Consider the following 56,288-nt stretch of genomic DNA (forward strand, 5'->3'; position numbering starts at 1 on the left):
TTTTAGATGGACAGGCCGCTTAATTAACAGCCCTGCCCCCATTTCATATAGAAAACGAAGCAATGAACGTTTACAGCATCGAGTTTGGCTTAGCCGTAGCTAATAAGATTCAGTACAGTTCCGGCTCAGGGGGTACGGTCACCAACAGTGAAAAGGGCAGCCAGCAAACGGCTTGCCAAAACAGAACAGAAAGAGTAAAAACAGCGCAAAACACACAAGCTCGTCGAGGCCGCCGGAGAAGAAGCTCAAAATGCCCAGTGGACGACACCCTTCCAATCACCTTGCTTGAGCTTCTTCACGAGGACGTGATCGCCAGAGGAGTCTTGAGGGCCGCCTCCAAGAAAATGCGCTACTGTTCCATACCTTTGCTACAAGCCATTCCTTGTCAAACATAAGCCCCACAGTATTCCTGCAGATATACTGTTAGTCAAGGCATGTTTTTTTTCTCACAAGGCCATTTGCTGGTCAGATCAATGTAAGACTCAATTTTAACACCGGAAAAACAAGCGGATGTCTCGACAAAATAAATTGAAGCCATTTCTATAACTTATTAGGACGGATCCTTTTTAACGTTTATCATTTGAATTTCAGCTTGTTTCGGCATACATTTCATACGAGCTCGGTGGAGGTAACTTAATTTGGAAATTTTGGATTTTTGTAACCGTTAGATGGGTAAAAAAAATAAACTTATTCACACCTTGCTGCACAGGGGTATGACTAGAAAGCTGATAATTTTTATTCTAGTGTGTATATACCCAACGAAAATTATTATGTATCAAAATACGACAAATTTCCAGATAATGTGTCACTACCGGAAACACGGCAAAAACTGAAATGCACACGATGTTTCACTTTTTTTTTTTGCCGTGGGTCATCTTTGCACACGGCAATTTGCCGTGTGAACGATAAATGGCACAAGGCAAAGGAAGTCTTTGCGGATGCATGCTCGCTGTGTGCCTAAAGGCTTTGCCCATGTGTATTTCAGCCTTTGCCGTGCCATGTATCCCATAGTGTGTGTGCATACCAACCACTTCCTATTGTTTATACATTGGAGAGTGAAGAAGCCACGAGGCAAACGTGGTCAACTCCTGAGTTTGCATAATATAAGAATGGATCACTCGGATCTTACCCTTTTATTCTTCGATCGTCAACTCATCCACATGCAGCGTTCGTCCAGCAGATCACTTACCCACCAATCAGATCCAAGATCCTAAAATATACTCCTACAGCTACAGCCTAGCTAGCACATTTGCAGAAGTACATCCAACGCAAATTAAATAAACTAAACCAGACAAAGTTGCAAATAAACAATGAGCATCTGGATTCTGGAGCCTCCCAACCGTAACCACTGTATATCATATATCTGTACATGGTCGCAAGCTGCAACCGCCATTTTTTTTTTCTTTCTCATCTCGACCATGCATGGCCCTACCGGCAGGCAACTGCCATTGTTGAGCACACCTTCGTTGTGAGCACGATCGATATGACGATATCGATCCTCTATTCCGCTAGCACCTACTAGCTAGGACGAAATCAGGCGTGAGAAAGGATCTTAGAATTTGGTGTAAATAATCTAAGAGTCGGGCTCTAATTTTATATAATTTTGAGTTAAAAAAGGATCACGTTGGATTGTGAAGAGAGGATCATGATCGGTTACCATCCCTAACTATACTGGCTGCCTCAGTTGCTGGTTCAGAAAATTCCGGGAGCTATGCATGTCCATTGTCCATGCGCTGGTGCACGTTAGCTGATGCCTGCAGCATGCTGATTAAAAAATAGAGAAGCGCAGCGACCGATTCGCCCCAGCTCCTCAGGCCAGCCATATACGCCGTCGGATAATGGAATTGCATGGAATGGAGCACAGCAATTTTCTATTCTGCTTACTGCACCCATGTGGGGTGAGAAAGAGAAAGAATTTCAGGCACTGCAGAGGGCCTTATAATACAGCAAACATGGAACCCAGTCTCCAGAAAAGAATTCCGAAGTCAAATGTGCATGACAGATAGATGAATGAACGCATGCCTACCTCTCCTGCATGCATTCTGCTAGCAATTTTTTTTTAGGGGTAACGGGGGGAGAGTCCCCACCAATATATTATCGGAGCCTTTGCGGCAGGCTCATTAAAACTTGAGTTTCAGCAGGTTACAGATAAAAACAAGGGGGATTGTTTCTAGAGAGTGTGACTACATATTTGAACAAAAGGAGTTACACCAGGTCTCCGTGATAGCTTGGTCGTCGTGCGGCAATCGGCACCGCCAGAGTCGTGCTTCCGCCTTGCAGCTTAGAATCAACCGTAGATGGGAGGGGGTTTCACTCTGAACACGACATCATGTCTATGTTTCCAAAGCTGCCAGGCGCATAGCAGCAGGTATGTCGAGTAGTGGGCCTGTGGCAATGCCGTTGGCTTCCTCAGTTGCCATAGCTGTGTAACTGACGCATTTTTTACTGGGATGCAAAAACCCAGTTGTAGCCAAAAACGTTTGGCAAAGGGGCAGTGGAGGATGAGATGGTCAAGGCTCTCCATCTCGGTTGTGCATAAGTTGCATGTTGCATCCTCTATGATGTTCTTAAGCAGCAGGTTTGTTTTGCATTGGATCTTCTCTTGGACCAGTAGCCAGGCAAAGAAACGTACCCGCGGGGGGGCATGGTTTTGCCATACAAACTTGTAGAAAGCGCAGTCTCCCGTGGATTGCGCATGTTGCGCTGCATGATACACAGGGCCAGCTCGGAGGATACCGTCTTGCGCCGCTAGTTTGCATCTTCTGTTGTCTGGGCACAATGTCAGCACAATATCCTCTGTGATCTCCTCCAGCGTTACTAGCTCAGCGGCTGCTGCTCGGGTCAGGCGCGGGGCAAAATGCGCGCGAAACTGGGAGGACAGAACTTCAGCTACCGAAGCATCCTTGTGCAGGGAATGGGTGTAGAGAGTTGGAAAGACTTCCATTAGTATTCCCGCAGGCAGCCAGCGATCCAGCCAAAAGGATGTGCGTACACCATTGCCAACATCAGTGACTGTGATTGCTCTGTACACCGGCATGAGCTCTTTCAGGCTGTTCCAGTGGTTTCCGGCACATGCCCCACGTAGGGAGGCGAGGTTGACTTGATCCGCCATCCATTTTGCCCAGGCCGACTCTTCCGGGTGGTGTAGACGGTGGAGAAGTTTGAGAAGCAAGCATTGGTTGAAAGAGCGCAGGTCTTTGATCCCCAGCCCACCTTGCTCCTTTGGCAGACATGCTTTCTCCCACGCAACCAAGCATTGGGCACCGCTGGTTGTGCTCTCGCCAGACCACAGGAAAGCTCGTCGTTTCCTGTCCAACACATCGATGATCCCTCGGGGGAGCAGCATGGCAGAGCAGATGTAGATAGTGCACTGTCCAATACTGCATTAACCAGCACTGTACGCCCATACTGTTGAGCAGTGAGCTTTGCCAGCCCCCAAGGTATTTATCCGTGCGATCAATCAGTGGAGCAAAAGCACTTAGATTAGCTTGACGTTGGACAGTGGCATGCCAAGGTAGGTCTGTGGGAAATGATCCTGACGGCAGCCAAGAATGTTGAGGAGCGGTGGTATGTCACATTCTGGAACATGCATGGGCACGACTGTGCTTTTGTGGAAATTGATCTTGAGGCCGGTTGCTTCTGCAAATTGATCCAGGAGGAGTTTGAGTCTGCTGGCATCTTGCACTGCTGCCTTGAGGACAATCAGTGTATCGTCCGCGTACTGGATGACCGGGCATGGCAATTCATGGTTTGCTGGGTGGCGAACATTCCCATCAGTTTTGATAAGCCGTTGCAATACGTCTGCGACCAGTAGGAACAGGTATGGCGAGAGCGGGTCTCCCTGGCGGAGCCCTCTCTTGCAGTTGAACCAGCGCCCATGGCATCCATTAAGTAGTACAGCAGACTTCGACGTGGTGAGCGTTTGGCTGATCCAGGAGCACCAGGTTTCAGGGAAACCTCGGCAGGCCATGATGGCCAGTAGGCTGTCCCAGTTCACAGAGTCGAAGGCTTTGGCGAAATCCAACTTGAGGACGAGGGTTGGCAAACGGCGTTTGTGACAGCTTTGGACCAGCTCCAGAACATAGATGAAGTTCTCCGATATAGAGCGGCCCTTGATAAAACCGGTTTGGTCGATGTCTATCAGCTTTGGAATTTCCTTCTGCAATCTGGTGGTCAACATCTTTGCTGCTATCTTCAGTGAGCAATTGTAAAGCTGGTAATGTACTACTACCTTGTACAGTATACATTGTTAAAAGCAGGAGGGACTGACTGCTTCGATCGTTGGAACAGCCTTTTTCACCTTTGAGCTGGTATGAGTGTTTTTTGATGGTGGTGGTGTGATTCACCATGCATGTTGGCAGCGATGCCACATGTATTTAATTGACATTGACATGTCAGCCTATTCAGCAAAGGTAAAAAAAATATAAAAAGGAACAATGCAATTATCTATTTTATCTAGTACGGTCCACTACTAGACAAGTGGAGATGAAAATATTTATTTTAATATGTTTTATGGTAGTTCGGATGACTTGGAAAAACATCGATTCCAATAAGCAGGTTGAAGGACCGAAGCCGGCGACCAGAGGGGGGGGGGTGAATGGGAGCCGATCAAAATTTCTTCAAAATTTGAATCGTCGGCCTATATCCCGAAAATCACCCATGCCCTCAAGCGTTCTGACCAAAGTTTGGAATAGCTATTGAAAAGCTAAACCAACACAAAAGGCCTCGAACGAGCGAGCGAAAACGCGAAGCAAATCGGAAGCGAATCGAGAAAAACCGCAGAACTGATCTGCCAGGACTGGTCTGACCGGTGCACTGGACCGGTCTGACCGGTTGCGGCTGTTCAAAAACTAGCAGACCGGTCTGACCGGTCTTGCCTACCGGTCTGACCGGTGGCACCCAGAAAACTCCAGAAAACTTGGATTCAAACGATGAATCTAAACCAAACGACCACGAAAATCAATGAATCTTGGGGGATAGCTTCGGCCCTACCCCGTGAACATATCCCTAAGAGATCTCGTCCTAAAGATCAACAAATCTTGAGAATTCGAGGAGAGATCAAGAAGGATTGGGGTTTTCTAAAAAAACTCAAGAACTCCAATTCTGAAGAGCTAGCGATTCCAGAAGTTTTGGCACAAGGCTAGAAGCAGAGGAACCACTACAAAGAGCTCATGGAACCGTCGCAATCGTGTGTACCAAAAACGAAACCAAAATCCATCACAAACGGGCACAAAAATGACGAGATTTGATCGATTCAAAAGCCCAGAGGGCACAAGGAGGATGGGCCTCCTTTCCCAATCAAATTCAATACAAAGTCTCACAAAACCATAATCAAATTCTACTCTAAAGAGAAGAACAGAGGGAGGGAGACACAGGGGTGGCGGCCTGGAGAACAGAAGAGTTCACGAACTGATTACAAAAGCCACACTTAACCTAACACAAGTGAAGGGGTATTTATACCCGCGGGACCGGTCAGACCGGTTGATTAGACCGGTCAGACCGGTGCCAGGGACCGGTCAAACCGGTTGGCCTGTAGCACCCCCTATACATGATCTCATCCGACGACCGAGGTTCTTTCTTCGAAACGAAGTCTTCTCCGCGATGCCGCCATCTTGATGAAGATCAGGTCCGCGGTTTTGGAGGGTCCGCGAAACCCGGGTAGGTGGCCGGTTTTGAGAAAACCGCCAAAACCTCACGCGCGGGAAGATTCCCGCCTCCACGCCGTGGCCCTAGAAGCCGTTCCCGCCTCGGCCTTCTGATGGCCCTAGACGCCGCCCGACGCCCGTCACCTCCTCGCCCGCAGCGAGGCCCTAGACGCCGTCGACGCCCGTCGCCTCCGTCAGTCCCGAGACCGACGCCCGTGCCTCCACGACTTGGCGTCTTCGACCGCCGTCCACCTCCTTGGTTTTGTGGCGCAAACCAAGAAACCCGCATTTCGTCGCCGCTTGCGCCCTCGATCTCGGAGTGGACGCCACAGCTGCCGCCCGGTCCGAGCTCCGGTCCCGGCTGCCCTTCACCGCCGTCCACCGCACGGTCCATTGGCCACAGCACCTCCACGGCAGCTCCCCGTCGACACTCGACGCCCGTGTACCTGCAATCCAAAGACCAAGCGCACGATCGCACCGCACGGTTGACAATTCACTCATCACAAGCAGGATAGAGTACTCAACATTCCTCAATCTCCCCCTTGATGAGTGCATTGTCAACACACTACCTGAAAGCAAAGAAGTGATAAAAAGAGAAGCAAGAAGAAGAACTCAAGCAAGTGACACAAAGCTCAGAAAAGCAGAAACAGTTACTTACTCAAGCAGAGATCGATCCCCTAAGACAAGGGCAACGACTCGATGCAATCGATCAAAAGCCAAAACATGACTCCTCAAAGACAGAGGTAACGCTCGACGCAGTCATGCAAGAAGCAGAGGGAAAACGAGGAAACCAGGAGCCAAAACCAAAGCAGAAACTCCCCAAGAAAAGTTTTTCCCTCTCACAAGTGCAACTCTCCCAAAATGATGCACTCTCAAAGCCCTGTGTACAACAAGTTTTTCAAAAATCAAACAAGTCTCCCTCTTGTTCGATCACTTCTCCAAAAAATTCTCCCCCTTGTTGGCACATGCACACATCAAGTCTAAAAAGATCTAAAGCTTCCCCTGAAGATGAAACTCCCCCTGAACAGATGCTATGCAAAGAATGCAATGCAGGAGGTGTAAGTGAAAGCATTCAGGGATACAATGATATGAGCAACATCTAGTCACAAGCATGTGTGCATCCATAAACAAGACCTGCATCTAGCTCAACAGGGTATATCAAATCAGTCTAGAGCTAGGCAAGTTCAGTTTAGGAGAAATAAAAGCATCACCCAAGATCTAGCACTAACAAGTAGGGAATGGAAAGCAGTGCTACTCAAACTCAGACAGGAGAGCCAAACCAGCCAAAACAAGTTGCCAACATTCATTTTTCAATCAAATTTATAGCAATCAATTCTTAATGCCAGGGGTTGAAAGCTTGTCATGCTTTACTTAGCAACGAGGCCAAGCCTATGCCAAAAGACAATCAGAAGCTTAAAGCACTCGTTTCAGTCATGCACAACCTTGCCCGGGTTCTCACAAGTGCAAAGTGAGCCGTCTCGAAAGCTCGATCAGTGCGACAAGCAATCCCACCTGGATCTTTTCAATCCATTTCAAGAACAGTTCAAGCAATTTTAACAAATTGAGATCATTTCAAGTATGAATTGCTGAACAAAAGGCTATACTATCATGAATAAGATAGCAAAGCATATTAACACGCCCTAACATGCTAGAAGCCAAGACAGGGTGATCATGTTTTCAGATTTTCAAATCAAAATAGCTTAACTCAGATGATGTCATATACACAATGGAGCAAGCTATACATGATCAAATTTATCAACTCACACTAGCAGGCACTAGAAGATCATAGCAATGTATACAAGAATGATAGTGCAAGTGAGGCAATGCAAAATGCAAACGTGTACAATGCATATGCACAATGCAACTACCAAACCTAGAAAACAAAGAGAAGCAAATAAAATCTAGAAAGCTAACCAAAGAAAAGTCAGCAATCAAAAGGGGTAACAAACCCCAAGCTCCCCTCGCAAGCGAGCAAAGGTGTCCTGCTCAAGCGGTTTGGTGAGAATATCTGTGGTTTGCCTCTCTGAAGGGACATGGACCAAGTCTATGTGGCCTCTCTCATGGTTATCTCGCAGGAAATGGAACCGGATATCTATGTGTTTGGTTCTGGAGTGTAGGACAGGGTTCTTTGCAATGCTAATGGCTGACATGTTGTCTACAAAGATGGGAACCCTACCAAAACTCAATCCATAATCCTGCAAAGTTTGCTTTATCCAAAGGATCTGGGAGCAGCAGCTAGCAGCGGCAACGTACTCAGCTTCTGTGGAAGAAAGCGCTACGCTAGCCTGCTTACGAGAGGACCAGGACACCAAAGATGTACCGAGAAATTGATAAGTGCCGGATGTCGACTTGCGATCCAACCGACACCCACCAAAATCGGCATCAGAAAAGCCCACCAAAACCAGAGAAGAATCCGTAGAATACCAAAGACCAAATTCAGGGGTGAATTTCAGATACCTGAAGATGCGTTTCACCACCTGCCTGTGGGAGTTGCGCGGAGAAGCCTGGTACCGCGCACAAAGGCATACGCCGAACTGGATGTCCGGTCGCGTCGCCGTTAGGTACAGGAGAGAGCCGATCATGCTCCTATACTCCTTCTGGTCCACCGCCTCGCCGTCCAAGTCCTCATCAAGTGTCGTAGATGTGCTGATCGGAGTCGGCTGAGGAGACAAGTCACTCATGTCGAACTTCCACAGCAAGTCTCTAGTGTACTTGGCTTGATGGACAAAAGTGCCCTGAGGAGTTTGCTTGATCTGCAGCCCGAGGAAGAACTGCAACTCACCCATCATGCTCATCTCGAACTCCCTGGACATCTGCTCAGAAAACTTGGAGACAAGAGCGTGAGAAGAGCCACCAAAGATAATATCATCCACGTATATCTGAACTAATAGAAAGTCATTGCCAGACCGCATGAGGAACAAAGTTTTATCCACACATCCCATTTTAAAGCCCTGAGCCAGTAAAAAGGTTTTCAATCTATCATACCAAGCTCTAGGTGCCTGTTTCAAACCGTAAAGAGCTTTTTGAAGTTTATAAACACGGTTTGGAAACTTGGGATTTTCGAAACCAGGGGGTTGCTTCAAATAAACCTCTTCTTCGATAAAACCATTCAAGAAGGTAGATTTAACATCCATTTGGAAAACCTTAAAACCCTTGGAAGCAGCAAATACAAGAAAGATTCGAATAGTTTCCAAACGAGCAACAGGGGCAAAAGTTTTCTTAAAATCAATACCCTCTTTTTGGCAAAACCACTGGGCAACAAGACGAGCCTTGTTTCGAACAACCAAATCATCCTCACCCTGCTTGTTTTTGAAAACCCACTTCGTTCCGATGGGATTACAAGCAGGTGGAGGCTCGACTAAGACCCAAACTTAGTTTCTTTCAAAATTTTCAAGTTCCTCATGCATGGCATTGACCCAATTAGAATCAGAAAGAGTGTGTCCAATATCTTTGGGCTCAAAAGAGGCAACAAACGCTGAATGCGCAAAGCCAGCGATACTTGTTACCTTGGACCTGGTGACTCGCTCGTTGAGATCACCTAGCATCTGTTGAGGTGGATGGCGACGCTGAATGTGTCGCGGTGCTTCCCGTGTCGAAGTCGCCTCCTCCTTAACCAAAGCTGGTGTCTCCTCAGGTGCAGCTGGTGAAGCCTGACTCACCTCCTTGATTAGCCCCCGGGAAGTAGACATAGTCGGGTCGGGGCCGTCGTCATCGTCCGAGCTCGTGGCAGAGATATCTGGGTCCACAGCACGCGTGGTAGCCTCAGCGTCGCCCTCTGCAGCTTCCTCCTCCTCATCTTCAAAGATGGAGATGCCGAGCTCATCATCTCCTGCAACTTCAAAGACAGAAGAATTGCACGGTGCAGTCTCGTCGAAAGTGACTTCACAGGTCTCTCTGACGATGTTAGTATCAATAATCAGCACACAGTACGCTCTAGAGTGAGAAGCATAACCGAGAAAAATACCGTCAGACGAGCGAGACTCAAACTTATCAAGATTTCCATCTTTCAGCACAATGCACCGGCAACCGAAAACACTAAGATGGTCAACACGGGGCTGGCGTCCAAACCGCAACTCATAAGAAGTCCTGTGCATGAAAGCACGCAAGAAAATGCGGTTGGACACGTAACAAGTGGTGTTAACCGCCTCAGCCCAGTATTTGCGAGGAGTCCTATGCTCATCGAGCATCGTCCTCGCCATCTCAACTAGCGTCCGATTCTTCCGCTCTACAACTCCATTCTGCTGTGGAGTGTAGGGAGAAGAATACTGGTGTTCAAGCCCTTGATCACTGCAAAAGGCGTCAAAACCAGGCTGCGTGCTCGTGCTAGCAGTGTTTCCAGCAGCCTTGCCAATCTTACCATACAACCTGTCAAAGTCTGACTTCGTGTATGTGTAACCGACCCCAAACCCATCACCACGCTTGAACTGCTTAATCATCATGCCCAACTGCGGCTCACTGCTAGAAACCCAACTCAGAATCGCCCTAAGGTATGTGTTCTCATTCTCCAAGTTGGCTTTCTCTACCGCAAGATTATCCAAATTAGAGATCAAACCAGGGCAAACAGAGCAGTCAATAGGTGGGCTAGACTCTACGAACTTAGTCTTTCCAAAAGACTTGATCAAAGCGTTCTTCTCCTCTAGCTCCGACCTAAGCGTGGGACAAAGCTTACAAGCGCCAAACAAAGCAGGCCTAGATCTAAGCTCCTCTAGTTCACAAACAATAGTAGCAAACTTGGACTGCAAAGAAACTAGATCAGACTTGAAGATAGGACACTCATCGCATTCAAGCACATCACTAACAATGGGAGCGTCCTTGACAAGTTCAAGCTCATGCTTGGCCTTGGCTAGCTCGTGAGACACGTCAGAAAGCGAAGTCTTAGCAACATCTAAGTTCGCGACGTTCTCATCATGCTTGGCACGGAGAGCAACAAGATCATTCATGTGAGATATGCCACCAGCGCACTCATCCTCACTAGATTTCTCCCTAGCACAAGCCAGCTCAGCCCTAAGCTTTCTACGCTCTCTAGCTGCTTCCTTAAGCAGCCTCTTCTGGTTGTCGAGAGCGGCGTACAACTCCCTAACCTCTGTATCATACAGGTCGATCGTGGAGTTTACCTCTGAATCGCTCTTGGATCTAGGAGAAGAGTCGGAGTGCGTCGGTGTAGCATGTCCACCCGAAGACGCACGAGCACCATCGGCTTCGCCCGCCATGGTGCAGAAGCTCTTGCGCCGACCGGCCGCCAAGCAAAGGCCGATGAAGCCGGTGGCTTCCTTGTCCCGCTTCTTCTTCTTCTTGTCGTCGTCGTCGGAGGTCGGTGAAGAAGAGCGGTCGGTGTCGGAGCTCTTGTCGAGGTCGCTGAGCTGCGCCAGGAAGGCCTTCTCCCGCTTCTTAGCCTTGTACTGGAAGCGCTTCTTGAGCGGCTCCTTGTCGAAGCGTCCTCCCCGGTCATGACTGCGGTGCTTGTGGCGCCGACGCTCCTTGTTGGAGCCTCCCTCGTCGCGGTCGCGGAGGCGGTAGTTGTCGAAGGAGTTGTTCTGGCCACCGCCGGACTTCTTGGGGCAATCGGCGATGAAGTGGTTCAGATCGCCGCAGTTGTAGCACCCGGGGTTCTTCTTCCTCTGCCTGTTGTGGTAGACGCGCTGGAACTTGCTGATGAGGAGGCACAAGTCGTCGTCGCCCAGCATCTCCAGCTGCTTATCTGAAACAGAAGGCAAAGAGGCAAGAGTAAAGCCAAGATCAGAGTTAGCGTTAGAGCCCGATCCACCACCTGGGCCAGTCACAAGAGCGATGCTCTTGGAAGGAGAGGCACCATTGAGCTTGGCTCGTGTCTGGTTATCCACCTCCGTGGCCTTGAGCTTGCTGAAAAGCTCATTCACGGTCAGAGTCTCATAGCTGCAGACTCAATGATCGTGTTCACCTTGAGATCCCACACAGAGCGATCAAGTGCGTAGAGCAACTTGAGAGCGTTCTCGTGCTCTGTGTACTCAAGGGCACCAGTAGATCTGTTCGCATTGACTTTGTTCACAATCGACTGAAAACAACTGAACATCAAGTCAATGCTCTCACCCGGCTCCTATGTGAAGTTCTCATATTCACGCCGGTGAGTCTCGAACAGTCTGGCCTTCACCTGAGGTGTACCCTCGTGATAGTTTTCAAGGCACGCCCAAATCTTATGGGCTTCCTAAAAACCCTGGACGCGTGAGAACTCCGCACGAGAAACGCCAACGAACAAGGCATTGACGGCCTTGGCGTTAGCCTCGCGCTGGGTCACCTGGAGAGGTGTGGTCCGAACAGCAAGCACCTCGTAAAGCTGGTTCGTGGTAATTTCCCAGACATCGGCTCCCATACTCTGCAGGAAGGCTCTCATGCGAATCTTCCAGTAGGCATAGTCCTCGCCGGAAAACACCGGGATCTTACCAAGACTCACCATGGTCGCCGAGTTGTTTTCTAACTGGTTAAGGTACTGAAAACCTCAACCGGGCTCTGATACCAATTGAAGGACCGAAGCCGGCGATCAGAGGGGTGGTAAATGAGAGCCGATCAAAATTTCTTCAAATTTTGAATCGTCGGCCTATATCCCGAAAATCACCCATGACCTCAAGCGTTCTGACCAAATTTTGGAATAGCTATTGAAAAGCTAAACCAACACAAAAGGCCTCGAACGAGCGAGCGAAAACGCGAAGCAAATCGGAAGCGAATCGTGAAAAACCGCAGAACTGATATGCCAGGACCGGTCTGACCGGTGCACTGGACCGGTCTGACCGGTCGTGGCTGTTCAAAAACTAGCAGACCGGTCTGACCGGTCTTGCCTACCAGTCTGACCGGTGGCACCCAGAAAACTCCTGAAAACTTGGATTCAAACAATGAATCTAAACCAAACGACCACGAAAATCGATGAATCTTGGGGGATAGCTTCGGCCCTACCCCGTGAACATATCCCTAAGAGATCTCGTCCTAAAGATCAACAAGTCTTGAGAATTCGAGGAGAGATCAAGAAGGATTGGGGTTTTCTCAAAAACTCAAGAACTCCAATTCTGAAGAGCTAGCGATTCCAGAAGTTTTGGCACGAGGCTAGAAGCAGAGGAACCACTACAAAGAGCTCATGGAACCGTCGCAATCGTGTGCACCAAAAATGAAACCAAAATCCATCACAAACGGGCACAAAAACGACAAGATTTGATCGATTCAAAAGCCCAGAGGGCACAAGGAGGATGGGCCTCCTTTCCCAATCAAATCCAATACAAAGTCTCACAAAACCATAATCAAATTCTACTCTAAAGAGAAGAACAGAGGGAGGGAGACACATGGGTGGCGGTTTGGAGAACAGAAGAGTTCACGAACTGATTACAAAAGCCACACTTAACCTAACACAAGTGAAGGGGTATTTATACCCGTGGGACCGGTCAGACCGGTACGCTGGACCGGTCAGACCGGTTGATTAGACCGGTCAGACCGGTTGGCCTGCAGCACCCCCTGTACACGATCTCATCCGACGGCCGAGGTTCTTTCTTCGAAACGAAGTCTTCTCCGCGATGCTGCCATCTTGATGAAGATCAGGTCCGCGGTTTTGGAGGGTCCGCGAAACCCGGGTAGGTGGCCGGTTTTGAGAAAACCGCCAAAACCTCACGCGCGGGAAGATTCCCGCCTCAACGCCGTGGCCCTAGACGCCGTTCCCGCCTCGGCCTTCTGACGGCTCTAGACGCCGCCCGACGCCCGTCACCTCATCGCCCGCAGCGAGGCCCTAGACACCGTCGACTCCCGTCGCCTCCGTCAGTCCCGAGACCGACGCCCGTGCCTCCACGACTTGGCGTCTTCGACCGCCGTCCACCTCCTTGGTTTTGTGGCGCAAACCAAGAAACCCGTCTTCCGTCGCCGCTTGCGCCCTCGATCCAGGAGTGGACGCCACAGCTGCCGCCCGGTTCGAGCTCCGGTCCCGGCTGCCCTTCACCGCCGTCCACCGCACGGTCCATCGGCCACAGCACCTCCACGGCAGCTCCCCGTCGACACTCGACGCCCGTGTACCTGCAATCCAAAGACCAAGCGCACGATCACATCGCACGGTTGATAATTCACTCATCACAAGCAGGATAGAGTACTCAACATTCCTCACAGGTTACCTGGTTATTAACAAAAGTGAGCTGATTGTGAATTTAGGGCTGCAAAGTTGAGTTCGGATGATCTGATGTCTTGTTTGGTCCAGAAGCACATCATATCCGATCCGCTCAACCATGTTAGCACTACTTGGGCAGGTTGGAAAGGTAGCGGGAGACACCGAGATCGAGAGGTACCTTTCCTATTTTGATAAGGTACTGCGAGGTACCTTTTTATTTTGGTATGGATCCCACCTATTTTGAGGATTGGCATCTTTTTCTAGGTACCTCTATGTCTCAAACATCGATTTCAGCCTGATGGACAATTCTCATTTGTTTTAACCACTGTAAAATTTCTCCAACAATAAACGTAATTCACACCTTACTCATTCATATGACTAGAAGCTCATATATAGCTTTTCTATCCTTGTCTGTACATATAGCCAATGAAAATTATCGAGATCCAATACCGACTCGATGCAGGATAATACTGGACTAATAATATATATAAGCTGCCGATTGTTATATCGCAAATTAACAAGATGCATGATAATATAGGACCAAACTGCCGATTTCCAGATCGCAAACACGATCATCTCTTCTGACTTCGCATTAAGAAAAGGTAATGGAAGGGTCACTCAGATCTTATTTCCCTCTTTTTCTTGGTCAACTCAGCCACATGCAACGCCCAGTTCACTTACTACTCACCAAGATCCAAGATCCAAAAATATATAGGCTACTACATACAAGTACATCGATCAAAACGCAAGCAAACTAAACCAGCAGACTAGTGCAATGCAAACAATGAAGAGCTGGAGCCTCCCCACGGCAGCCGCCGTGGTCGCGGCCACCATTTTCTTCTCCCTCTCGACCATGGCCCTACCGGCGGCTTCCGCCATTGTCGAGCACACCTTCGTTGTAAGCTTGATCATCCTCTATTCCATGGCCTCGACCTCCGCTGCACCTTGATCCCATCCTTCTGCATGCATACTGTTAGCTGACATCTCTGTCCTGAGTTTGTGAATTTGTGTGCAGGTGAGCCAGATGAACATGACGCACTTGTGCAAGGAGACTCCCGTCACCGTCGTGAACGGACAGATCCCAGGGCCATCGATCGAGGTTACAGAGGGGGACTCGGTGACCGTTCATGTCGTCAACAAGTCACCCCACAACATAACAATCCATTGGTAATGCAGCTATTAGCATTTGTCCAAGTCCAAGCGCCGAATAAGATAGCTAGAGATTGGAGGATGATATGTAATGTTTCCTTTGGTGTTTCCTTCCCAATCGATGCTGCAGGCACGGAGTGAAGCAGCGGCGGAATTGCTGGTCTGACGGGGTGCCGATGGTCACCCAATGCCCCATCCAGCCAAACCAAAACTTCACCTACCGGTTCAGCGTCGCCGGGCAGGTAGGCACCCTGTGGTGGCATGCTCACGTCTCTTGCCTCCGGGCAACCCTGCATGGCGCCATCATCATCCGCCCAAGACTTGGGGCCAGCTCGTATCCATTTCCCAAGCCTGATCGTGAGATCCCCTTCATTATAGGTACTGTACGTCGTCAGCTTTTCTGTTCTGCTTGCATTCCATTTACTCGCTCGTCCCCTTCATGATTGATACGCATGCTGATGAGCATTGGTACTGTATGTTGTTAATAAGAGAACGAATGGTCTTAATGATGATGATGATGGCAGGGGATTGGTGGGCGATGGACCTTTCAGTGGTAGCCAGAAGAATGGAGAAGGATAATTTCTTCGACTACTTCCCCAGTGCATCCACAATTAACGGCAAGCTTGGAGATCTATTCAACTGCTCTGGTAACAATCAACTATCGCATATATAGTGTCCAAAGCAAAATAGCTAGGAAGGAAGCAAAAACCTCCGACCCGTCTGTTACTGAACGGAGTTCTTTGATTCGATTGTGAAGGGGTACCAGAGGATGGGTTCGTGCTGGGCGTGGAGGCTGGCAAGTCCTACTTGCTGCGCATAATCAACACGGCGCTCTTCTCCGAGTACTTCCTCAAGATCGCCGGGCACAAGTTCACGGTGGTTGCCTCCGACGCCAACTATGTCCGGCCTTACACCACGGATCTCGTCGTCATCGCGCCCGGCGAGACCATCGATGCCCTGGTGGTCGCCGACGCGCCCCCGGGCAAGTACTACATGGTCGCCATGCCCAACCAGGCGCCCTTGCCCGACACCCAGACCCCAGAGCCATCCACGAGAGCCACGATGCAGTACAGCAGCAGCAATGGCGGCAAGCCGGTGGCACCTGTGATGCCTGATCAGCACGACGTGGTGCGGTCACTCTATTTCCACAGCAACCTTAGCAGCCTGCGACACCCACGGCACCCGCTGCCGCCGGTGCCCCAGCAAGTGGACCAGCACCTGTTCATCACGCTCGGCCTGGGCATGGCCTGCCGGCAAGGCTTCAAATGCAACAGGGATGACAAGAACGACAATATGATCCTTGTGGCCACCATGAACAACATCTCCTTCCAGAAACCCACGGCGCCACTGCTGCCGGCGCACTACTACCATGTCGCCGGCAGCAACAGGGGCGACCTGCTGGAGCTCCCTGACAGGCCGCCGAGGGTCTTCAATTTCACGGACCCGTCCCTGATCCCCATAGGACCCAAGGAGAAGGCGCTGGAGACGACGTACATGGCGACGCTAGCGCGGTGGTTCCGGTACGGCTCGGCGGTGGAGATGGTGTTCCAGAGCACGTCGATAATGCAAGGCGACTCCAACCCGATGCACCTGCACGGGCATGACATGTTCGTGCTCGCGCAGGGGGTCGGCAACTTCGACGCCGCCAAGGACAGGGCGAGGTACAACCTGGTGGATCCGCCGCTCAAGAACACGGTGGTAGTCCCCAATCTTGGGTGGGTCGCCATCCGATTTGTCGCAGACAATCCAGGTTGGTACAAGATTGATTGCTTGCTTGCTAGCTTCTCTATTATTAGTATTACTAATTATTTTATTTCTTTTTTGAAAAGATAATTATTTTATTTCTACGAAGCTTTATTTGGATCTACTATGAAATAAACCTGCAGAAAACTTTCAGTTTATAAGGTTCTAGCAGATTGACTCACAATCATGAACCTGCTTTGTGCCTTTGTGCATGTTTTTACACAGGGGTGTGGTACATGCATTGCCACTATGAGTTTCACTTGGCGATGGGCATGACGGCAGTGTTCATTGTAGAAGATGGGCCGACGGTGAACACGTCGCTCCCTGCACCGCCAGTAGATTATCCATCATGTGGCCGCCCCAACCGCAAGAAGGGTAGTCTTGTGCCGGATGAATCCTACCTCCAAACTCGGGAAATCAAAGCCTCACGTATAGATGGAGTCTAAAATTAAATATAACTCCGGTTGATAGTTTCATTTAAAATAAAAAAATATATAATAAACTATGGGCTATATTTGAAAGAATTTTTTTGAGGTGGAGTAATGTATCCATAAAATTTCCATGGAGATTGTTTAATAAACATTGGGTTAATTGGATTGGTGCCATTGCAAATAACCGAGTTTGAAGATATGCTATTACAATTGAGTCTATTTGAAGTTCTGCCATTACGATGATTATATCTACTACCTACCTACCTACATCATCGCTGGTGTATGCTACTTTCACACACACATGTACGTGGAACTCTTTAATTTCTTTGGAAGATTTTGGATGAATGGTGTGATCTAGCTGGTGCTTGTGCAGTAGTGTCTGCATGTTACAGTTAATCATCACAAGACCCCCAATTCCTACGTATAGTATACGTCTATTTTTTTTTGATTACATAGTACCTCACAACGTACATACACTCATCGCTCCTATGGCAACAATACTAGAACTTGGCCGCCTATGTTACACTACCAATTCTACAACCCCCCTATAGATACATATGGCCTCAAATGAATAAGTTTGCCTCGAGCCGATACATCCATTTTAGTTGAAAATAAATACACAAATAAATAGCAGCACGGAGTTATCTGTGCATGTTGTTTTTACCAACCAGTGAAGATGTACTTATATGTACAGAAATCCCACCAAACTTTGAAAGCAAAGCTCACTCTCCTGACTTCCCCTTCCCTCGCACTGCCAGTTCCAAAGCCACACCCCCTTCCCAGTAGCACGGGGAAGGGAAGGGAGGCAGAGCTAGAAACATTGCGTGATTAAGAACAGTAGAGATTTTCCTTCTAAGAGTGTAGTTTAATTGTTGGGTGCATGAGATCGATACAAAGTAGTAAAAATAAATATTAGCATCATATATAGGCAGTGCTTAAGGCTAGTCTCAATTGGAGTTTTATGGATGGTTTTATGACATTAAATATCAATTTGAGGAACGAGAGTACTCTATCCTGCTTGTGATGAGTGAATTGTCAACCGTGCGGTGTGATCGTGCGCTTGGTCTTTGGATTGCAGGTACACGGGCGCCGAGTGTCGACGGGGAGCTGCCGTGGAGGTGCTGTGGCCGATGGACCGTGCGGTGGACGGCGGTGAAGGGCAGCCAGGACCGGAGCTCGGACCGGGCGGCAGCTGTGGCGTCCACTCCTGGATCGAGGGCGCAAGCGGCGACGGAAGGCGGGTTTCTTGGTTTGCGCCACAAAACCAAGGAGGCGGACGGCGGTTGAAGACGCCAAGTCGTGGAGGCACGGGCGTCGGTCTCGGGACTGACGGAGGTGACGGGAGTCGACGGCGTCTAGGGCCTCGCTGCGAGCGAGGAGGTGACGGGCGTCGGGCGGCGTCTAGGGCTGTCAGAAGGCCGAGGCGGCAACGGCGTCTAGGGCCACGGCGTGGAAGCGGGAATCTTCCCGCGCGTGAGGTTTTGGCGGTTTTCTCAAAACCGGCCACCTATCCGGGTTTCGCGGACCCTCCAAAACCGTGGACTGGATCTTCATTAAGACGGCGGCATCGCGGAGAAGACTTCGTTTCGAAGAAAGAACCTCGGCCGTCGGATGAGATCGTTGTATAGGGGGTGCTGCAGGCCAACCGGTCTGACCGGTCCCTGGCACCGGTCTGACCGGTCTAACCAACCGGTCTGACCGGTCCAGCGTACCGGTCTGACCGGTCCCGCGGGTATAAATACCCCTTCACTTGTGTTAGGTTTATTGCGGCTTTTATAATCTGTTCGTGGACTCTCTGTTTCTCCAGGCCGCCGCCCCTGTGTTCTCCTCCCCCTGTTTCTCTCTTTAGAGTAGATTTGTCCATGGATTTGTGAAGACTTTGTATTGGATGTGTTTGGGAAAGGAGGCTCCATCCTCCTTGTGCCCTCTGGGCTTTTGAATCAATCCAATTCTGTCTCTCTTGTGCTTTTTGTGATGGATTTTTGTTTCGATTTTGATGCACTTGATTGCGACGTTTCGTAGAGCTCTTTGGAGTGATTCCCGTGCTACTAGCTGCGTGCCAAATCTTCTGGAATCACGAGCTCTTTCGAATTCGAGTTCTTGAGTTTTAAAGAAAACCCCAACCCTTTTGATCTCCTCTCGAATTCTCAAGAATCGTTGATCTTTAGGACGAGATCTTTTGGGGATATGTTCACGGGGTAGGGGCGAAGCAATCCCCCAAGTTTCACTGTTTTTCGTGGACATTTGCTCGAGATTCACCGTTTGAATCTAAGTTTTCGGGGGTTTTCTGGGTGCCACCGGTCAGACCGGTAGGCAAGACCGGTCAGACCGGTCTGCTTTCTTTTGCACAGCCCCGACCGGTCAGACCGGTCCAGTGCACCGGTCAGACCGGTCCAGGCTGATCAGGTTGGCTGATTTTCCTGAATCGCTTCCGAATTGCTTTGGGTTTTCACTCGCTCGTTCGAGGGCTACTGTGTTGGTTTAGCTTTTCAATAGCTACTCCAAACTTTGGTCAGAACTCTTGAGGGCTTGGGCGATTTTGGGACATAGGCCGACGATTCGAATTTCGAAGAAATTTTGATCGGCTCCCATTCACCCCCCCTCTGGTCGCCGGCTTCGGTCCCACAATTGGTATCAGAGCTTGGTTGAGGTTTTCAGTACCTTAACCGGTTCGAAAACCACTCGGCGACCATGGCGAGTCTTGGTAAGATCCCGGTGTTTTCCGGCGACGACTATGCCTACTGGAAGGTTCGCATGACAGTCTTCCTGCAGAGCATGGGAGCCGAGGTCTGGGAGATTACCAAGAACCAGCTTTACGAGGTGCTGGCTGTTCGGACCACGCCTCTTCAGGTGACCTAGGACGAGGCTAACGCCAAGGCCGTCAATGCCTTGTTCGCTGGCGTTTCTCGTGTGGAGTTCTCACGCGTCCAGGGTTTTCAGGAAGCCCACAAGATTTGGACGTGCCTTAAGAACTACCACGAGGGTACACCTCAGGTGAAGGCCAGACTGTTCGAGACTCACCGGCGTGAGTACGAGAACTTCACACAGGAGCCGGGTGAGAGCATTGACCTGATGTTCAGTCATTTTCAGTCGATTGTGAACAAGGTCAATGCGAACAAATCTGCTGGTGCACTTGAGTACACAGAGCACGAGAAGGCCCTCAAGTTGCTTTACGCACTTGATCGCTCTGTGTGGGATCTCAAGGTGAACACCATCATTGAGTCTGCTGGCTATGAGACTCTGACGGTGAATGAGCTTTTCAGCAAGCTCAAGGCCACGGAGGTGGATAACCAGACACAAGCCAAGCTTAATGGTGCCCCTCCTTCCAAGAGCGTTGCTCTTGTGACAGGCCCAGGTGGATCGAGCTCTAACGCTAACTCTGCTCTTGGCTTTTCTCTTGCCTCTTTGCCTTCTGTCTCAGATGAGCAGCTGGAGACGCTGGACGACGACGACTTGTGCCTCCTCATCAGCAAGTTCCAGCGCGTCTACCACAACAGGCAGAGGAAGAAGAACCCCGGGTGCTACAACTGCGGCGATCTGAACCACTTCATCGCCGATTGCCCCAAGAAGTCCGGCGGTGGCCAGAACAACTCCTTCGACTACTACCGCCACTGTGACCGCGACGAGGGAGGCTCCAACAAGGAGCGTCGGCGCCACAAGCACCGCAGTCGTGACCGGGGAGGACGCTTCGACAAGGAGTCACTCAAGGAGTGCTTCCAGTACAAGGCCAAGAAGCGGGAGAAGGCCTTCCTGGCGCAGCTCAGCGACCTCGACAAGAGCTCTGACACCGACCGCTCTTCTTCACCGACCTCCGACGATGATGACAAGAAGAAGAAGAAGCGGGACAAGGAAGCCACCGGCTTCATCGGCCTTTGCTTGGCGGCCGGTCGGCGCAAGAGCTTCTGCACCATGGCGGGCGAAGCCAATGGTGCTCGTGCGTCTTCGGGTGGACACGCTACACCGACGCACTTCGGCTCTTCTCCTGGATCCGAGAGCGATTCAGAGGTAAACTCCACGATCGACCTGCTTGATACAGAGGTTAGGGAGTTGTACGCCGCTCTCGACAACCAGAAGAGGCTGCTTAAGGAAGCAGCTAGAGAGCGTAGAAAGCTTAGGGCTGAGCTGGCTTGTCCTAGGGAGAAGTCTAGTGAGGATGAGTGCGCTGGCTGCATATCTCACATGAACGATCTTGTTGCTCTCCGTGCCAAGCATGATGAGAACGTCGCGGACTTAGATGTTGCTAAGATTTCGCTTGCTGACGTTTCTCATGAGCTCGCTAAGGTCAAGCATGAACTAGAACTGGTTAAGGATGCTCCTATTGTTAGCGATGTGCTTGAATGCGAGGAGTGTCCTATCTTTAAGTCCGATCTAGCTTCGTTGCAGTCCAAGTTTGCTACTGTTGTGTGCGAGCTAGAGGAGATGAAGTCTAGGCCAGTTTTGCTTGGTGCTTGTAAGCTTTGTCCCACGCTTAGGTCGGAGCTAGAGGAGAAGAACGCTTTGATCAAGTCTTTTGGAAAGACTAAGGTCTTAGAGTCTAGCCCACCTATTGACTGCTCTGTGTTGCCCTGGTTTGATTGCTGATTTAGATAGTCTTGCGGTAGAGAAAGCCAACTTAGAGAATGAGAATACCTATCTTAGGGCGATTCTGAGTTGGGTCTCTAGCAGTGAGCCGCAGTTGGGCATGATGATTAAGCAGTTCAAGCGTGGTGATGGCTTTGGAGTCGGTTACACGTACACGAAGTCAGACTTTGACAAGTTGTACGGTAAGATTGGCAAGGCTGCTGGAAACACTGCTAGCACGAGCACGCAGCCTTCGCTTGTTGACCCCGCGGATGGTGTGCTTAAAGAACCACCGAAAGCACCTCCGCAGAAGCAGGTTTGGGTTCCAAAGCCCAATGAGCTGAGGAACTCCCTCGACACGCTCCCTGCTGCCACAGCCCAGGTTGCCCAGAAGAAGAGGGCTGCTCCTCCCCATCCGCAGGCTAGGCCTCCACCTCCCAAGCATGAGGTGAGGTACCACTGCGAGTTCTGTGACAGGGAAGGTCACCTGGAGGAGTTTTGCTTCAGGAGGAAGCGGGCTGTGAGGAGAGAGCAGGAGAGACGGAACGCGGACATGTACTCTGCTCGGATGCATGGTCCTTCTCGGCGTGGTGATAGGCGAGTTGCTAGGGCGCGCCGTGTAGGTGGAGGTCAGGGAGACGGTGGTGGTTACCGTGCTCCAGCAGGTGGTCGCTTTGCCGGCCGTGCTCCTGGTCGTTTTCAGTACGGCTATGGACCACGAGACCGAGGCTTTGGAGGAGGTTTTGAGGCTCCACGCTTTCCTCGCGGTGGTGTTCGTCAGTCACACGGTAGACGGGACGGGGGATACGCTTTGTCTGGTTTTGCTAACCCTTCTGTAGAGCAAATGGCTCGACACTGGTTTGCTTCTCACTTTGCTAACCCCAGTGTTGAGACATTTGCTCACCCTTTGTCTCACTACTGATGTGCAGGTCGGAGGCTTGGAGAACAGGTGGATCATGGACTCCGGTTGTTCGCACCACATGACCGGAAATGACAAATGGTTCTCCAGCCTCACCCCGATGCGCTCAAAGGAGTACATTGTGTTCGGGGATAATGGAAGAGGAAAGGTACGTGGACTTGGCGCTGTTCGAGTTTCTGGTCGCTTTACCCTGAGAGAAGTTGCTTTGGTTTCGAATCTTGGTTTTAATTTGCTCTCTGTTTCGCAACTTCTTGATGAGGGGTTTGAGGTTCGCTTCAAGGAGGGTTGTTCGCGTGTTTTGGATTCCAGGGGAGATTTGGTTTGCCGGATTACACCTCGCGGTCGAGTTTCCTTGGTTGACTTCTCTGGAACTCCTTTTGGCCCTTCTCATTGCTTGATGGCTGGTTCTTCTTCTGATTTGTGGAGGTGGCATAGGAGACTAGGACATTTGAGCTTCGATTTGTTGTCGAGACTGAGCTCACTTGGCCTGATCCAAGGATTGCCCAAATTGAAGTTTGAGAAGAACCTTGTTTGCCATCCGTGTCGCCACGGGAAAATGATTGCCGCTTCTCATCCGCCTGTTAATCAGGTGATGACTTCTCACCCTGGAGAGTTGCTACACATGGACACTGTTGGTCCTTCCAGGGTGATGTCTGCTGGTGGGAAGTGGTACGTGCTTGTGATTGTGGATGACTTTTCTCGCTATTCTTGGGTCTTTTTCATGAGAACCAAGGATGAGGCTTTCGAGTTTGTTCGAGACTTGATCTTGAGATTGAAAAATGAGCTACCCCAGGCCATGCGGGCGATCCGCTCTGACAATGGCACAGAATTCAAAAACGCTCGTTTTGATGTCTTTTGCAGTGATCAAGGGCTTGAACACCAGTATTCTTCTCCCTACACTCCACAGCAGAATGGAGTTGTAGAGCGGAAGAATCGGACGCTGGTTGAGATGGCGAGGACGATGCTCGATGAGCATAGGACTCCTCGCAAATACTGGGCTGAGGCGGTTAACACCGCTTGTTACATGTCCAACCGCATTTTCTTGCGTGCTTTCATGCACATGACTTCTTATGAGTTGTGGTTTGGACGCCAGCCCCGTGTTGATCATCTCAGAGTTTTCGGTTGCAGGTGCTTTGTGCTGAAAGATGGAAATCTTGATAAGTTTGAGTCTCGCTCATCTGACGGCATTTTTCTCGGTTATGCTTCTCACTCTAGAGCATACCGTGTGCTGATTATTGATACTAACATCGTCAGAGAGACTTGTGAAGTCACTTTCGACGAGACTGCACCGTGCAATTCTTCTGTCTTTGAAGTTGCAGGAGATGATGAGCTCGGCACCTCCATCTTTGAAGATGAGGAGGAAGAAGCTGCAGATGGCGAGGCTGAGGCTACCACGCGTGCTATGGACCCAGCTATCTCTGCTACGAGCTCGGACGATGACGACGGCCCCGACCCGACTACGTCTACTTCCCGGGGGTTGTTCGAGGAGGTGACTCAGGCTACACCAGCTGCACCTGAGGAGACACCAGCTTTGGTTGAGGAGGAGGCGACTTCGACACAGGAAGCACCGCGACACATTCAGCGTCGCCATCCACCTCAACAGATGCTAGGTGATCTCAACGAGCGAGTCACCAGGTCCAAGGTAACAAGTATTGCTGGCTTTGCTCATTCAACGTTTGTTGCCTCTTTTGAGCCCAAAGATATTGGACACGCTCTTTCTGATTCTAATTGGGTCAATGCCATGCATGAGAAACTTGAAAATTTTTAAAGAAATCAAGTTTGGGTTTTGGTCGAGCCTCCACCTGCTTGTAATCCCATCGGAACGAAGTAGGTTTTCAAAAACAAGCAGGGTGAGGATGGTTTGGTTGTTCGAAACAAGGCTCGTCTGGTTGCCCAAGGGTTTTGCCAAAAAGAGGGTATTGATTTTGAGGAAACCTTTGCTCCTGTTGCTCGTTTGGAAGCTATTCGAATCTTTCTTGCATTTGCTGCTTCCAAGGGTTTTAAGGTTTTCCAAATGGATGTTAAATCTGCCTTCTTGAATGGTTTTATCGAAGAAGAGGTTTATGTGAAGCAACCCCCTGGTTTCGAAAATCCCAAGTTTCCAAACCGTGTTTATAAACTCCAGAAAGCTCTTTACGGTTTGAAACAGGCACCTAGAGCTTGGTATGATAGATTGAAAACCTTTTTTGTTGGCTCAGGGCTTTAAAATGGGATGTGTTGATAAAACTTTGTTCCTCATGCGATCTGGCACTGATTTCCTTTTGGTTCAGATATACGTGGATGATATTATCTTTGGTGGCTCTTCTCACGCTCTTGTCTCCAAGTTTTCTGAGCAGATGTCCAGAGAGTTCGAGATGAGCATGATGGGTGAGTTGCAGTTCTTCCTCGGGCTGCAGATCAAGCAAACTCCTCAGGGCACTTTTGTCCATCAAGCCAAGTACACTAGAGACTTGCTGCGGAAATTCGACATGAGTGACTTGTCTCCTCAACCGACTCCGATCAGCACATCTACGGCGCTTGATGAGGACTTGGACGGTGAGGCGGTGGACCAGAAGGAGTACAGGAGCATGATCGGCTCTCTCCTGTACCTGACGGCGACGCGACCGGACATCCAGTTCGGCTTCTGCCTCTGCGCGCGGTATCAGGCTTCGCCGCGCACCTCCCACAGGCAGGTGGTGAAACGCATCTTCAGGTATCTGAAATTCACCCCTGAATTTGGTCTTTGGTATTCTGCGGATTCTTCTCTGGTTTTGGTGGGCTTTTCTGATGCCGATTTCGGTGGGTGTCGGTTGGATCGCAAGTCGACATCCGGCACTTGTCAATTTCTCGGTACATCTTTGGTGTCTTGGTCCTCTCGCAAGCAGGCTAGCGTAGCGCTTTCTTCCACAGAAGCTGAGTATATTGCCTCTGCTAGCTACTGCTCCCAGATACTTTGGATGAAACAAACCTTGCAGGACACTTTTGCTCGCTTGCGAGGGGAGCTTGGGGTTTGTTACCCCATTTGATCGCTGACTTTTGTTTTGGTTAGCTTGGTAGATCTTTGTTTTGCTTCTCTTTGTTTTTCTAGGTTTGGTAGTTGCATTGTGCATATGCATTGTACATGTTTGCATTTTGCATTATCTCACTTGCACTAGCATTCTTGTATACATTGCTATGATCTTCTAGTGACTGCTAGTGTGAGTTGTTAAACTTGATCATGTATAGCTTGCTCCACTGTGTATATGACATCATCTGAGTTAAGCTATTTTGATTTGAAAATCTGAAAACTGATCACCCTGTCTTGGCTACTAGCATGTTAGGGCGTGTTGGTGTGCTTTGCTATCTTATTCATGCTAGTGTGCCTCTTCGTTCAGCAATTCATACTTGAAATGGTCTAAATCTGATAAAAATTGCTTGAACTATTCTTGAAATGGATTGAAAAGATCCAGGTGGGATTGCTTGTCGCACTGATCGAGCTTTCGGGACGGCTCACTTTGCACTTGTGAGAACCCGGGCAAGGCGGTGCATGACTGAAACGAGTGCTTTAAGCTTCTGATTGTCTTTTGACGTAGGCTTGGCCTCGTTGCTACGTAAAGCATGACAAGCTTTCAACCCCTGGCATTAAGAATTGATTACTACAAATTTAATTGAAAAATGAATGTTGGCAACTTGTTTTGGCTGGTTTGGCTCATCTGTATGAGTTTGAGTAGCACTGCTTTACATTTCCTACTTGTTAGTGCTAGATCATGGGTGATGCTTTTATTTCTCCTGAACTGAACTTGCCTAGCTCTAGACTGATTTGATATACCCTTTTGAGCTAGATGCAGGTCCTGTTTATGGATGCACACGTGCTTGAGACTAGATGTTGCTCATATCTTTGTATCCCTGAATGCTTTCACTTACACCTCCTGCATTGCATTCATTGCACAGCATCTGTTCAGGGGGAGTCTCAGCTTCAGGGGGAGCTTTAGGTCTTTGTAGCCTTGATGTGTGCATGTGCCAACAAGGGGGAGAATTTTGAGAGAAGTGATCGAACAAGGGGAAGACTTGTTTGATTTTTGAAAAACTTGTTGTGCACATGGCTTTGAGAGTGCATCATTTTGGGAGAGTTGCACTTGTGAGAGGGAAAAACTTTGTTTGGGGAGTTTCTGCTTTGGTTTGGCTCCTAGTTTCCTCGTTTTCCCTCTGCTTCTTGCATGACTGCGTCGAGCATTACTTCTGTCTTTGAGGAGTCATGTTTTCGCTTTTGATCGATTGCGTCGAGCCTTTGCCCTTGTCTTAGGGGATCGATTTTTGCTTGAGTAAGTGACTGTTCTTATCTTTCTGAACTTTTTGTCACCTGCTTGAGTTCTTCTCTTTCGTGCCTCTTTGCTCTTCTTTGGTTTCACTTCTCTTGGTTCATTTGTGGTGTGTTGACAATGCACTCATCAAGGGGGAGATTGAGGAACGAGAGTACTCTATCCTGCTTGTGATGAGTGAATTGTCAACCGTGCGGTGTGATCATGCGCTTGGTCTTTGGATTGCAGGTACACGGGCGTCGAGTGTCGACGGGGAGCTGCCGTGGAGGTGCTGTGGCCGATGGACCGTGCGGTGGACGGCGGTGAAGGGCAGCCAGGACCGGAGCTCGGACCGGGCGGCAGCTGTGGCGTCCACTCCTGGATCGAGGGCGCAAGCGGCGACGGAAGGCGGGTTTCTTGGTTTGCGCCACAAAACCAAGGAGGCGGACGGCGGTTGAAGACGCCAAGTCGTGGAGGCACGGGCGTCGGTCTCGGGACTGACGGAGGTGACGGGCGTCGACGGCGTCTAGTGCCTCGCTGCGGGCGAGGAGGTGACGGGCGTCGGGCGGCGTCTAGGGCTGTCAGAAGGCCGAGGCGGGAACGGCGTCTAGGGCCACGGCGTGGAGGCGGGAATCTTCCCGCGCGTGAGGTTTTGGCGGTTTTCTCAAAACCGGCCACCTACCCGGGTTTCGCGGACCCTCCAAAACCGCGGACTGGATCTTCATCAAGACGGCGGCATCGCGGAGAAGACTTCGTTTCAAAGAAAGAACCTCGGCCGTCGGATGAGATCGTTGTATAGGGGGTGCTGCAGGCCAACCGGTCTGACCGGTCCCGCGGGTATAAATACCCTTTCACTTGTGTTAGGTTTATTGCGGCTTTTGTAATCTGTTCGTGGACTCTCTGTTTCTCCAGGCCGCCGCCCCTGTGTTCTCCTCCCCCTGTTTCTCTCTTTAGAGTAGATTTGTCCATGGATTTGTGAAGACTGTATTGGATGTGTTTGGGAAAGGAGGCCCCATCCTCCTTGTGCCCTCTGGGCTTTTGAATCAATCCAATTATGTCTCTCTTGTGCTTTTTGTGATAGATTTTCGTTTCGATTTTGATGCACTTGATTGCGACGTTTCGTAGAGCTCTTTGGAGTGATTCCCGTGCTACTAGCTGCATGCCAAATCTTCTGGAATCACGAGCTCTTTCGAATTCGAGTTCTTGAGTTTTAGAGAAAACCCCAACGCTTTTGATCTCCTCTCGAATTCTCAAGAATCGTTGATCTTTAGGACGAGATCTTTTGGGGATATGTTCACGGGGTAGGGGCGAAGCAATCCCCCAAGTTTCACTGTTTTTCGTGGACATTTGCTCGAGATTCACCGTTTGAATCTAAGTTTTCGGAGGTTTTCTGGGTGCCACCGGTCAGACCGGTAGGCAAGACCGGTCAGACCGGTCTGCTTTCTTTTGCACAGCCCCGACCGGTCAGACCGGTCCAGTGCACCGGTCAGACCGGTCCAGGCTGATCAGGTTGGCTGATTTTCCTAAATCGCTTCCGAATTGCTTTGGGTTTTCACTCGCTCGTTCGAGGGCTGCTGTGTTGGTTTAGCTTTTCAATAGCTACTCCAAACTTTTGTCAGAACTCTTGAGGGCTTGGGCGATTTTGGGACATAGGCCGACGATTCGAATTTCGAAGAAATTTTGATCGGCTCCCATTCACCCCCTCTGGTCGCCGGCTTCGGTCCCACACAATTTTGCTGACTTGGTAAGGAGATTGAAAGATGAAGTTTCATAGAATGTGAAGAGAGTTTAATCACTATAAAACTTATCTGATACATAGTTCTCAATCTAAATATCTATACCCACGCAACTCCGACTGATCCTTATCCTCTGAGTCTGAGCGTGCTGTTAAGGCACGTGAGCCCGGCAAACTCAACGACGCAGCAGACAACTTGCGCATCCAATCAATACACACAGATGATCGATCGATCGTGTTTAGTATTTCTATGGCATGACGACCTTGGAGCGCGTGCCTTGCATTGACTTCCACGCTCCACCATACGAGTAGTATATCCTATACTGCATGCATGCATGCAAAACATGCATTGCAGGACGGAGCGAGGACACTTAATTAGCAGCTTTATTTTCGATCGAGTACTCTCTTTCCGTACAGAAATGGAAGATATTTTGGTGTGTTCTAAGTCAAACTGTTGTTAGTTTGATCAAATTTATAGAAAAGAGTGATGATATTTTGAATATTAAATGAGAATAATTAGATCCATTATGAAATATATGTTTTCATAATTTACTTATTTGATATGTTAGATGATAATATTCTTCTATGACCCTGTTTGGATCCATGGGTTAGAGTCATATTGGGTTAAATTGGAGCCATCTAACCCAAAAATAGCCAAACAGGGTGGGTTATAGTGGGTTAGATGCATCTAACCCACCCCAAAAAACTATCACCCCTAAGGGGTGCTTATTTGGGTTAGAGTGGTGGGGCCCATGTTTTTTTCCAATCTGGATCTGGTTGTGGCGACCCCCTCCCCCTCCCGACCCAGCGCACCCCCTCCGTTCCCAACCCCCTGGCGACCAGGGCGCCTGGCGGCGGATCCGGCACCGCCGCTCGCCCTCCGCCCTGCGCTCGCCCTCCCCGGCGCTGCCCCCCTCCGAGCTGCTCCCTGCTCCCCGGCGCGGCATCCCTCCAAGCTGCTCCCTGCTCCCCAGCGCGGCATCCCTCCGAGCTGCTCCCTGCTCCCTGGCGCAGCCCCCCTCCAAGCTGCTTCCCGACGCGGTCTCCCTCCGAGCGGCTCCTCGGCGCGGCCCCTCTCCGACCGGCTCCCCGGCGCGTCTTCCCCGGCCAAGCGCCCCCCGACCGGCGCCAACGCCTGTCCAGGAACGCCCCCCCCCCCCGTCTCCAAGCTCCACAATGGACGGGGATGGCTTCGATGGCAACGGCAACGACTGGGCCTCGCAAGACTCCTTCGTCGGCGCCAACGCCTGGAGCCAGCAGCCGTCGGCGAGCGGCCCTGTTCACGGCCCCCCTGCCCGCGGCGGCTTCGACCTCAACTCGCAAGCGGCCGCAACGGACGAGTTCCCGAGTCTTCGACAGTACGGAGCCTTCCTCCAGGGCGACGACGTCGAGCTCCCCCCTGGCCGCGGCAGGAGCTCCGGACTCCCTCCTTATCGTGCACCCCGTGCCGGAGCAGGAGATGGATGGACGACTCCGACGGCACCCTCCGCACAGCAGAACCTCTTTGGCGGCAGCTCCTCGGCGGGAGCCGGTCGCGGAGGAGGAAACGGCGGTGGCCTGAGGCAGCGCGCGAACTCGGCTACCGTGGCACCCAACCGCCGTATTCCCCCCTGCACCGAGGAGTGCTGGCCGTGGGCAAGCATTCGGCTCCGGCGCTCCCTTCGACAATGCTGACGATGATGATGTGGAGGAGTTAGCGAGCTCCGGTGGTCTCCCGGTGAGCCAAGGCACTCGAGCCCAATGGAATGATTCAAATAATGCTTCCATGTTAGAATTGTGCATTGAGCAACGTAGAGCAGGAAGGAATAATGGTGCACAAATGAATGGTGATGGGTACCGAGCCGTTGTCGATGGATTACTTACTAGGAGGGGGTTGGTGTATAGCCGCCAACAGGTGAAGAACCAACTAGTGATACTAAAAAACATCCATTCTTTCTGGCGGTACTTGCAAGTGCACACAGGGTTGGGAAGAAATCCAGATGGGACGGTTGATGCGGAGTTTGACTTTTGGAAAACACACACAGAGGTACAATGTTCCCTACATACTTGTGTATTGTTCTATCATATCTTAACTTGTTTCTGATTACTGATTTCATTGTTCTGTCCTGCAGAAGAAACCATACCTCAAGAAGTTGCAATGGGGTCCTCCAGGAAACTTGGAGTTGATGGAAGAACTGTGGAGAGGGTACACCATTGATGGAAGCACAGCCTTTGCGCCTGGAGATGATTATGGTGAAGATGAGGGGCAAGATGCATGGCCACAAGAGGAAGAGGAGGAGTTTCAGGCAACACCTAGTACCAAAGGGAGTTCTTCTGTGGGCCATTGTTAACTCTCGACCTTAGGTTGAGTTACTTCAAGAAATGGTGCAGGGACAACAACTTGGAGTAGTTAGGATCTATTTGCAGCTCATGATGTTGAACTAATATTTCTGTGATGTCAAGTGTGTGTGTCTGTGTGATGTGTAAGGTGTTGAACTATTGTTTGTGTGATGTCATGAACTTTTTATGCTATGTGTTGAACCTATTATCTGTGGGCTGAATTTATTTGCTTGCACTACTTGAAATTGTTACATGTGTGTTAAATGAATTTATTTGCTTGCACTAATTTTATGCTGACAATTTGTTACATGTGTTCAAGCAGGAAGAAGATGATGGCCACATGATTGAGGAAGACCAAGATGCTGGAGGCGGCAGCAGTGAGGATGAGATCATATCCATGTGCCGCAACAATTTGGTGGAGACTCAGAAGGTGATCGTGCAATTGGTTCCTATATTGGGTATGTACTCTGATAACTACTTAGTGAAACTACCTCCTAGACCCAGTCGATATCCTGGTTTGGATTGGGTGATGGATACACTAGCCCGAGATACCCAATGCTATAACATGTTTAGAGTTGAGAGACCTTTGTTTAACAAGCTACATAGTACTTTGGTCCAGTTGTATGGGTTGAAGAGCACTAGAAAAATGACATCCGTAGAGGCTCTTGCTATGTTTTTATGGATTGTTGGGTCACCACAGTCAGTTAGACAGGGTGACAACAGTTTTGAGAGATCTATGGAGATAGTAAGCAGGACATTCAACATAGTTTTGACATGCCTCCTTAGGTTAGCACATGACATAATTGTACCCAAAGACCCAACATTTTCAGAAGTGCACCCAAATTAGAAAATCCAGCGTTCTGGCCACACTTCAACGACTGCATAGGTGCTATAGATGGGACACATGTGAAGCTTGTGATGCCTAAGAGTAAGAGGATTCCATACTTGAACAGGCACAATGAAACCAGTCAGAATGTGCTTGCTGTTTGTGATTTCGACATGAGATTTACTTTTGTGTTGTCGGGATGGCCTGGTTCAGCACATGACATGAGAGTATTCAAAGATGCTGTGACTACTTATGCTCACAAATTTCCACATCCACCATCAGGTTTGTTACTTGAACTGTTCCGCAATTACTTTTATCTAATTGCACATAAGAGTATTCATTATATGACTGTCTTTCATAATATGTAGGGAAGTATTATGTGGTTGATGCGGGATATCCAAACCGAACGGCTACCTTTCACCATATAGATGTACAAGGTACCATATCGAGCAATGGCATGACGCCCCACCGCCGGAAGGTATGAAAGAAACTTTCAACCATGCACATGCCAAAGTTAGAAATGTGATAGAGCGGTCTTTTGGAGTGTTGAAGATGAAATTTAGAATGTTGTTAAACATGCCAAGCTTTCCATAGGACAAGCAAGCTAGAATTATTGTTGCTTGTATGGCTCTTCATAATTTCATTCTAGAGAGCAGAATTGTAGATAGGGAATTTCATGCCTATGATGCGGATGAAAATTATATGCCAATGCCTAGTTCTTCTGCATCCGGATGGCCAGAAGATGAACCTCTTGTTGAAGATACAAACATGAATGAGTTCCGTGATGAGTTAGCTCATGCTTTGTTTTATGGAGTGTAGTTTTTTTTTTGCCATAATTGAGGACTTGTATGTTTAAGTGAGACATCTCATTTGTATGGACAAATTAATTTTATCATATTTTCCTTACTTTTTTTTGCTATAATTGAGGACTTGTATGTTTAAGTGAGACATCTCATTTGTATGGACAAATTAATTTTATCATATTTTCCTTGCTTCATTTGTGGAGATATTTATTTGTGACACTTGTGAGTGGCAGGAGGACACACAAGAGCTGGCCACACCAGATCCAGCCAAATGATTGGAAAAGTGTCTTTAATCTAACTCTAACCCTTGCATCCAAACACCACTTGGGTTAGAAATAGAATTAGTTGAGAGTTAGTCTAGAGCTAGAAACTAACTCTAACTCTAACTTCTAACCAAGTATCCAAACAGGCCTATATAAATTTAGTCAGATTTAAACTACTTTGACTTAGGATGAAACAAAAATGTCTTACATTTTAGGATGGATGGAGTATTGATCAATATGTAATGTAAATGAGTAATAAACATATGTATGCATGCTTAATTTGCGTGGAAAACAGGGAGGAAATAATTGAACACAACAGCCTAATAAAGGCTTTATTGGACTATACCCTTGCTTTCCTCACAACTTACAACAACGTACAATAATGGCAAAAAACACATCGAAACAGTACAAACAATTTAAGCAACTATCGATCATCAACACCAATCCCCTACATTATTAATTTCTCCGTTGCCTCCATCATCATCTCAGTGGTGGTCTTCTGGATGAGCTCCCATGCGCTCCGGACGTGCCTCTCCTCCTGCGTCGACGACCCTACCGCGAACCGCAACACGAACTTGCGGCCGATCACCGTGTGCGCCAGGTACGCCTTGCCGGTCTTGTTGAGGCGCTCCATGAGCTCGCGGTTAGCCTCCTCGGCCTCGTCCTCCGCCATGGCGCCGCCGTGGGGCTTGATCCTGAAACAGACAAGCGCGAAGTTCCTCGGCACGACGACCTCGAACCGGTCGTCGGCGCGCACCAGGCCCTCTAACATCTTGGCCATGGCGACGTCGCTGCGGATGTGCTCCTGCAGCTTGGCGGCGCCGTAGGTGCGCATGACCATCCAGAGCTTGAGGCCGCGGAAGCGCCGGCCGGTGCCCACCTGCATGTCCTTGAGGTCGGTGACGATGCCCGAGTCGCTGACGTCGTTCTTGAGGTACTCGGGCGTCGTCTCCAGCGAGCCGGTGAGCCGCAGGGAGTCGCGCACCCAGAGGCAGGTGCAGTCCAGGCACGTCATCAGCCACTTGTGCGGGCTCATGCTGATGGAGTCCACGCGCTCCACGCCGTCGATGTGGTGCCGGAACTCGGGGCAAATGCACGCGCTGCCGGCGTAGGCGGCATCGATGTGGACCCAGGCCTTGAACCCGGCGGCAACGTCGGCGACGGCGCCCACCGGGTCCACGGCGTTGGAGGACGTGGTGCCGACCGTGCAGCAGACGTAGGCCGGCACGAGGCCGGCGGCGGCGTCGGCCTCCATGGCCTCCAGCAGCCTCTCCGGCTCGAGCGCGAAGTCCTTCTCCTCGCGGGTGGGGATGGAGCGGACGTTGGCGGGGTCGAACCCGGCGAGGCGGCACGCCTTGAAGAAGGTGGAGTGGGTCTGGTCGGCGGCGTACACGGTGAGCCGCGTGATCCCGGCCATGCCGTCGGACCCGATCCGGCGCAGCGCCGCGTCCCGGGCCGCGACGAGGGTGACCAGCATGGCCTCGCTGGTGGTCCCGAGGATGACCCCGCCGCCGGTGCCTCGGCCGGCGGCGCCCGTGCGGTTCATGAAGCTCGGGGGCAGGCGCAGGAGCTGCGCGAGCCAGTCGAGCGCGAGCACCTCCATCTCGGTGGCCGCCGGCGACGCCTGCCACGTGAAGCCGACGCTGTTGATCGCGGAGGCGATGAGCTCCCCGGCGATGCCGGCGGCGCTGTTGGTGGACGGGAAGAAGGCGAAGAAGTTGGGGCTGGCCCAGTGCGTCATCCCGGGCACGACGGCCTCGCGGAGCTCCTTCATGGTGACGTTGAAGGGGGCGGAGCAGGTGGGCGGGGCCGGCTGGAGCAGGCGGCGCAGGTAGCCGGGCTCGACGCTGGGGAGCACGGGCAGGGACTCGACGGACTTGTAGTAGTCGCAGATGAAGTCGACGGACGTGTGGAGGTAGGAGCGGACGTCGTCGGCGTTGAGAGGCTGGAAGCTGCTATCGGCATCGCCGGTACAGAAGGTGGCAGGGTTGGTGTCAAGGCTGCTCATGTCGATCAATCGAGCTAGTTAGTGGATCGTTACTAGCTAGCTACTACTTCTCGATCGATCGAAAAAGATAGCAGCAAGCTCGATCTAGCAGCTAGAAGGAGCTTGAGATCGATCGGTCGTTCAACGATACTGCGAGAAGGATCGGAGATCGACGACACAACGTGACAGCTAGCAATATCTCATCAAATGGTGAGACTTGGAAGCCGGACGTTGTGTGCCGTGATCCGTTAAGGTAAGAGGGTTTATATAGGCTAGGTACGGATCTGAGAAGAGGAGAGGGGAGGTGGGGAGCGGCGTGGACGGCCGCGCGATGGACGCGCCATCCGAGCTGGTGACCGGCGGTGAGCACGCATGCATACATGTGGAAGACGAATAGCCACGCCGAAGCACAATGAACAGAGTGGATATGGCTGGATCAATGCAACAGCAGGGAGAATATAATGGAGAGAACAACAGAGAATTCAGCACAGTAATTAAAGCCGATGGAACTGCTAGCAAGCTTTTTAGCGTTATTTTCCGATCCTTCTATAATGTCCAGGACATAGATCAACATGCAAATGTGTTCTGCTACCCAGATTTCCTCATCTCCTTTTTGGAGAGGGGTTCTTTGGGTACAAAACAGCACAGGTGGGGATTAGGTGGAAAATAGGTGATGGCAAGTCTGTGAGATTTTGGAAAGATTAGTGGTTTGACAATTTTAGTCTAGCCACACAATTTTGGGATCTCTATAGCATTGCCGACCAAAAAAATGTTAGTGTGGCTGATGTGTCTGGGATGGTAAAGACCTAAAACTCTCCTTTAGGAGAGGTGTTAGTGAAAGACAAATGCAAGAGTGGTTGAATTTAGTTGACGTAGCTGAATATATTTCCTATACCGAGGATTGTGATGCCATTATTTGGGCTTTTGATTCTAGCAATAAGTTCACTGTTTAAGCCATGTATAAAACAGTGATCTTTAGAGGCATTCAGCCTGTCTACACTCCTGTGGTGTGGAACTTGAATACCCCCCCCCCCCCCCCCCCCCCCCAGAATTCACATTTTTCTTTGCCTATTGAGCAACAACAAAACTCTTACTAGAACTAACTTGGCTAAAAGAATTTATTCTTTGATTGTTGTGTGGCTACCTTAATGCGGAAGCACTTGTCTGATATTTTTTTAATATCTAGAGATTGGTGTAGATTTTGAAATCTGTTGCCCGCTAGGTAAGTAACAAGAAAAACAACATGGTTAACGTGTGTGGAGCTGCTTTACTTTGGAGCATTCGGAACTAAGAAACGATCTATGTTTTCATGGGAAGAGTTGGAGGAACGAGAAAGTACTATACTGAACAAGCTGGTGCGGACGTTGGAGTCTTGGCTACCGCTTTGCGGGGAGGAAAGTGCGGAGAAGCTGAACTGGGCGATTGGAAGAATGAAGACCAAAAGCCAGCAACCTATACAGCTGACCGGAAGCTCTCCGGAGAGGATGACTTCTATACGATCACCATTGGCTCAGCAGTCATCAGAGTTAGGATCATCAAGACCGGCCTTTACCCACACTTCTGACAGTGGAGAGGCACTAGAGTCTGACCTTGTGGGTGTTTTACCTGTTACAGTGATGTTCAGCGGGCGCGCTTAGAATACGTATATGTGAAACTCGGAGCTTGAACCTGTGAATGTCGTCCTTTGTTTCTTTGAAATAAAGTGGGGGGCCCTTTTCTCTAAAATGAAACAGGTCAACATGCATGTCCTCCCGGATTCAGAGCAGCATGTATATATGACTCCTTGATCCATCCGGGCATCCATTGCTCATCGAACCTATTTTTCTTTTCAATAAGCCCATATTTTGATAGAGGGAATTATATATGATCAAATCCATAGGTCATGAAAAAAAAATGCATGAAGCGGTCCCTTCATGAAAATGCTTATATACTTCCTCATAAATGCTTCTTAGCTAAAAAAAAAGGTGACAAGAACTACTGGAAAATATAGGTGTTTACTGCCAGATAAAAAACAGCTTATATGGTATCCTAGGTACCGAATAACTAACTATTCAGTACCCGAGCAAACCTAGTACTGCTGTATCCCCTCGACCCACCCGAGGTCAGATGTTCCTTGTGCGAAGCTCATTAATTACAGTCTTTATGTAACAGTGCGTGATTGTGCTAATTAAGAGCTACTATTGGATAGTGTATTCATTCTGACCCTCTATCTAAAACTTAATTTCTACGGTTATTGGAGCATCTCCTTCGGTTCCTCAAATTTGGCGCCTATCTTCTTCATCATAACGTCAGTGTTTACCTTGATCCACGCCCACCTTCCTATCTTCAACGGACACATTTACGATTAGAGTAAATCTGAGTATCCATGTGTGTGCCGCAGTTGGGACCATTGAGAACTGGCTTCTAGCAACAGGCTGCTATGCCCACTTGCAGGCTTCTAGTTCTAGCAGGCTGCTATGGCCCATTTTATTAAGTGTTCTGGATTGATGGACAAACCCAACGATGATGGGGGTTGCCAATTCATCAGGCCCTCTCCAAGGGATACACACACTGACACACAGTTCCAACTACTCCTCCCTGTTGCATCAAAAAAAATACATTCCTCGTTACATGGGCTGACCAATGACACGACTGCGTGAGCGACGACGTTCTGTATCACCTAGCATGTGCAGGGAATCTGCTTGAAAAATTAAAGGCTCCTTGCATGCAACTAATCCGATGAAAAGTTTTGATGTCTCAAGCCAAAGACTACTCGTACGCTAGCTCCATACTTGTGTACGTTATTGTGTGTTACAACCTAGTACTACTCATAACACCCTGGATTATAGTTTTCATTTGAAGTTTAGCAGCCTTATTAGGATCCAAACGCAATTACCACGTTTTAGAATATATAGCATAGGCATTATTTCGTGGTCTGCGTACGCATATGTATCAACACATCAAAAATGGATATAGTTCCATGCATGTCTGACAATAATTATTTAGTCTCATAATTGCAAAACGTTAGTTGTATCAGGTGCCGACTATATATATAATTAACATAAGTGATCTATTCCATTTGCATATATAGTTTATATCACGCATGCATGTAGTGCTCCATTTGCCAACATGGAACCGATTAGTTGAATCATGCAATATATATAGTCGATCTCATGCAGCTCTAGCTAGCTAGCTGACTCTTAGCCGTGCTTGAGCTGTCACGTTAGCCTCTTAGAGTATACTACAGTGACAGCTGGGGTATCATAATCCTCTAACGTGAGCCTCTCTAACTTTGGGGCACTGACGTGAGGATCCAGACCCACGCATCAGTGACCAACATGTTAGAGAAGCCTTGTCCAACATAATGTGTTGTGTGGCACCGTGCACGTATGCCTTATGCTCATTAAGAATCACCATCAAGTTGTTGAGAACAATGCAATTGTCACTACTGGAAAACATGCCTTCAGCACCGGTTGAAGAAGCCCTCGGGTACCGGTTTTCCAACCGGCACCCGCAAACCGAGACCATTGGCTCGGGTCTAGGATACCGGGTATCCCAGCCGGTGCCTTTGGCACCCATAGGTACCGGTTGGAAAAATTGCAAAAATTCCCCTCCCTTCCCCTCACTTGGCTGTCATGAACAATGAGTTCACAACAGCTTGGAGGGGGGCTATTTATAGGCACGGGCCAAAGGCATCGGTTGGTGCCAATGACCCGGTGCCAAATCTAGCGCATCGGCACCGGGTCATATTACCAACCGGTGCCTTAATACAGAGCGCAGGCCGGCACCGGGTCGTGGCATCACCCGGTGCCTTTACCTGCACAATAGGCACAGGGTGATGCCACGAACCGGTGCCTTTGACGCCGTGGTCATTTGGTACCAGTTGGAGGCGCCACTCGGTGCCTATGCTCCAGTATTGGCACCGGGTCGTGCCATGACCCGGTACCAAATTCCCTCCCTTGCGCCCAGTACAGGCCAAAGGTACCAGCTGCTGTTGCAGCCGGTAATGATGGCATCAGTACTGGCTGCAACAGCAGTTGGTACCTTTGGTCTGGATTTTTGGCCCGTTTTCCAGTAGTGTGTCCTTCCAGTGTGTCTTCGCTATGTTTACGACCTTATTAATCATAATGTCCATGCATGATGCCCCGGTTGACTTCAGAGGTGTGGGGTTACATAGGATCAGAAAAGTAACACGTATAAGGCATATACTACTCTGTCCCAACAAAGATAATGTTAGAGAAGCCTTGTCCAACATATTGTGTTGTGTGGCATAAATGCCATATGCTCATTAAGAATCACCATCAAGTTGTTGAGAGTGCAATCATCAAGTGTGTCTTCGCTATGTTTACGGCCCTTATTAATCATAATGTACATGCATGATGCCCCAGTTGACTTCAGAGAGGTGTGGGGTTACATAGGATCAGAAAAGTACCTCGTATAAGGCATATACTATTCTGTCCCAACAAAGATAATGTTAGAGAAGCGTTGTCCAACATATTGTGTTGTGTGGCATGAATGCCATATGCTCATTAAGAATCACCATCAAGTTGTTGAGAGTGCAATCATCAATCCAGTGTGTCTTGGCTATGTTTACGGCCCTTATTAATCATAATGTACATGCATGATGCCCCAGTTGACTTCAGAGAGGTGTGGGGTTACATAGGATCGGAAGAGTACCTCATGAGGCATATACTGCTCTATCCCAACAAAGAATGCAATTCTAGGTACGCACCTGGACGCGTTATATTGTCCAGATACATAGCCAGTATTGCATTCTTTGCTGTGATGGAGAGAGTACACAGCTGGGGCAGCTTATTACATACGTGCTTAGATTCTGCATGCATGCATGGAACCCTAAGAAAGAGGAGTGATCTGCTATATTGACCAATAATTGCACAACTTGTACACTCATAACATGCAGTTGATTTACATGAGAGAAGCACAACCACATGCAACTTATATATAAGTAATGCGTGCACCACAAAGTTCACACTACCCACCAGAGCAGCCGGCCGGGGGGAACCAATAGAATATAGTCCCAAGCTAGCTCACCACAAGCCAAAAAAAAAAAACACGCAACAATTTCACCACAAGTCAAACTAATTTCTTATGTCCCACACTCTTTGACCTGTCAGGATCGTATAGTTATAGCCCATCAAGAAATACACACTCATAGATCCAATCTATATCGACTCATCCATGTGTCACCCGAAAAATGCGGAAGTATTCTTTAGGACATAGAACGATGTAGTAAACAATTATTATAGAAAATGTGAATGGCATCCTATTAAGATGATCTGATTATTATGAAATCATATCATGATGTGAAAGTGCAATGCTCATGCATCTTCTTCATATGCCAATATTCTTAATTTAAACAAGACAAAATGTAAGGTCCAGTTCCACATAAGAATCAAGGAATGTAGCAGTCTCTGCATGGCTGCATGCGACAGCAGTATGATTTGCTGGGATGCAATTGAACTGAGGCTGCTAGCTAAGCGTAAATGTTTGCTGGCCCATGTGCCTTCATGTGGCAGTTTCTCATTTTTCCCCGGATCTAGTCTCCAATTAACCTACAGAAGTAAAAAAAAAACATTTCAAAACTTTTGGGACTCAAGGGTTTCTACCTAATTAATTTCTTCACTCCAAAGGAACAGAGCAGATATGTCAAGCATCAGTACCAAGTAAAAAAATTGCTAACATAAATGTAATTATATGATGAACAGATCAGTTGAAATCAAGAAAGACATCATCAAAATATACAAAATCAATGTTTGATATTCGACTAGAATCAAACGGCTTAATGTTTTAGAAAAAATAGATGAGGAACTTGCCCTCTCCCTCCCTCTATCTTGACACTTCTTTCGTCAGTTGAGGATGGTTCACACTCTGAACGTAGTTGGTTGGGTTCTTTATAGTGAAACCTACCTAGCTATCTCGACAAACGCGGGCGAAACACGGGCGGTCATGTTCTCCCTCAAAAGATTAATGAGCTGACAAATTGGAACGACAAGTTGGGGTGAATTCCAAACCTTCCATGAGTCAACAAAAACCAAGTTGTGAGAACCAAGTACACTACTACCGGTCACTAATTAATTGGTCATTAATGATGGGTCTAGCCCGACCAGTCACTTATGTAAGTCGTCAGGCCACGGCCCATTAATGACACATGATCTGTGCGTGCTCTCGTCAGTGATGGGCTATAATCTTTATCTTATTATTTGGCCAACAAATGAAGCCTCCACATTCGCTCTCAAAGCATAGAAATTCTCACATTAATCATAGAAAAATAAAAAAATAAAAATTACCCATCACTGCCATTACGATAAAAATTAGTCTAAAATACCCCTATGCCTAATTAAAAATCACCCACCAATGCCATTATGAAAAATTAAATATAAAATATCATTTAGCTATGTATCAGTTACAAATATATACTATTAATAAAAACTAAAGCTAACAACAATCAATCAAAATAAAATAAAAATAAGAATAATTATCTGCATAATATTATTAAAGCTCAACAAATCAAATTGCTATTATAGGTAGATCATAGTTGAATTATTTTAATCAACAATAAGACATAATTTACGATAATGAACAGAATGATGTATGGTAAAAAAATAGTATAGCCTTTAAGTAAGGATACAACGACATGCAAATTTTAAAATTTTCAATACTAGCCGCGCAAATGCGCGGGCTAAACGCCTAGTTAAGCCTATAACATCATCCATCACTATTTTAAGGTGTATTTGGTCTCAGAGATCACATATCTGTCTGACTCATACCCGTCCCTTGGTATTCGTGATTGGTGTATCTGTCGATGCATACAAATACCCACCCATATAAGGATACAATATGCCCCATTAAAGGACTTGAACGTAGTAAAGGTACTCTGATACTTCAAGGATTTAAAAAAAACACAGTGTTTTTTCTTCTTTTTTTTCCATGTATGTAGGAGGCTAGCTGAGAGACAGGGACAGAGAACATACCGAGGGAGAAGCAGAGACAGAGAACACGATGATGAGACAAAGAACCTGCATGGGAGGAGAGAGTCGAGGAAAGAAGTCAGAAGTTGAAGGGTATGTACGGCCGTAGACTAATTGTGAGTTAAGTAACGTCTCAACTCTCATGGAAGGGAACTAAACTAGTGAAACGATAAATAGCATGGGAGCGATAACGAGTTTTTGAGTGGCACATACGCTGACACTTTTGCCTCGACCTGAAAAGATACGACAAGATAACATGACTCATCAGCTATCAGTAGCGCCAATCTCCATCGCACCCACGGCCAATAAACGGCCTCCACCAGACAAACACACTGTGTTACCATCACGACGCTCTTTTCTTGAGGGAATCCCACGGAAACGGAGCACCTCACCTACCACTATCAGTCGATCTCACCGGAGGTTCGCAACAGATATGGCCCGCAACGCCGCCGCCGTCCTCCTCCTAGCTGTGTCCATCTACGCCGCCGCCGGCGCCACAGTGGGTCCGCTGACGACGGCCGTGCTGCAGGAGACTGACGGCGCCGGCGCGGAGGAAACAAGCAGCCTGCTGCCGGTGCACCGCGACAGTCACGAGGAAGAGGAAGAGGAGGAGGGCATCGAGGCTGGGAGGCCTCGGGGCGCTACGGCCGGCGACGCGGCAAGCTTGGCCTCCGCCGCTGACGAGGAAGGCAAGGAGGCTGGATCCGACTGGCACAAGCCAAAGAAGCTGGACGACGACGTCAAGAACGATTCCGATTCAGACTCTGATGAAGATTCAGGTTCCGACTCTGAGTCGGGTTCAGACTCTGATTCCGACTCAGACTCTGACTCCGATTCAGACTCTGATTCTGACGACGAGGAGGAGGACCACAACTCCAAGCAAGGAGGCAAGAAGCATCCGGCTCCCAGGAGGAAGAGAGCTCCCGGAGCTCAGCACGATGACGACCTGCCTGGAATAGTGATCAAGGTGTGAGCTTTTCGTGCTTCTGCAAAGATGGATCATTATCCCATCATGAACAATTAAGCAGGTCGATAAGTAGATTCCAAGCTTAGAACTTTACTACTACGAGGAGTAAGATGTAATCCTAATAATGCGCGGTTGTACACTTAATAGTTGAACCATAAATATTATATGAGCAGAATCTACCGTGTGTTCTGTTGCAAACATGCCGACTCAGCATCCTCAGCAAATATATGTGTGCTCAGGCTGCTCTGTTTCTAAACTGCCATGGCAATCTGCATGTGCTGGTCCTAGATATTCAGATAGAAAGAATTCAACTTTTGCAGCATCTGAGCACACAGGGAATAGTTAGTAACTACATATTTAGCCGTGACACCAACTGATACACAAACCAGAGTTTGATTTGTATTCTTCCAAAGTCAGGAACCAGTAACTAGACAAAGGCCAGAGCAGAGATTCCAGAAGCATAGCAGAAACCAGTTTTTGTTATGACTAGTTACAGAGAAGAGTTTTTAGATAGCAACTACTACTAAAACAGTTGTTTAGAGTTCTAGACCTCAATGCCAAAATCAGATTGATGCTTAGAAGTGTCAAGAGTAAAACATTATGAGCTCCTACACCTGAAACTGCAAGGAAATTAATGAGTCAAGTGACTCGCTGGCGATGGTTGCAGACTAGTAAAGGTTGTAAATTGGTCCTAGTAGCTGTTAGAACAACCAATGTTAGCTGAAGCAAGCACACTAGCACATCATAAGATCGAGAAGAAACACAGGCTGAGGATGGAGCCAAGGGATGAAGCACAAACCAAACCCAAGAAGACGGGTCCGGCGAGAGGTATCGAGCAGCGGGGTGGCCGGGTGGGCGTCGGCGTTATTTGCTCCGAGACTCCGTGTGTACGTGGGCTGCATCTATTTGTTTTTAGGCCCATGGGTTTGTTTGGTTCTCGTTTGGATCTGTTAGCATTAACGGGCTGAATCAGTCAGTATTTACCGTTACTTAGGTTGTTTGTGCGCCTTTAGTGTGCACCCTTCATGTTTGAAAGCCATGGAACGCTGGAGGTGGGGAGATAGAATTGAGAGGAGAGAGTTGGAGGAAGTCGGAAGCAAAGAGGCAAATGCAGCCGTCGAGATTCGATGCGCGGCATCAGTAAGACAAGGTGGAATGCGGCACCAAATGAGAAGGTTGCAAGGCAGAAGAGGCCTCTTCAACTGGCATGGCAGCAGCAAAGAGGCCACAACTTTTTCCGTGGCAGAATGCGCCGCCGGGATCACGCGGCAAATGCCCGATCAGGAATGGTGGGGATGAAAGGTACTGGACTGCTGGCACGTCGTTGAGTAAAGGCCATGGGGACCCGAGAGAAGAAGTGACATGGGTACGGAATACAAGTCAAAAAAAAAAGTTTGGCCACCACCAAAACGTACATGTCCTCGCTCCTGTGTAAGATTCTCTCGCGCACCTCTTTTCTTGAGCAACCTCCCCCGTCCCCCCCTCTGAAATGATCATGGAGTGGAGCGTCATCGGTCGCGCCATCGACGGGAATGGCAATCCCGTCGCCCCCAAGCCTGATCGTCCTTTGAAAAGTCTTAACTCCTCGCTCCGTCCGTACATGCAGTGAGTGATGGGGATGGAGACAAGCTAAAGCATGATTGCCAGGTATGTACGTGTTTGGTCGGCAACAAGGCTCCTCTGGAGGCCAGCAGCCATTTCATCCGGAAGGGCGCTCGCCGTTGGCAAAGGCAAGGCAGCAGGCGGCGGTAGCCAGGCAGCGCGTGACCTTGAGCCGGAAGCCCGGAAGACCACCGCTCCAACACAAGATGGTGCTCCTGCTCCCTGCCATCCGGCGCCCGCATTCCATTCCATTCCCCCAACCCAACAGCAGGCCAGCTACTGGATGGATAAGCGGATAAGGTAAAGAGAACGGCACGGGCAGCGGATGGCGTACGTGCACACGCACAATTTTTTTAATAAGGGATTACCAATCCGGCCTCTATGACGAGACATACACATCAAAAAGAACATAGTTTGCAAAAGCTGGAAAAAAAAAAGCACACCAGTCACTAGAGAGACTCCAAACTACTGCAAGCGATAGACATGCTTGCACCCTCCTTTAACTAAATCAAGAGCTACTATCTCAATTAGTCTGCTCAAGCTGGAGAAAATATTCTTGGCGTGCTCCTCTCGCTGCAACTGCGCCCAGAAACGAAACCAGTATGTTCCCCTGAAGATGACCTGCAAAACCAAGTTAACTTTGATTTTGTTAAAAATTAAATCGTTTCGACATCTCCAAATCGCCCAGCATACAGCGGCAACCCCCACCCAGATGACCCTCCTAATCTTTTTAGATTGATTAGACAGCCAAAAATTAAACATACGGCGAATTGATCTAGGTGGCGTTAAACCAGTAGCAAAAAAGATAATCCTATAGACCAATCTTGCATAAGGACAGTTCAGGAAAAGATGTTGTATAGTCTCATTACTATTACATCCGTAACATTTTTGGCTTCCTATCCAGTTTTTCTTAGCAAGATTATCTTTAGTTAAAAGTATCCCCTTTTGAAGAAACCAGAGGAATATCTTAATCTTTAGAGGAATCTTTAACTTCCAAATCATCTTATGTCTAAAAGGTGGTCGACTATCTAATAAGTGCAGATAGAAAGATCTTACAGTAAAAGACCCTAAATTGGTCAAATTCCATCTAAACGTATCCAACCCATCCACCAGTTGAACATGCGTGATCTGAGCTACAAAATTTTGCCATTCAACCAACTTATTATCCACCAAAGCCCTCCTAAAATATAAATTGAGTGGCCTCGTAGCCAAAACTTTGGCCACAGTCGCATGGGGATCCCGCACAACCGTAAAAAGTGATGGATATTTAGCTTTGAATGACACTTGACCGCATCGTCTCAGAACCTTGTCTTGGCCCCATCTTTAATATTGAAGGAGCCATTAGCAAAAACCTCATCTTTGATCTTCATAAGACCTCTCCAGAAATGAGTCATAAGGTTTAGCATGCACCTGCGTGAGAGACTTGGATCCTAGATATTTGTTTGTTAGTATGGTTTGCCATATACCATTGGTATTAAGCAAATTCACTAACCATTTTGCTAGTAAGCATTTATTCTGCAATTGCAGATTTAAGATACCAAGTCCCCCTTGATCCTTAGGACGACAAAGTATGTCCCATTTGGCAAGTCGATACTTATGCTTATCAGAAGATCCTTGCCAAAAGAATCTCGATCTGAAATGATCAAGATTTTTGAGTACCCCTTTTGGGATTTCGAAAAAGGACATCATAAACATGGGTAAGCTATTAAGTACCGAGTTTAATAAGACCAAACGGCCCCATAAGACAGGTACTTAGCTTTCCAACTAGAGAGTTTTTTCTCAAAGCGTTCTTCCACTTTCCCCCAATCAGAATTGAGGAGCTGTCTATGGTGCATTGGAATTCTCAAATATCTAAAAGGGTATTCACTAGCATTACAACAAAAAATATCAGTATATCCTGCACATGCGTCCCAGTACTAGTACTCTAGCAAGTCGTCCTCTGCCGTCCAAATTTTCCATGTGAAAAGAACGCCACGAATACATAGTGACACATATTTATTAATAATATATTAATAATGATCGAAATAATAATTTAGAATTTTATATTAGATAATTTATATGCAATTTTAGGGAGTTGTTTGCATTATTTTTGTAATAGCAGAGACGGATAATTTACACGAAAGTTAAGAGTGTTACTTTAGCTTTTTTATATATATAATAGTAGTGATAGGTAATTTAGATATATATTTAGGAGGTTCCTTTAATCTATTTTTATAATAACAGAGGTGAATAATTTATTAAAAAAGATAACAGATACAATGATTATTATGATTAGAGTTGTCAAATTGATGGCTGGATATTTCTTTTTTTTGAAATTTTTTAAAATTTCTCTATTATTTTAGGATGTCTACCTAGAATCCAAAGTGGCTTCACATGGCTTCAAATAACCCTTAGTGATAATAAGGTTGCCCAGCTACAACACGTTCTTTTTTAACCCAAACTAGTGGAGATGTACGTTAATTTTCCTTCCATCAAACAATGATGTCATTTATTTTCTTTACAAAAATAATACACGTCTTTATTTTCCTTCATAAACAATGATGTCAATTATTATTCTTCCAAAACAAATAATGACGTGAATTATGGGTGGATGCATGTGCAAAGGAAAGTAAAGTGTGTGCCAAAGGAAAGTAATATGCGGTACAATAGGTGGTTATAGGAAATTGCTGATGTAAAAAGAATTAGAATTTTGGTGAAAAACATTAACGAAACCAATCTTCTTCTCTCTTTCGTCAAACCTTTTGGTTTGACAAGTGGGGTCTACGTGAGGGGTATAGTGGACCTAATCTTAGTGAAAAAGAGTTTCAGTTATTTCAACTTTTTGTAGGTACATAATATGGGTCTGCACATAATAGTACCCCCGTCGTTTAGAGCAGGTGGCGACTTACAATACCCTAAAATTTCAAGCAAAACTCACCTTCATTTATGAGATACAAAATTGACAAACCACGCATGGCGATTCAAAGTTTTCTCTACCTGCCTTGCCCTGCCGTCCAAATTTTCCATGTAAAAGAAAGCACCGCATTTTTTAATGGTCTAGCTACGACACGTTCTTTTTGTCAACACAAATAATATGGCACATAATATGGTGTTAAGTACTACTGCTCCCTTCGTTCTATAGGGTATAGAGCAGGTGATGGCTTACGGTTTCATAAATTTTCAAGCAAAACTCACCTTCATTTATGAGATAGAAAATTGACAAATCATGCATGATATCATAGATTTTCAAGCAAAACTCAGCTCCATTTATACGATCATTGACAAATCTCGCGTGAGCCTTTGTTCCATGAGGGGATACGATCGTAGTCAAATTCATGTGTCTTTTTTGAATTAAAAGTATTTTATTTTCTCCAATTCCACCCTTGACTAATATGCATCCACACAAAATGGCAAAACAAACTCATACTATTCCTGCCGTTTGAACACGCTGCACACATGCAAAAAAACTAAAACCGTCATGGCATGGAGTCATGGAGGTAGGAGCAAGTCACTATCCCCCCCATCGCCGTGCAGCAAATGCAACACCAACACTTTGCGCATTGTTTGGTCCGGCATGGCCTCCCTCTTTTCTAGAAGCCGTTTCATGAGCTTTCTGGCAGCGACAGCGACGCCTTCCGTTTCGTGCTCAGGGAATTAGCAACTTGCCGCCTGTCAATTAGTGCCAAACAGAGCGGACGATTTAGAGGTGGCAACACTTGCTGGAAGTGACATAAAACCCCCGAGTGGAACAGAAAAGGCATGGAAGCATTGGCTGGATGGACTTCTCATCCTGGTCAGGATTCAGTTGCCATCATGGGGTTCCCATCCCGGCTTTCCACACGGCAACTCTCGATATTTTGCCACCAGTTCTGTCCAAAACCACCCCAAGAATTCCCCTTCTGTTCTACAAGAATCCATGGTCTAGCTAGTCCAGCAACAGTTGAATCAACAGGACTTGTAGTCATGAGAACTCATCATGGAGCTACATAAAAGGTGTTTATCATCCACTTCACATCCCGATAGCATTAGAGGATAAACACATACATATATGGTGTATATATTACAGCCGCATTCCGAAGATCAAACCGAATCGAAGGTCCAAGACTCCAACAAAGCCCCAAGTGTCAGTGGAAAGTGCATCTATCCAAGAACACAAATATAATAGCCATCTTAAAATGCAGAAAAAGAGAGGGTAAATCTCCATGCACCAAAGAGGCAAAAACCGCTCCATGCTTCCCTAATTTCTACACATACTAGCAGTATGCATACATATCCATGAGGCACCTAGGCACAGTACCTAAAGGCTAAACCATCACTAACATACAAGCTACTACAGATATTTGGTCCTACATATCACTGGTGCTTCCAAGTTCCAAGAGACATACACGCGGAAGACAATGGGAAACTACCAGTCTCAAAAAGATTGAACTCTCCAGCCATCCTTCGAAGCTTCTTATTTCTTGACGAATCGCGTCTCTGTACCGTTGGCGTTAATGTTCGAGTGGCGATGTAGGTGACTGGACTGCTAACCGCTCGGACACCTCCGCGAGAGATGTGAGGTTGCACTTGATCACGGCCTCGACAAAGTAGCATGTCTCATCCTTTGTGTTGCCTTCTGGCACATCGACCACAAAGGACTCGATCACAAGCGTCCCTGGCCTCCCGTCAATGCTCTCCGGGTGGACGGTTATGATGGATGAGTAGTTCTGAAGAAGTGGCAACACAGCTCATCAGTATATGGATCAAAGAATATGCTTTAAGCAGGCGTAAAGATCATCTGTGTAGACATGTGCATGAACAAAACATTCGCTTCACAATAAAGAGACAGCAAAAAAGCTCCTCAAAGTTTTACATTGTAAACTATAAAGCCTAGTGACTACTGGATGAAGAACAGAGGAAGTAGTGACAAGGCCTAGGATGGTAAGATATGTCCTTCCATACAACTCTACCTGATAAGAAAGTTAAAGCAGTACGGTTGTTTCTGGATGGCTAAACAATCATGGGTAATGGTTCAAAAAAAACATGGGTAAATAAGTGAATGGCTTGTCTCATCTTAACTACTATGTAAATCAGTGATGATCAGTCTAAAAGATAATTGCTTTATCGCAACAGATAGCACATGCAGAAAGGACTAATTAGCCTGTTTTGATTTAGCTTCAAGAACGTTTAGAATTTAGCTGAAAAATGAATACTGAACCATAAGGACTTGGATCCGTCTCCCAGCTTCCAAATAGGAGTAAGATGCTATCTAACCTGTCACAAGCCACAATGCTGACACAAGACACAAGAAGGAAGATTTCTAATATGGCACCAGACTTGCAGTACTGTCTAGGTTGCAGGCTTGCAGCGAAGTGGTAGCAAAACAAGCAAGCAACTTCCCCCAAAAAAAAAAAAGGGGGGGGGGGGATGGGTACAGTAACAAGCAAACAGGGCGTTGGAGTATGCGGAACAGGGCATGTGCAGCAGCAAAAGGTACCTGGAGCCGGTGATCGCCGCCGACGAACTTGACGCCGAGTATGTGCTCGTCGTCGTCGAGCTGCTCGAGCCTCTCGGTGCTAGTGGTCGCCGGGAGGCCGGTCTTGACGTTGACCTCGCGGAGGCTGCCGATCTCGAGCTGGTCCCCGCGCACGATGCAGCGGCTGACGAACGGCTTGTACCTCTGCGGCTGGTCGAAGCTCCGCACCAGCTCCCACACCTGCGAACGATCGATCGCCGCATCAGCGCCAATCATACTCGACGCAAACAATTGCGCGGACGACGCGACGTCGATCGGGGACGAGCGCATCGGGAATCGAACGAGGAAGTCCCAGATCCGGGAGGAACAGCAGGCGGAGGCGTAAAGCGGAGCGATCCCCAAGTAGTACGTGGTACTTCTCTATCCAATTCCAACCACCGCAGCGAGGAGGAAGAGGATGGAACGGAGCTTACGAGGTGGACGGGCGCCTTGATGTGCTTGACGAGGGTGGAGCTGCACTGGTGGTCGGCGGGCGCGTGGCGGTGCAGGCGCCGGACGTGGTCGGCCTCCCCTCCGGCGCTGGCCACCGCGGCCGGGTCGCCCGCTCCCAGCCCCAGCCTCCCGGCCCCCCGCGCCGCGGCGCCGCCGCCGACCAGGCCGACCATCTTCTTGGCCTCCTTTCCTCACCCACGCCTCCTCCTCCGATCGGCGGGCTTGTCCCTCGCCCGTTTACTCCTTGGCTGCTTCGCTCGCCTGGATGATGATGAGAGAGAGAGAGAGTGGGTTGGGTTAATCCAATGGGTTTGGTTGGTCTGCTTCCTCGCACGCACGAGAGCCGGCCGGCGGGTACAAAAATCTGCGGGCGGAAGGGGGCCGGTGGTGGGGCCCGCCCACGAGTTATCCATGCGCGGGGCCGGAGGCCGTGGGCTGGGTCCATGGACCACGCCACCATCACGGCCCGGTCCACGGGCGGTGCTCGCCGCGTTTCGTTTGCCTAGCCGGGAAGGGGAAGGCGGCCGTAGGAGGGGCCGGCTGCCCGGCCGACTTGGATATTTTTGTCTGCTCCTGGCTCGGTCGGTGCGGGACTGCAAAATATCTTCAAATATCTTCGACACCAGTAGACCACGACGGATTTTGCTTCGATCGAGAAATACACTAGTATGTGAGGTTTTTTTTTGCAAACACTGGATTATGTTTACAGATAGTATATTTTTTATTTAAAATTCAGATATTCTATTTTAAAATTTTACTGAATGTACTGTATGCACTATGGTAGTACTCTACGTACAACCAAAATACTGCCCGGATAAGAATGCCTTTGGGAGCACAAAGCACCACATGAAGGGGGGTCCACAGACGCGGTGCGCCGCGCTGGTGGGGCCCTTCTTCTATTTTTCTACCATATCTACTCGACCCTGCCAAAGCTGGTTTGCCGCACCGCCGGCCGCCTGCATTTACTCGGCGCCTCACACTGACACGTGGGACCCGTCAGCTGTGCCCCACTTGTCAGCGAAGAGTCGTACCCGCACCAGCAATCCATCGCCCGCGCTTTTTCTAAAAGCCGGTCACCGGCCGACGATGGTCCTCGCCTGCCTCACCGTCACCGTCGTGTGGGGCCGACGCGGCCGGGATTATGCGCGTCCCCACACGGCGGTGGTGGTTGCGGGCGGCGGCGACGGCGAGGCTGCCTGCTGGTCTGGGGCTGGCACCGCGTCGCGGTCGGGTGCTTCACCCCGACACGGCAGGGGCGACCTCACGGTGACGTCAGCATATATCTCCAGTCGAGAGGAAAGAGGAAGAAGCACGACGCGGCGGTAGGAGGCTGTTGCGTTTGTCTCCATTTATTTTGATTTATTTCTTTCACAGAATATTATTTATTCTACCGGCTCTATATTCTCAGTGTGATAAAATGGTATGTCCCTATGCCCCTATGGTGTGGTATGATGGTATTAGTCGATGATACAACAATAAAACTACCACTTGTATTTCTCCTGGTCTTTAATTTGCTCTCTACTTTTTTTTTCCAAATTATGAAACGATCCGCGGGTCTTCCGTAATTGTGTATTACCCACCGACGTGCAGTTTGCACCTCTAGCAGAGATGAAGCGCTTGAAATGGACATGCCAAAATGCCTTTTTTTTGTGGTTTTTTGGCCCTACTAATTAATAACCTCTCAAACCAGCTCTACTGTGTCTTTAGATTAGACAAAAGCACGACAGATGATTGCAGGTCGCTTTTTCAAGAAATAAATGTGAGTGTTCACTCGATTACCTTTCCCCAACGAGCAGAGAAGTTGCATTAGAGTATATAGTTACATTAATAATTTCCATCGTTCTTTTCCCTTAAGAAAAATAAACACAAAAAAGAAATGCATGCATGGTGATGGTGCTCTCCGTTGCCCCATCATGCATGCCTTGGTGTGGCAACGAGATCCAGATCCAGCTTGCCACCGGACAGTACCAGTGCCGCCATTATGTGCTCCATCCATCCAACGGTTTGTGCCATTGCTTGCTTGGCAATGAAAGCAAGATAAGATATACACGGCATTTTCTCCGCAAGAAGAAAAGGGGGGAAAAGATGATATTTATATATGGCACGGCAGGATATTGATGGGGGCAGGTAGAACCGTGGTATTTTTAGACGGGTTACCGCACGATCTCTTCACAACCCAGAGTATGCTATTGTTCAAAAAAAAAGTGTGGTACGGCACGGTATGTAAAATTATGGATAGTACCGGTACCACGGTACGTACGACACAAACACAAAAGACCGTACCCTACCTAGGATCTCATCGAGATGGATGGTACTGCATGGTTCGCGTTTTAGGCCTTGCTTGATCAGCATAATAATACTACGAAAGTATTGCATGGTTCTACTATGACAGTTCATGTTGCTTCCTAATTAACCATGGAAGGAGTAGGTTATCTTTGTAATAGTACAAATGTACAATATACTCTTACCCTCACTTATTATGGGGTATAACATTTTTCGTAATAAGAGGTACTCCAACAGATTACTAATTCTATCTCCAATACTTAAATTTTTTTGGTGCTAGCCAACACACACTTCCCTCTTGCTCAAATGTAGGGGATTCCTCCATCCGCCCTATATTTTGAGTAATATGCTACAACACTAACTACCAAAAATATAAAAACTATTATTAGTGATGGAGAGAGAAAATATATAGAGTACAAGAGAGATAAATAATCTGTTAGAGATGCTCGAAGCGAGAGCAGTTGGTGGAAAAAATATATCATGGGGTATAGAAGTGATCTACAAACTAAAATTTACAATATCTGATTCTGTAATCAAGGATCCGACAAACACTATTTAGACGATCCTAATCATAATCCAAATTTTGCAAATCCATCCAAGGTTCCGAAATTTTGACGGGCTTCCAGACGGGGCCTTACTAGAACGATATGCTAATGTGAACAAAGTACTGTAAATAACGTTATGATCTAGGTAGGGTACGGTTTGCCAGAACTGCTAGCATTCTCATTAGTCGGAGTCAAGACTTTTGGTCAATATAGAAAGCACGGTTAATTTCTGATTGCTGTTAGCATGGCGCCATCCTGCAACAACATTTGTCAGCGAGGGGCAGGCAGGCGGGCAGCCCACTTTAGGCATATGGTGGTGGCAGAACGGTCATTTTCTTCTCACAAACTGGGGCCCATTTTGTCAAGAAAGCAAGAGCCCGTGGGCCTCTAAAGCAGGTTGTTGTATTCCTATCCTACGATGAAACAGTTAAGGATTTCAAAGGTGCCAGCTCGAATTTGGTTTAAACCTGTTTTTTAAAAAAGAAAAAGAAATTTCAGTGAAGATACAAAGCTTCCACCGCTAGCTCGCCGTTGGAGCCTAATTAATGGATGTTGGCAATGGCAAACTGGTAACCTTTTCTGCACACATTTGGGGTGCCAACATCAAGTCAAGCGCTAAAGAAACACCCTCTCGTTGATTGCATTGCAACGGTTTTCAAAGCGAGCGGCAGGGTCCCTGTCCCTCAAACCAATGATCTCCTGCGCGTCTCTGCGGCATATGGCACCCACCGCTAGCTGAGTCAATAGAGCGCTTCAGAACATTTATCATCAGTTGGTTAGCTAAAAATAGTAAAATTATAGTAAAAATAGAATCCAACAACCTCTCCAAAATCCTATCCTCGCTATCCAACTCGTATCCAGCTCCCTCCGCTTGCTTCCGTTGCCGAGTGGACAAGTCTCGCCATCTATCCCGCGTAGCTGAGGAGCTCATGGAGAAGGGATAGAGAGGGTCGCCGGCGTGGTGGAGTGGAGCTCCTGAGGGCACACGGCAGCACTGAGGGTGCGCGACGGCGGAGAATGAATGGAGGGTCGCCGGCGCGGTGGCCGGCGGAGAAGATGCGCGGCGGCGGCGGAGAGGGCTGGGCCGTCGTTACGATGCCATGGGTAGGAGCGAGAGGAGGTGGGGAAAGAAAAAAGATAAAAAAGAAGTATGATACGTGAGGCCTACTAGCACTATAGCATATGAAGAGTCCAATTTAGAGTTTTATTGGTTTACTCCTCAGTTTAGGAAACTTTTACTTTTTTTAGCTAGCCTCTTAATCTCTAAAATTAGATAGAATTATTGTTACTCTCTTAGAGATGCTCTTAGGTAGAGCTCTAACCACAGCTCCGCCAGTGGCTCTAGATGAAGTTAATACCAAACATAGTGCAGGCTTCCCCACTGTAGTATCTTGAAGCTAATTTGCTCTCTCCTCTCTCTATTCCTCTCACAAGACGACAAGGGTGACTCCTTTGGACCTCCACTCTGCACTTGTTTTTTTTTTTTTTTTGAGAAACCACTCTGCACTTGTCACTTGTGGTTGTGGAGCTGGAACCAGGTGAACCTCGACCACAGCGGGCCTGAATAGTGAATACTAACTCCTCGTGGATTTCAGACGCCGTGGGTGACTGGATCGTCAGTCGCGTGGTACCCGCATTGGGCCATATTTTACTTGTTTCAGCCTTTTACAAGAACGATGGGCCAGGCCAAGCAGCAAATGTAGCACGGGGGCCAGCCTTTAAGCCCGGCCTAACACCACTCATCGCAGTGTTATTGGATGGGCTTGGGCCGATGCACGGTTCAAATATTGTAACCTGATTAGCCTTTTCGGGCTTGTTTTTAGGCCGGGCCGCAGATCTTCAATTAGTGTTAGACACCGTTTGGATTGGATTGGGCTGCGAATTTCCATGATGCATATGCTTTTGCAATTTGTATGTATGGGCCACAGGGCCAGCACTTGCGAGCTGTAGCCTTCAGCCCCGCTTCACAAGTAGTACTGATAGGATAGGGAGCAAAATTCCGCAAATCCTAAAAGTTAGGTGTGTGACTGATAGTTAAATCATCACACAAGATCTAGTATCTATTTTTTATCTAAAATAATTTTTGTATTCTAGAATAAATTTTTTATATTGCTAGAACAATTAAAAAATTATTTCGGAACAAATTTCTTTGTTCCGGAACAAATTGGACTGGATTATACATGTTAGCCGATTTGTTGGACCAATTTAGATTCAAAATATAAAATCTGAAGCGGAAGAGGTTCAATATGACAAGTTTGTTGGGATCACGCGGGCGACGCCCGCAAAATCCAAGGCTGCTGTGGTCCATGCCTCCATGGAACCTTTGCGGTTAGCAGCCTAGTCGAGAGAAGCACCCATGCATCCGCCATATCTCCTTGCATTGGACCACCACCGTTCGCTCTATCAAACTCACGTACGTGACCACCGCACGATCTACCGCGGTCCTTCCTTTACTGAATGGAAACGATATTTTTACTACACACGTTCAATTTTCTTTTTTTTAACGAAATACAGTACATGCGCGGATGCTCGTATGCAAACGCAGTACATCTATTTGTCAAACCTCTCACTAAGCTATAAGCTTGATTAAATGGCGTACATCTATTTGTCAAACCTCTCAAGGGTCGTTTAGTTCCCAAAAAGTCCCAAAAATTTTCGGACTGCTAGATGTTCCCTGTACAACCCAAAATTTTTTTGTCCTTAGTGGTGCAGGCGTTTAGATGCCGAAAAATTTTAGACTGCACAGTAGCTGCATTCAATGCATGCATGCAGTGTGGAAACATGCAAAGCTGGACTGGCCAGCATGCGCGGCGCCACTGTAGCATTTGGGGCGGCGAAAATTTTCACGGTGCGGACGTTGGGCCGTTTAGTTAGCGAAATTCGGCTGAAAACCGAAATTTTTGGGGCCATGCCGAAATTTTCCGGAAACTAAACGGGCTCTCACTAAGCTATAAGCTTGATTAAATGGCTGCCGGTGACCACGGTGCTAAGGTACGGCTGTAGGGCAAGATCGTAGTGTTCAATAGGAAAAGAATATAGAGAATAATGCCTAAATTGAGTAAATTCTAACACAGTATTTTATTGGTATAAAAGGATAGATATTTTTTCTGTGGCACAAATGTGGACAACGGCTCTATCACCAAGCAATGACTCTTCCAATTTTGTTTTAATATTAGAAATTTTGACCATCCGAAGTTAAAATAATATAGCCGGAGGTTAGAGCCTTCGGTTGCCTAGCAAGCTGCTTACGT

General features: G+C 48.2%; 4 protein-coding genes across 4 annotated transcripts; 2 read left to right on the forward strand and 2 right to left on the reverse strand.

The window, feature by feature from the left end:
* Positions 1-14,415: 14,415 nt before the first annotated feature.
* Positions 14,416-17,129, forward strand: LOC120697101 (laccase-15-like). Its single transcript, XM_039980235.1, has 6 exons — positions 14,416-14,653; positions 14,771-14,922; positions 15,035-15,282; positions 15,429-15,551; positions 15,662-16,654; positions 16,873-17,129. The coding sequence occupies exons 1-6, from the start codon at positions 14,531-14,533 to the stop codon at positions 17,091-17,093; spliced, it is 1,860 nt and encodes a 619-aa protein (XP_039836169.1). The 5' UTR covers positions 14,416-14,530; the 3' UTR covers positions 17,094-17,129.
* Positions 17,130-33,062: 15,933 nt separating this feature from the next.
* On the reverse strand, positions 33,063-34,970 carry LOC120697103 (tryptophan decarboxylase 1-like). The gene has a single exon (XM_039980236.1). It carries the CDS (start codon positions 34,765-34,767, stop codon positions 33,208-33,210), a length of 1,560 nt encoding a protein of 519 aa, XP_039836170.1. The 5' UTR covers positions 34,768-34,970; the 3' UTR covers positions 33,063-33,207.
* Positions 34,971-38,659: 3,689 nt separating this feature from the next.
* LOC120700530 (clumping factor A-like) lies at positions 38,660-42,687 on the forward strand. Its single transcript, XM_039984788.1, has 2 exons — positions 38,660-38,728; positions 42,244-42,687. The coding sequence occupies exons 1-2, from the start codon at positions 38,660-38,662 to the stop codon at positions 42,685-42,687; spliced, it is 513 nt and encodes a 170-aa protein (XP_039840722.1).
* A 5,600-nt stretch (positions 42,688-48,287) lies between these two features.
* On the reverse strand, positions 48,288-50,591 carry LOC120697104 (abscisic acid receptor PYL5-like). The gene is made up of 3 exons (XM_039980237.1): positions 50,191-50,591; positions 49,739-49,957; positions 48,288-48,968 (listed from the first exon to the last, which is right to left on the reverse strand). Exons 1-3 carry the CDS (start codon positions 50,380-50,382, stop codon positions 48,753-48,755), a joined length of 627 nt encoding a protein of 208 aa, XP_039836171.1. The 5' UTR covers positions 50,383-50,591; the 3' UTR covers positions 48,288-48,752.
* Positions 50,592-56,288: the final 5,697 nt, after the last annotated feature.

Source organism: Panicum virgatum, chromosome 3K, assembly GCF_016808335.1.
Source record: "Panicum virgatum strain AP13 chromosome 3K, P.virgatum_v5, whole genome shotgun sequence".
NCBI lineage: Eukaryota > Viridiplantae > Streptophyta > Magnoliopsida > Poales > Poaceae > Panicum > Panicum virgatum.

Excerpts from the sequence above, each read along its gene's own strand:
- LOC120697101 (XM_039980235.1), top strand. The coding sequence starts at position 14,531 with ATGCAAACAATGAAGAGCTGGAGCCTCCCCACGGCAGCCGCCGTGGTC. Across the intron at positions 15,283-15,428 it reads TGAGATCCCCTTCATTATAG|GGGATTGGTGGGCGATGGAC; the intron begins GTACTGTACGTC and ends TGATGATGGCAG. Across the intron at positions 15,552-15,661 it reads AGATCTATTCAACTGCTCTG|GGGTACCAGAGGATGGGTTC; the intron begins GTAACAATCAAC and ends TCGATTGTGAAG.
- LOC120697103 (XM_039980236.1), bottom strand. The coding sequence starts at position 34,767 with ATGAGCAGCCTTGACACCAACCCTGCCACCTTCTGTACCGGCGATGCC.
- LOC120700530 (XM_039984788.1), top strand. The coding sequence starts at position 38,660 with ATGACCCGGTACCAAATTCCCTCCCTTGCGCCCAGTACAGGCCAAAGG. Across the intron at positions 38,729-42,243 it reads ACCAGCTGCTGTTGCAGCCG|GAGACTGACGGCGCCGGCGC; the intron begins GTAATGATGGCA and ends GCCGTGCTGCAG.
- LOC120697104 (XM_039980237.1), bottom strand. The coding sequence starts at position 50,382 with ATGGTCGGCCTGGTCGGCGGCGGCGCCGCGGCGCGGGGGGCCGGGAGG. Across the intron at positions 49,958-50,190 it reads TCAAGGCGCCCGTCCACCTC|GTGTGGGAGCTGGTGCGGAG; the intron begins GTAAGCTCCGTT and ends GATCGTTCGCAG. Across the intron at positions 48,969-49,738 it reads GCGGCGATCACCGGCTCCAG|AACTACTCATCCATCATAAC; the intron begins GTACCTTTTGCT and ends CCACTTCTTCAG.